Source organism: Eubalaena glacialis, chromosome 2 (assembly GCF_028564815.1).
Source record: "Eubalaena glacialis isolate mEubGla1 chromosome 2, mEubGla1.1.hap2.+ XY, whole genome shotgun sequence".
In the NCBI taxonomy this organism is placed as follows: Eukaryota; Metazoa; Chordata; class Mammalia; order Artiodactyla; family Balaenidae; genus Eubalaena; species Eubalaena glacialis.
The window spans coordinates 38907523-38978982 of NC_083717.1; the positions used below are offsets into that span (position 1 = coordinate 38907523).

The 71460-nt window shown below is 48.4% G+C and overlaps 1 protein-coding gene across 1 annotated transcript; it reads left to right on the forward strand.

The window, feature by feature from the left end:
* The first annotated feature begins 26224 nt into the window (after positions 1-26224).
* Positions 26225-51856, forward strand: RHCG (Rh family C glycoprotein). The gene is made up of 11 exons (XM_061179951.1): positions 26225-26473; positions 36277-36463; positions 39483-39633; positions 43567-43714; positions 44520-44686; positions 46150-46287; positions 46486-46622; positions 46951-47069; positions 47268-47341; positions 50427-50519; positions 51416-51856. The coding sequence occupies exons 1-10, from the start codon at positions 26287-26289 to the stop codon at positions 50493-50495; spliced, it is 1377 nt and encodes a 458-aa protein (XP_061035934.1). The 5' UTR covers positions 26225-26286; the 3' UTR covers positions 50496-50519; positions 51416-51856.
* Positions 51857-71460: the final 19604 nt, after the last annotated feature.

Here is a 71460-nt window from a genome sequence, read left to right on the forward strand (position 1 = left end):
TAGTTTTAAATCAGACAAGGGCTTACCTAAGACTTAAGTGCTCTGAACAGGCCTGGTTTCTTTCTCTACATTTCTCAGGATCACTTCCTGGGTGTTGGCTCCATGCTCAGACAGATCAAACAGCTCTCAGAACTGACAGCACTGAGGGTAACAGTGTGCTGTTACATTGATACAGATAGTTATAATGTTGGAAAATTTCTATGCTCACTGGTAAATAGCCACCATCACAAGCTATCTGAATAACCCCTAGTGTGATGGTTAATTTTATGTTCAACTTAACTGGACCAAGGGGTGCCCAGGTTAGACATTATTTATGGATGTTTCCAGATGAGATTAGCATTTAAATGGTGGACCCAATGTGGGTGGGCATCATCCAATCCGTTGAAGGCCTAAATAGAGCAAAAAGATGGCGGAAGGAGGAATGCACCCCTTTTGCTTCCTACTTGCCTGCTTGAGCTAGGACATCAGTTTTCTCCTGCTCTTGGACTGGAATTTATACCACAGTAAGTCCCCTACATATGAACGACTTCCATCCCGAGAGCGTGTTCGTAAGTCCGATTTGTTTGTAAACCCAACAAAGTTAGCCTAGGTACCTGACTTTTACAGATAATGTCAGAGACACATGAACTAACTTATGTGATTGGACATATGAACACATGTTCGCATCTTTGAAAGTTTGCAACTTGAAGGTTCGTATGTAGGGGACTTACTGTATTGGCTCTCTCATTCTCGGTACTTGGGACTCAGACTAGAATTACACCACTGGCTTTCCTGGGTCTCCAGCTTGCAGACGGTAGATCATGGGACTTCTCCACCTCCATAATCATGTAAGCCAATTCCTCATAATAAATCTCTTCCTATATTCATGTATTCTATTGGTTCTTTTCCTCTGGAGAACCCTGAGTAATACACCTAGCCACCCTGGACCTCCCTAAAATGCAACTAAAGTGTTAATGCCCAGCATAGCCAGGAGCCTTTAAATCCTTACTTCCTGCACTGGCTTGTTCTGATTTTGAAAATCATCCCTAACTATATTTTCTCCTTTATATTGACTGGGGTAGAGAAGGTGTTTTCCCCAGCATCCTCAGCAAACGTCCTGAGTCTCAGTCTGATTGCATTAGCTTAGGTCACGGATACATCCCTTAATCAATCACTGTGAACTAGAAAGCATTGATTGGCCTAGGCTAGATTACATGTTCTATCCTTGACCCCACTAGTCCTAAGATAAGCACCTTGTCTGGGAACAAAGTGGTGGAGCAGAAACTCATGGGCTTTAGAATCAGACAGATCCTGGTTAGTTCATTCATTCATGAATCAAAGCAGTGGGAATAAGGTACCAAACAAAACAGACCTAGTCCCAGCCCTAATGGAGGCACTAAATGAGTGTATCAGTTATCTAATGCTGTGTAACAAACCACCCCCAAACTCAGTGACTTAAAAACAACAACCCTTTTATTTGCTCACCACTGTATGTGTTAGCAATGTGGGCTGGGCTCAGCTGAATGATTCTTCTGGACTCACTCCCGTGGCTTCAGTCAGCTTGTGGGGCAGCTGGGGCTGGTTGATCTAGGGTGGCCTTACTCCAAGGTCTGGCAGTAGTGGTTGGCTGGGCCAGGGTACTCCAGCAGGCTAGCCTGGGCTTCTTCACTTGACAGCAGTTTTTGAAGAAGGCAAGCCCCATGCACATGTGCTTTTCAAGCCTGTGATTGCATCATCATGCTAATGTGCCATTGGCCTAAGCAAATCACATGGCCAGGCCCCAGAATCATTATGATGAGAGGCTTCCCAAGAACGTGAGTATGGAGAGACATGATCAGTTGGGGACAGACTGTAACAATCTCCCACAATCAGTAGCAAACACATAAACAAATGACAAATTTTGATTACTGCTCTGAAGGAAGAGAGCAAGATGCTGTGAGAGGATCATAGGAAAGACCTCATTTAGGTGGTAGTCAGGGCAGGCCTTTCTGAAGAGGGTCATTGCACTGATATCTAAAGAAGGAGTAGCCACATGAATGCAGGGAAAGAACTGGAAAGGAGGACATCTATGACCTTGCTACTCCAAGTGGTTCCTGGACCAGCAACATTGGCATCACCTGGGATTTGTTAGAGAAACAGCAACTCAGGCTCTGTTCCAGACCTGTTGAATCAGAATCTGCATTTTTTTTTTCTTATGATTACCCTTTTTATTTTTATTTTTTGAATTTTATTTTATTTTTTTAATATAACAGGTTCTTATTAGTTATCTATTTTATACATGTTAGTGTATATATGTCAATCCCAATCTCCCAATTCATCCCACCACCACTCCCCCAGAATCTGCATTTTAACAAGACATTTGTGTGCACAATAAACTTTGAGAAGCTTGTGACCATCAGAGAGAAGGCAGAGGTGTAAGAAAGAGGGAAGGAAACAGCACAGCTAGCCGGAGACACTCAGGTGCGCTCCTCAATCCTAAAGTTTCTACTGTGACCTGGCTACCAGGCCAGGAGAGACCCTTTCTCCACTGCCCTGGGCCCCACCGGAGGGCCCCATGTTCACAGCTCCGTGGTGAGAACGGCTTTGGTTCAGTGGGCATCACCCAGAGGGAAGCACCCGAAACCAGAGCTCTGCTGGCCTTGGCAGGCACTTGCCCTCTGATAGGAGGGGACAGTACAAATGGGGCCTCTGTTTATGCATACACAGTTCCAGGTGGGAGGGAGGCCAGTTACGGAGCAGCCAGTTCTGGGGCACCCTGATAATCCCTGGGAAGGTCAAACCCTCAAGGCTGCTTGGTCCTCTGGCCCCTCACTGGGTATGGAAGGTGATGATGAGTTTTCAGGTCCCTTTAGCCATAAGGCTACAAAGAAGCTTTCCTGGAGGGCAAGTGGGTGGTATTCAGCTGTCATGGTAGGGTGATCATTTATCCCATTTGCCCATGGCAGTCCTGTTTACACCTGCTGTCTTGGTGTAATGATTAATAATGCCCCCTCTCACTCTGGTTTGGATGATAATTAGGGTCACCTTAGTTATAGCCCAAGTTTGATCTCCAGAACCAAAGGAAGGTGATTCTGAAAGAGCACTGGTCCAGGAGTAAGAAATATGGACTCTTGTCCTGCCCTACTGCTGACAAGCTGGGGGACCTTGGGCAAGTCCTCTCTGGCTGCAGCTGCCTCATTTCTGAATTGAAGGGGTTAGATCAGACAGGCCTCTTCTAGCTGGGGAGTTAATGAATGCGAGACGTGGGTCCCTGGGGGTTCTGGCCCAACAATAGGTTTATGGGGACATTGTCCCTTGTCTAGCATCTTTGACTCCACGACCTCTGGGGACCCTGCATTCTGCTAGCTCTTCCTCCAGGTCCTGCTGTCTGTGCCCACAGCTCTCAGGAGCCCTAGGCTGGTGTCTCTGCCCTGGGCTCTGTGTCAACAGGGCCTCGCTGCCTGTCAGCCACCTTCTCCTCCCCTGCACTCCACCCTAGGGGGACCCTTCTTTAGCCTGCACTTCCTTATTGTGTGATGTTTGGGACAAACAACTAAATCACCTGCAATTGAGTCTCCACCTGTCATGGGGGATAAGATGTCAATATTGTAGGGTTAGGGATAATGTTCATAAAGTGCCCAGCTCATAGGAGGAACTCACCAAGGTATTACTAAGCCTCATATTCCCCCATCTTAATGTTAATGCATCATCTCTTTCCATCTTAAAATTAACCATCTGCTGAAGGGTCTTAACAGAGTTGTCTGAGAACCAAAGGCAGTGATGGACAGACAAGTGTGAAGGCACAGAAGGTCACTCCCTGTAACTTTCTGTGACTGGAAGGGTCTGTGAAACCTCTCATTCCTCAGCCCCACCTAATGGACTACATGTTCCACCTGTCACTGGCTGGTGCATGGGGTGAAGACTTACGGGCCCTTGAATCCCTGAAAAATGACCACATAGCTTCGGTAATCTTTATTCCCATGACATCATGTTGCTAAATTTAACTTTCTTCTTACTTGCTCCTTTAGTCTTGCTTTCGGGTGCTTTGCTCCAGCAAAAAAGAACACCAGCTCTGCAGTCTGACACTTAACTAACCCTTCTTATCCCCTCAGAACCCCCATTTCCTCTTTTTGACTGGGGGTAATTGTCCCCAGTTCATAGAATCATGAGGGTTATAGGAGGTGGTTTATGAAAAAGATCTGTCTTATGGCAGGACTCAATAAATGGAGGCCTTTTATCCTGTTATCTTTCTCTTTGCTGAGAATAAAGAACTTTCTCTGGGGCAAGATAAGCAAGCAAGCCAGAGTTTCTAGTCTTTATTGCTGCATAATAAATGATCTCCAAACTTAGCAGCTCAAAACAAATTTTTTTCTCATGATTTTTTGGGTCAGAAATGTGAGAAGGCTCATCTCGGCAGTTCCTGCGGGGGGTCTCCCAGGCAATTGTTGAATGGAGCTGTCATCATCTGAAGGCTCTGCTGGGCTGGATGTCCAAGATGACTCTCTTACTCAGCTGGCAGTTGATGCTGGCTGTTGGCCGGGAACTCCATCTGGGACTGTCAACCGGACTGCCTACATATGCCTGTCCTGCATCAGGGTAGTTGGACTTCTTACATGGGGACTGACTTCCTTGCCAGAGCAAGCATCTCAAGGGGACCAGGCCAAAACTGCCTGGCTTCTTATGACCTAGTTTTAGAAGTCACATAGCATCTCATCTGCCATACTCTGTTTGTGGAAGCCTGCCCAGATTCAAGAGGAGGGGCCATAGACCCCACCACTCCATGGAAGGATTGACAAGGTTATATTGTCGATCAGTGTGTGGGATGGGAGAAATTGACTGACGAGGGCATCTTGGGAAAATACAATCTGTCACATTCCCCCCAATTCATATGTAAATCAGGGCTGTTATCATTCATAAACTACAGAAGCTGGCTCTGGTTAGCTTAAGAATAAAAAAAATTTGGACACCTTTAGGGCTCATAGAATTGATGGAGGTTGGAAGGCCAAGATTGGCAAATAGGCCAGAAACAAGGAGGTCTGGAGGCCTGGGCAGCAGGTACGCACATAAAGAAGAAACGTAAGAACTATCCAATCTAAATAGTGTAGCCCACCACTGCTAGAATAAATACAACCGCTAGGCACTCAGCTTCCTTGCAGCCCTCTGAAGAGCAAAGCCCAGGAAAGGCGAGTTGATGGGTTGAGTCACATGCTTTCCTCTGCTTGGGTCAGTATAGACAGAGAGAGGACTCATTGGTACCTTTTGCTTTCATAGTGGGAAGTTGGGCTGTCCTCCACAGAGACTGTACACAGTGGGAGATTCTCCAAAGGAGTTGTAGGGTGCTATAGGACAGTGTGGAGCAGGTGCTGGAGATCCCCAAACCACAAGTGTCCACCAGAGAGCCCACCGACTCAGACACCCCTCTGTAGTGATCGGTGCCCCCAGTACAGAGAAGGAGGAACAGAGAGCTGAAGAAGATGCTCAGAGGGAGCAGAATACTGTCCTAAGGATTTAAAGGGCTGTCATTTAGAGGAGGATTTGATTTGTTCAACATGGTTGTAGGACATACCTTTGCTCAACATCAGAAAGAACTTTCTCTTAAAAATTTTTTTATTCTATTTTTTATGTTTTGAATAGGCAATACATTCATTGAAAGAGTATTAAAAGGAACGCAGTGAAAGTCTCCCTCCCACTACTTTTCCCTATCCACCTACTTCTCACTTTATTCCCCACCTCCACTCCAGATACTCATCTTAATAGTGCCTTGTATATGCTCCCATAGGTTTTAAATTTCCTTTTAGATTTTTAAAATTTATTTTTAGTTGTGATTAAAATATACACAACATAAAATTTACCATTTTAACCATTTTTTTAAATTTTTTAATTTTTTTAATTTTTTTATTTTTTTAATGCTATTCTTGTCTGCTTACATTCTTTTTATGTATGTATGTATGTATGTATGTATGGCTGTGTTGGGTCTTCGTTTCTGTGCGAGGGCTTTCTCTAGTTGTGGCAAGCGGGGGCCACTCTTCATCGCGGTGCGCGGGCCTCTCACTATCGCGGCCTCTCTTGTTGCGGAGCACAGGCTCCAGACGCGCAGACTCAGTAATTGTGGCTCACGGGCCGAGTTGCTCCGTGGCATGTGGGATCCTCCCAGACCAGGGCTCGAACCCGCGTCCCCTGCACTGGCAGGCAGACTCCCAACCACTGCGCCACCAGGGAAGCCCCATTTTAACCATTTTTAAGTGTACAACTCAGTGGTATTAAGCACATTCACATTGTTGTGCAACCATCACCACCATCCATCTCCAGAATGTATTTCATCTTCCCAAACTAAAAATCTGTACCCATTAAACAATAACCCCTCATTCCTCCCTTCTCCAAGCCCTTGGCAACCATGATTCTACTTTCCGTTTCTATGAATTTGCCTATTTTATGTACCTCATGCAAGTGAAATGATACAGTATTTGTTCTTTTGTGTCTGGCTTATTTCACTTAGCATAATATCTTCAAGATTCACCCATGTTTTATCATATGTCAGAATTTCCTTCCTTTGTAAGCTTAAATAATATTCCATTGATTCATATATTTTGATGGTCTGTTATTAGATGCATATATGTGTATAATTATTATATCTTCTTGCTATATTAAAGCTTTTACTGATAGATAATTCCTTCTTTGCCTTTTATAAACTTTTTTTATTTAAAGCCTATTTTGTCTGATATTAGTATAACCACCCCTGCTCTTTTTTGGTTACTATTTGCGTGGAATGTCTTTTTCCATCCTCTCACTTTCAACTTATTTGTGTTGTTGGATCTAAAGTGAGTCTCTAGTAGACAACATATAATTGGATCATGTTTTTTTTTTAATCCATCCTACCAATCTCTGTCCTTTGATGCAAAAGTTTAATCCATTTACATTTAAAGAAATTACTGCTAAGGAGGGACATACTTTTGTTATTTTGCTATTTGTCTTCTATATGCCTTTTGACTCTTTTGGCCCTCATTTCCTGCATTACTGTCTTCTCTTGTATTTCAGTTATTGATGTTAGAAAACTACATCTTTATACATTATGTGTCTAAAACCATAGACTTACAATTTTTTTAAATGTACTAGTTTCTTAAATCATATAGAAAACAAAAAGTGGAGTTACAAACCAAAATTATAATAATTCTAGCTTTTATAATTGTCCATGTATTTCTCTTTAGGAGAGATATTATTTCTTCATATGATTTCAAGTTAGTGTCTAATGACCTTTCATTTCCATCTGAAGCACTTTTCCTTTAGCATTTCCTGCAGGGCAGATCTAGTGGTAAGAAACTTTTTTTTCCTTTTAAGAATTTATTGTCAGAAACAACTTTAAACAGAAATTTTAAAAGAAGAAATTCCACCACTCTGACAAGGCTGTTTTTATTTTTCTATAGTTTCCAGTCTTCAGCATAGGAATATATAGTTCTATATTTTGTAAACAAACATTATGCAAGTTTCATTTCCCATTGTTTCATAAACATTTCCTTGCTGCCAGAGACCATTTTCATGGTCTTTGTAATATTTCACCTGGAGAACACATCTGGATTTATTTAATCAGTCACTCATTGTTGGACACTTAGTTGCCTCCCAGTTTTCCACTATTAGAAGTAACATTGCAGTGGACAGCCTTGTTTGGCTTTTTCTTCATTTGAATTGTTCCCTTAGAAGGATTATTTTCTCATAGGATGCTTTTCCTTTTAGGAAAATGAGATCCATTCAAATTATGTCAAGGAACTGGGGGAAAATAATAGTTATTCTACAGATTTTGTATGCGAGGGGATCCAAGAAAAGGTAAACAACCAGGCTGTGGGGAGGAAGGTTATTTAATAGAGCTAGTCCATGGGGTCTTCTCTCAGGGACTTCTCTCTCTTTCTCTCTCTCTCTCTCTCTTTTTTTTTTTTTTGCCACGCTGTGCAGCTTGCAGGAACTTCATCGTTCCCTGACCAGGGATCGAACCCAGGCCACGGCAGTGAAAGCATTGAGCCCTAACCACTGGACTGCCAGAGAATTCCCAGGGACTTCTCTTTTAATAAGTCCCAGCTACTACATCAACCAGTGCCCTTGACTCCAATTGAGTTAGGCAAGAAAGGAATTTATTTACATGTTTGTGGGTAGATCTCAGAATTAGATGGAAGGAAGGAAGGAAAGAAATAAGGAAGAAATCCTTCCTTAAATTCATGTGGGATTAGAGAATCAGGCTTAGAGACTTCACGGGATCAATGATCAAAATCACATTATGGGACTAATCCAGGGAAGACCATCACAGGCCCTAGACACCCCCTGGACCACCACCACTGGACATACCACAAGAACTGTGGCCATGACAACCCTAGAGACTGTATATGGTCACTGCTGCAGCTACCACCCATCACCAAAATGAGCTGTGCACTATCCCTGCTACTTTGCTTCCAATTCCGAGTCTGAAGCTGATGCTCCTGATGAGTGGTACTAGGTCAGCTCCCAAATTTCCAGGAAAACTGGGAATGTACCTGGAATTTTCCACTTCTATAATGCCTCATCAGAAAGGACTTTCCTCAAACATTGGAAGGAGATTTAAATGCTGGTCAGCCAAAAAGAATGACAAATACCTGCTACAGATCACAAGCCCATTGGGAATAAAGATCAAAACAGGGATGGCAAATTCAGATGCCTACAGTGAGTGACCAGGCAGGTAATGTACTGGGTGAAGAGCTCTGAGTGGGCACTTATGTAAATTTATTGCCACACAGAATAAGAGGTCAGCAGGGCCACTTCTTCCAATATTTCAAGAGAAGCTAGAAATCTAAAAAAAAAAAAAAAAATGTATGAGAAATCTCCTGTTTTTAAATGTTGGCACTGTGGAAGACAGAGTATATTAATTGTCTGGATTTGCTCCAAGGGCAGCTGGTTTGTGGCTTTTGTATAAACCAGGGCTTTACTAAGGCTGCTCAGTGTCTAGGGGCTGAATATGCACATTTTATAGATTTATCTGTTGCTATATTTTGCTTTAAGAAATAATTTTTTTTACCATCTTAACCATTTTAAGTGTATAGTTCAGTAGTGTTAAGTACATTCACATTGTTGTGCCATCTCCAGAACTTTTTCATCTTGCAAAACTGAAACTCTATACCCATTAAACAAGAACTCCTCATTTCCCTCTTCCCCATCCTCTGGCAATCACCATTCTACTTGCTGTCTCTATGAATTTGACTACTCTATGTACCTCGTGTAAGTGGAACCGTACAGTATTTGTCTTTTTGTGACTGGTTTATTTCAGTGAGCAAAATGTCCTCAAGGTTCATCCGTGTTGTGGCATGTGTCAGAATTTCCTTTCTTTTTAAGGCTGAATAGTATTCTATCATATGCATATGCGTTTTGTTTATCCATTCATCCATCAACAGACATTTGGGTTGCTTCCACCTTTTGGCTATTGTGAATAATGCTGCTATGTACACAGGTGTACAAATACCTTTTCAAGACCCTGCTGTCATTTCTATGGGGTATATACCCAGAAGTGGAATTACTGGTTAATACGGTAATTTTACTTTTAATTTTTTTTTTTTTAATTTTATTTATTTATTTATTTATTTATTTATTTATTTTTGGCTGCGTTGGGTCTTCGTTTCTGTGTGAGGGCTTTCTCTAGTTGCGGCAAGTGGGGGCCACTCTTCATTGCGGTGCGCGGGCCTCTCACTATCGCGGCCTCTCTTGTTGCGGAGCACAGGCTCCAGACGCGCAGGCTCAGTAATTGTGGCTCACGGGCCTAGTTGCTCTGTGGCATGTGGGATCCTCCCAGACCAGGGCTCGAACCCGTGTCCCCTGCATTGGCAGGCAGATTCTCAACCACTACGCCACCAAGGAAGCCCTCTACTTTTAATATTTTTGAGGAATTGTATTTTGGGTTTTGAGAGTTCTTTCTATATTCAGATACAAGTCCCTTTTCACATAGGTAACTTGCAAATATTTTCTTCAAGCCTGTCATTTATGTATTCATTCTCTTAAGAGCATCTTTCAAAAATCAGTCCTTCATTTTGATGAAGCACAATTTAGCAAAAAAGAAAAAAATTTTTACAGGTAATGCTTTTAACATCATATTTAAGAAATCTTTGCCTAACGCAAAGTCACAAAGATTTCCTCCTATTTTCTTTGAGAAAGTTTATAGTCTTAGGTTTTACATTTAAGTCTATAATCCACTTTGAGTTAAATACTGTAAGTAACTTGAGGTATGGATTGAGGTTTTTTATTTTTATATGGATATCCAATTGTTCTAGTACCAATGTTGAAAAGTTTATCCTTTCCTCATTGAAATGCATTTGCGGCTTTGTCAAAATTCAATTGACCATATATGTCTTGGTCTATTTCTGGACTCTATTTTGTTCCATTGATCTATATTATCTTTTCACCAGTACTATACTGTTTTGATTATTATAGCTTCAGAGTAAGTCATGAAATTAATGTGAATTCTCCAACTTTGTGGTTATTGTTTGAAATTGTTCTGATATTCTAGTCCCATTGCCTTTCCAAATAAACTTTAAAATCTGCTTATCAATTTCTACAAGAAATTCTTATGGAATTTTTATTAGAATTACATTGAATCTACAGATCAGTGTGGGGATAATTTTATTGAGTCTTCCAACCCATGAACATGATGTCCCTCTCCATTTTTCAGGTTTTCTTTGATTTCTTCCATCAGTGTTTTGTAATTTTTAGCGTACAGATCTTGCACATATTTTGTTAGATTTCTACCTAAGTATTTCATGTTTTCTGCTGCTACTGTAAATAATGTTTTAAAATGTTTTTTTTCAATTTTCAATTGTTTATTGATAATGTATAGAAATAATTTTAATTTTTGTATATTGACCTTGTATCCTGTGACCTTGCTAATAAGCTCACTCATTAGTTAACATTTATTAGTTATTATTAGCTAATAACACATTAATGTTTTAATATTATTTAAAATTGCAATCCAATCCTTGCCATCCTGATCCATTTAGCACACTCTTCCTCCCCTCACTTTTTTTGCTAGAGCATTTATTACCTTCTAGCTTTCTGTAATTTACCTATTTTGTTTAATGTCTGTCCTCCCCACTCCATGCCATTAGAAGGTAAGATTCACAGGAGCAGAGATTTTTGTCTGTTTATTCGCTGATTTATTTCTTAGCGCATAGTAAGCACTCAGTACCTAGCACTCAATATGCACCACTTGATTGAATAGATTACTAAACAGCAGTATCTAATGAGTAATTGGGCCACCTTGAGAGGTACAGTGCTTCTTGCCACCTAAGGTAGAGATCAGAGAGAAGATTCAATCTTCAGTGGGCCAGGTCAGTTGAACAAGGTGACGTTTAAGCTCTCTTCTAGCCTACTGGAAACAAATCTGAAACTTGCCTGATCTCAATAACAATACCAACACCCTGTGCCTGAAGGTGTATGTACTGTGCAGTGGCATCCGGGGAGGGGCAGGTTATCTGGAGCAGCTGCAAGGAGGAGGCAGGGGACTCCAACATCCTGGTCTGTTTAGGAGAAACATTTTCTCATTCCCAGGGAGGGGGTAGCAGGGAGTCAGCACCCAGGAACTCCTTGATCCCAGCTGCTGCTCAGGGCCACAGAAGGAGGGGAGAAGGCCGACTCTTAGAGGCCCAGCCTGTCTTCACTGAAGGCCTTGCCACTAAGCCTGACAGGGAGTGAGATGTGGGTGGGTCTTGCTCACTGCTCCATCCCCAGAACCTAGCACAGTGCTTGCAACAGGGAGGGATCCCTGGTGTTTGTTGACAAGCTAACACTTACCAGGGGTGCCCTGAAAGGGTACAATTACAAAAAGAGATTGGTAGCTGGAATGATTACAGGCAACAGCTTGTTAAAAACAACTATATTTGGAGAGGTCTACTGATGCAAAAAAAAAAAAAAAAAAATCCTGTTTCAGGATGAAACGTCTCCCTTTCCACAGCTCACTATCAATTATCTCAATCTCAGCTATTGCCCAATTCTTTGTTTTCCCCACAAGGTCGGATTTGAATGATACTGCTGCTAATTATCAAAGAAGTTACTTCTAAAACTTGTAGTTCAAAATCAGCTGTCTTTTATAGTATACTTGTGTGTTTGTTTTTTTTTTTTCAAATGACAAGAGCTAAGTTTTCCCAAAACTTGCTTTTAACAGTGAAAAAAAAAAAAAGGGGGGGAAAACTCTAAATGTTCAAAGAGGTTAAATAAATTATGTAGGGCTTCCCTGGTGGCGCAGTGGTTGAGAATCTGCCTGCTAATGCAGGGAACACGGGTTCGAGCCCTGGTCTGGGAAGATCCCACATGCCGCAGAGCAACTAGGCCCGTGAGCCACAATTACTGAGCCTGCGCGTCTGGAGCCTGTGCTCCGCAACAAGAGAGGCCGCGATAGTGAGAGGCCCGCGCACCGCGATGAAGCGTGGCCCCCGCTTCCCACAACTAGAGAAAGCCCTTGCACAGAAACGAAGACCCAACACAGCCAAAAATAAATAAATAAATAAATTTTAAAATAAATAAATAAATAAATAAATTATGTACCTTCATTTACTAAAATATTTGCAGCCACTATGATGATGTGAAATTTTATTTACTAATATAGAAAAGTGTTCATAGGCATTATTAGATGGAAAAAAGGAAGTTTCAAAACACTATGTACAGTGTGATTCCATTTATATTTGTTTTAAAAAATCTTTTATATATTTTAATATACAAATATATAAATATAAATATATATATAAATTCTAGAATGATATGCAGCAAAATGTTGACAATAGTTATCTCTGGAATTTTAGGTCATTTTTGTATTCTTTCCTTTGTATTGGTAATCATGAGCTTTCTTTCCTTTATATTCAGGGAGAACAATAATACTATTGTCATTTTGTGGAAAACATTAAAATTAAATGAAAGCACATTTCCCTCTAAGAACACAGCTCTGAAATTACGTGAATCAAATAGAAATGAGCAAGAGCTAGACCTAATAAGAATTTGCGAGTCCTGTCTGTTTCCAAGCTCTCCCTTGGCCCCCAGAGCTGTCCACGCTCACTTGTCAGCCTGTGCCCATCCCAACCCCCCATAGTCCCAAGCTGATGCTCAGCAACCACCAGCCTGGCCTGACCCCTCTCCCTGGGCTGGGCCTGCACGGGGCAGGAAATATGTAGCAGCCCAAGTCCCAGCTGCTGCAAAGCCTGGGGTAGTGTTGCTGTTGATAAACCACTGACCATCAAGCAGGGGTGAGCCTTGGGCATCTGTGTAAGCTCTGGGTACAAGAGTCCCTCCCTCCTGCCCTCCTCCCTTCCTTCTTCCCTCCCTCTCTCTTCCTTCCTCTCTCCCTCTTCAGTTCCTTTATCCTTCCCTTCCTCTCATCCTCCTTCCTTTTCTCTTTCCTTCCATTCCTTCCTCCTTCCTTCTCTCATTTCTCTACATCTCCAAGCACCTGCCAAGCACAAGGGACACAATGATGAATCACCCTCTGTCCCCCCTCAAGAGACCTACAGTCTGTAGAATGAAGTAGCCAAGTCCCAGAGTTCATTGCTGTGAACTCAGAGTCCTAGGGGACGGCTTCCTGGAGGAGGTGGTACCTGTGGTGGATCCTGATAAATGAGGAAGAGTTGGTCAGGAAAGAAAATGGGCAAGAGCTCAACCCTCATGGGCAAGAAAGTTGTAGCTTCAGGTTCCTGACTGGCCCTCCTGCTCCACAGAACCAGCCTTGCCCAGAAACCCTCTTTGGCCGGGGCAGGCTCCCTGGCCATCTCGTGCCACTGCCTCCCTGGCAACCCAGCCCACCTGGCCCTACAATGACAGCAGCCCTGACTACAGGGCTTGGCTTAGTTTCACTCCATAAATGCAACTGAATCAGCGCTTGTCTTTGTGGCCAGGACTTCCTGGCAGGAGCTGGCCCAACTGCTCCTGCCGGGTCATGCCCAGGTTCTGAAGTTCTCACCATAAGTTTGGCAGTTCTTTTCTTATTTTAAGCCCAGATCCTTTCTGCTGCATTTAATCCAGTGTTCTTTTTATTATAAGCAAAGATTTAAAAACTGGTCTCTCAGCTCTAGATCCAGACCTTCTAGAAAGATGTGATTAGGTTTGTCTCTCCATCATTGTTAAGCACTTGGAGCCACTTTAAGCAAAAGTGTGGGAGAGGGCTTCCCTGGTGGCGCAGTGGTTGAGAATCTGCTTGCCAATGCAGGGGACACGGGTTCGAGCCCTGGTCTGGGAAGATCCCACATGCTGCGGAGCAACTGGGCCCGTGAGCCACAATTACTGAGCCTGCGCGTCTGGAGCCTGTGCTCCGCAACAAGAGAGGCCGCAATGGTGAGAGGCCCGCGCACCGTGATGAGGAGTGGCCCCCGCTTGCCACAACTGGAGAAAGCCCTCGCACAGAAACGAAGACCCAACACAGCCATAAATAACTAAATAAATAAATAAATATTAAAAAAAAAAAAAAAGTGTGGGAGAGCAGGAATGTGTTTGGGGATCTTTCTCACTACTTTCACCTCTGCCAAGGACCCCTCCTGGGTGTCCTGATCCACTTGCCATGTTTGGACCATAATTTGATAAAAGACCCATTCAGGGGTGATTAGTCCATGTGGATAAAGCCACTACCCTCTCCAAATTTTCCTAGTTTTAAAAGGTGTTCCAAGCGAACATAGACCTTGAAGAGATCAGTGTCAGTATGAGTCACCGTGGAAGCTCAGACATGGAAGCTGGAGACCAGGATGAGAGGTTTGGAACAAGGGCAAAGAGAGAGACCCACTAAAACTGTTTAAAGAAAGGAGAACAAGTAAACATGCATGGTTGTATGATTTAAATTTTTTTTGCCAATAAATTATATTCAAATAAAGAGAGAGAGAGAGACGGATTGGAGGGAAACTGCTGGAGTCAATGAGAAAGGAGCATCCACCATGGAGGCTAATTCAGAAAAGATGGAATAAGGTTGGAAGGGGCTTTCATCAGACGGGGCAGGATGGAGCAGAATCTACAGCTGCTGCCTGCGGAGACCTTCCACCAGGGCCAGCAGGGAAAGAGGGACCCTGGGCTGAAGGAGCGGGGCCCACGGAGTGTGGTCTAAGGTAGGGGGATACGAAGGATGTTGGGGTCAGTGTAGCTAGAGATGTCTCTATTTCTCGCCTTCCTTTATTCTATTATCACTGATGGTCCATCTCAAAGTCCTTAGAGCACATCCTGAATGCTCTCCAGTTTCAGAGCCCAACCTACCTTCCCTTAAAGGGAATTGGAGGAAAAAATGTACCCAGATTGTCAAACCACTCTAATCCCAGGCACAGCCTCACTCCACCAGGTCCCTGATCCCCAAGGCCAGAAATCCACTGGGGGAGATAGACAAGTAAATGTAACCTTGCAAGACTTACATGATGGTGTAATAAGACCAATCCTAAGTTCATTCATTCATTCAGTGCTTACTGTGTGCTGCCATGTGTCAGGCTCTGTTCTAATCTCTGAGGATAGAGTTGAGCAAAACAGACAAAAATCCCTGAACTTTTGGAGCTAACATTTTATTCTTTTGTATTGAAGAATAATTTACATATAGTGAAATGCATTAATCACAGGTGTAAAGCTTGATAAATTTTTATAAATATATACGTCTGGGTATCCGCCATCCCCAGTCAATAACTGCCACCCCCTCCCCAAGGTAACCACTATTCCTGACTTCTTTCACCATCAGTTAATTTTGTCTGTCCTTGAACTTTATAGAAATGGAGTCTTTTGTGCCTGGCTTCTTTCGTTTATGTTTGTGAGAGACATCTGTATGGTTGCATGTATACGTAGTTAGTTCTTTTTTAATTTCTATGTAGTATTCCATTGTGCGAATAATCCACAAATTATTTATCCATTCTCTAAGTGATGGACATTTGAGTTATTTACAGTTCGAGGTTTTTATGAGCAAAGCTGCTATGAACATTCTGTATAATACATATCTTTTGGTGGACATATTCATTTTTCTTTAGTATATCCCGTGGCATACCTAGAATATTGGACCCTTGGAATGGATTTTTTTTTTTTCTTAACCATATTTGCTTATTTATTTATTTATTTATTTTTATTTTATGGCTATGTTGGGTCTTCGTTTCTGTGCGAGGGCTTTCTCCAGTTGCGGCAAGTGGGGGCCACTCTTCATCGCGGTGCGTGAGCCTCTCACTTCGTGGCCTCTCTTTTTGCGGAGCACAGGCTCCAGACGTGCAGGCTCAGTAGTTGTGGCTCACGGACCTAGTTGCTCCGCGGCATGTGGGATCCTCCCAGACCAGGGCTCGAACCCGTGTCCCCTGCATTGGCAGGCAGATTCTCAACCACTGCGCCACCAGGGAAGCCCCTGGAATGGATATTTTTAATGCTTCCAGTTCTCTATACAACAAAATTATTTTTAGCAATAATAATGAAATTGATAATAATATTAATGATGACAAGAAAAACAACACAGAAAATGACATTTTAATTTTATTGCACTTCATGTATATGTCATCACACCAGTAAAAAAATTAAGAATAAAATAAATATTACCATAACCCCCCAAAAAGGATTAATATTTTTAAAGTATGTTAACTTTTTTTTAAAGGAGACAAAAAACATATGCCAGTTTATACTGTTTTACTGTATTAAATTTTAAACACAGAAATGCCAATAGGGAATTCACTGGCAGTCCAGTGGTTAAGACTTGGCACTTTCATTCACAGGGCCTGGGTTCGATCCCTGGTTGGGGAACTAAGATCCCACAAGCTGCTCGGCCCGGCCAAAAGAAAAAAAAAAATGCCAATAATCACATAAAATGATAGAATTAAATTAACTTAGGTTCTGCTTCTTTGTCTTTAAAATCATTGTGTGTTATTTATTTCAAATATATGGTTAGGTGCAGGAATATGTAATACCACGGGGACTGGAGAGAGGAACTGTGACTTGAAAAAGCTTGAATGATTCTGAATCTTTAGGAAATTACTCTCAAAATAAATACAGGTACAATGGAACATTATACAGCCATAAAAAGGAATGAAGTTCTCATAAATGTGACAACATGGATGAACCTTGAAAACATTATGCTAAGTGAAATAAGCCAGACATAAAAGGACAAATACTATATGATTCCACTTACATAAGGTACCTAGAATAGGCAAATTCATAGAGACAGAAAGTATGTTAGAGGTTACCAAGAGATAGGGGAAGGTTGTAACAGAGAATTAATGTTTAATAGAGTTTCAGTTTGGGAAGATGAAAAAGTTCTGCAGATGGGTGGTGGTGATGGTTGCACAAAATCGTGTATGTAATTAACGTCACTGGATTGTACATTTAAACATGGTTAAAATGGCAAATTTTAGGGACTTCCCTGGTGGCACAGTGGTTAAGACTCCGCACTCCCAATGCAGGGGGCCCTGGTTCGATCCCTGGTCAGGGAACTAGATCCCACATGCATGCTGCAACTAAGAGTTCACATGCCACAACTTAGGAGCCCATGTGCTGCAACTAAGGAGCCGGCAAGCCACAACTAAGGAGCCCACCTGCCGCAACTAAGACCCAGTGCAACCAAATAAATAAATAAATAAAAATTTTTTAAATGGTAAATTTTAGATTATTTATATTTTACCACAATAAAAACCTTGCTAAATAAAAGGATACACAGAATTCATGTGTGTTGAGGGCCAAGTGTATATCTGGACATTCTCAAAATTAACTTCCATGTACAATGTGATGCTTATTAAAGGATAAGTACTATAGGGACTTCCCTGTTGGCGCAGTTGTTAAGAATCCACCTGCCACTGCAGGGGACACGGGTTCAATCCCTGATCCAGGAAGATCCCACATGCCACAGAGCAACTAAGCCCATGCACCACAACTACTGAGCCTGTGCTCTAGAGCCCGTGAGCCACAGCTACTGAAGCCCACACGCCTAGAGCCCGTACTCCACAACAAGAGAAGCCACCGCAATGAGAAGCCCACGCACCCCAACGAAGAGCAGCCCCCGCTCACTGCAACTAGAGAAAGCCTGGGCGCAGCAACGAAGACCCAACACAGCCAAAAAGAAGAAAGGATAAGTACCATAAATGTGCTAATTTGAAGCATATGTGTGTGTGTGTGTGTATATATATATATATATATATATATATACACATATATATTTAACTCAGTGGTAATTGCAGCAATTGTTTAGAACTTAGACCAAGAAAAGATGTTCTATGGGGAAGGATATTCTATAACTGACACTGTTTAGAATTTCTGGTCCTGGTGCATGGTGACAATAAAGCAGATTGACTTTTAGTCGTTTTTATCACTGTCCTAAATTTTCTACAACATCATATCCCCTTATTGCCTGCACGCTGATTGAACTGCAGCTACTATCTCACCTTGGATATATGGCTAGGAGTAGAATTTCTGGGACATAGGGTAGGGGTATATATGGTTTTTACCAATTTATTCTCCCACTAGCAATGTATGAGAGCTCCAGCTGCTCCATATGCTTGACAACTCTGTGCTGCTGGTCTTTTTAATTTTAACCATTCTGATGAGAGTATCACAGAATCTAATTGAGGTTTTATTTTGCATTTCCCTAATGACTAATGGTGTTGAGTGTCTTTTCATATGTTTACTGGCCCTTTCAATAGCCTCTTTTTCAAGTCTTTTGCCCAAATTTTTGTTGGTTTGGCTGTCCTTTTCTTATTGATTTGAAGAGATCTTTATATATTCAGGACATGAGTCCTTTGTCAGAGATATGTATTGTGAAAATCTTCTCTTGCCCTCTCACTCTCTTAATGACATCTTTTCATAAACAGAGGTTTTTATTTTAATGAAGTTCAATTTACCAATTAGAAAAAATTCTAGTAAGTGCCTTTTATGTCCTACTTAAAAGATCTTTGCCTGATCGTGAAGATGTTTTCTTCCAGGGGCTTTATTAGTTTAGTTTCACATTTAGGTTATGATCCACGTTGAGTTAATGTGTATGGTGTGAGGAAGGGGTCACAGCTAATTTTTTTCCCTTATGAGTATGCAGAGAAAAAAGCATTGGTTCCTCCCCAGAATTGCATAGGTGTCTTTATTGTAAATCAAGTTACCGTATGTATGGATCTATCATGAACAACTTCAGAGGTATTAACTTCCAGATCCTCAACTTCTCTCTGTCCTCTTTTTCTAAAATGAATCTATTTGCTTCTGCAGTCAAACATCAAGCCAGTTGTCCTTTCCCACTTCACTTACCTTTCCAAGTAAGGCTTACCTTTCACTCAATCTCAGTTGGACCATGGTCCATCATTTAGACAAGTGCAGACCACTATGGACCCAAACAAAGGAGCAATTAGAGAGTGCACACTTCTGAGGGAGAGATCCCCCTCAACAAAGCACAGAGAGCATTGGCTATAAATATTGAAGGGGCAGCATCTTATTCCATCTAAGGGACAAATTCTAGGTGACAAGGCTCTGTGCACTATTTAGCTTAGAACTAGAATATGAAAGTGAGATGGTTGTCACGAGGCTATGTATTAACACATTTATTTGAATTGAAAAATGAATCCAGATTTTCTTTTGACAGATAGTAAGTCTGATTGGGCTGACTGGCTTGACGATGAATTCTGGCTTTGCCAATTAGCTTATATGGCAGACATTTCCCATAAATTAAATAAACCAAATCTGCAACCCTGAGGTTCTGGAGAAAATATATACAACATGCAGGAAATTATATTTTTACAGCTATTAAAATTGTGATAAAAAATTTAGATGTCAACTTAAAAATATGAAAGTATGTAGTTTTCCAAAATTCTTTTAGGGGATACACAGCATGAAAATTTAAAGAACACTGATCTAGGGCAGTGGTTCTCAACTCTGGTTGCAATTGGAATCACTTGGGGAGTTTAAAAGAAGATGATGACTGGGCTTCACTCCAGGCCCATGAAATCAAAGGAGCTGGGAGTGAGTGCTTTTTAAAAGCTCCCCAGATTCAGCCAGGCTAAGAACCACTTGCTCCTTCCTCCACCCTGCCTTGTCTCTGTAAACACACAATCTAAACCTCTCTCCCTTCCTCACCCCCAGCACCCAAGGCTGTCTCCCTAACCCACACCCATATCTAGCTCCAAGCCTAGACATTACCTCTTGGACATTCACAGGCCCTTCAAACACAACATGTCTCATACCAGCCTTGGCAACAGTTTTGATCATGCATCAGTAGAAAATGTGGGAGGGGTGTGCCTCAAAATACATATATTAAAAAATAAACCAGGAGGGTTCCCTAGTGTCTTAGTGGTTAAGATTCCTGGCTTTCACTGCTGTGGCCCAGGTTCAATCCCTGGTTTGGGGAACTGAGATCCCACAAGCCTTGCAGCACAGCCAAAAAAAAAACAAAACAAAACAAAAACCATATATGTATCACTATGTTAATATGTCTATAAAATAGAAGATAAAAAAGCATGAGACTAGAAATTAATATAAATACAAGTTCTAACATTTTCTCTCCACATCCTATGGATGACCTCTGCTTTTGCACATGCTGGTCCTTCTTCCGGGAATTCCCTTCCCCCTTTGTCCTTCACTACGATCTTCCACTTATCCTTCAAGACCCAGTCCTCTGAGACTCCTCCACAGATAGACCTTTCCTACCTCCGCGGTGCCCCCAGGGGACTCTGTACAGGCCTCTACCTTTACAACTTCTGTGCTATGTTAATCATTGATGTTTGGATGTCTCTTTAGTCCCTACGGGCCCAGGAATACGTTGACGGCAGCACCTAGCATAGGACCTGGCTCATGGTTGGTTTGCAATAAATGTTGAATGATGGAGGGAGTGAAGAGGAAATAGCTAAAATATCTAACGGGCGGTATAGCAGTGGCGGGTGGCGGATGGGAGGTGGGGAGGAGGTTCCTGGAGGTTCTTCATTAGGAGAGTGTTAACCCTTTTTTTTTTTTTAATTTTTAATTTTATTCAACATTGGTACAGAAGTGCTAACATTTCCATAAAATAATTTCTGTGATACGGAAAGGAATATACTTTGCAAGAAATGTAGTTCATCTTAAGTTTCCAAATACTTTTAAAGGCTAATGCAGCAGCTGGCAAAATAACACACAGTACACAGTGGCTGGCTTGGGGGAAGCCAGGGCATCCAGGTCAGTTGGGGTGGAGGGGCACTCTAGTTTGGCCATACCACTGCTTACTGACTGTACTTTATTTGTTAACGGTGAATTCCTAGAGACCTGACTGTCCAAGGTCTCAGGGACTTTTTAAGTCTGAAGGACAGCATTTCCATCTGGGCTGCAGAGAGGACTCTGCCCTGTGTGGGTGTGGAGGGGACGATCCCTGTGCAAGAGCCCTCCCTTTGTCACTCACTGTCTGGAATTCAGGCCTGGCCAGGAACCTTGAGACCACAGCAGTGATCCATTGGGATTCCTCAAGGCAATTGTGTTTGTCTCCGCATTACAAGTGGGGACACTGAGGCACTGGAAAGGGTGACCTTCCTAGGCCCTGCAAGTGATGATCAGGGCCTGGCCTGTCTCTGGTCACTCTCAGCTGGCCCAGGGGGCTGCCGCTCACTGGACTCTCCAAGGAGAGCAGTCAAGGCAGAAATGGAGGCGAGGACAGTGTGGGAGGAGAAGCCGGGTGCAGCCGCAGACATAGCGCAGAGTTCATGCCAGGGTTTGTCCGCCTGCCCACCTCAGGAGGGAGCAGGCACAGCCCTCCAGCCAAGAGAAGAGCTAGGCCAAGAGCTGCCCTTCAGCTTAGGGCAGGACGCAGATGCTTTACCCCAGTGGCTCTCAGCTGCAGGGATCTTGCCCCCAGACAAAGGTCTGCCAATGTCTGGAGACATTTTTAGTTGTTTCAACGAGGGGTGGAGGGTCCTACTGGCTACTGGCATCCAGTGGGTAGAGGCCAGGGATGCTGCTACACATCCTGCAATGCTCAGGACAGATGCACAACAGAGATTTATCTGGCCCCAAATGTCACTAGTGCTAAAGCCGAGAAACCCTGCCCACACTTTCCTCCCTCCACGTCTTCACTCAAGCAGTTCCTTCATGCCTGGCAAGCAACAAACTAAATCAGTTTGGGGGGACTTCCCTGGCGGTCCAGTGGTTAAGACTCCATACTTCTACTGCAGGGGGCATGGGTTCGATCCCTGGTCGGGGAACTAAGATCCCACATGCTGCACGGTGCAGCAAAAAACAAAAACAAAAACAAAACTAAGTCAGTTTGTCAAACCTCTTCATGACTGAGATCACGTCACCTCCTTTTCCAGATCTGCCATCCTCTAGCTGTGTGACTTTAGACAAGTGATGTGACCTCTCTGAGCCAGAGTTTCCACCTTGTTAAAAAAAAAAAAATCCCTCCTGCATGGTCAGCCATTGTGAAGAGGAGACACAGTGTTGTCCAGAGAAGGCCCAACTCTGTGCTTGGCTCCTAGGAACGCCCAGTTCACAGAGGCTGCTGCTGTTGCTAATCTCTGCTTCTGTCTTCCCTGAGACCCCTGCATTTTGGTTTGTGTGTTTTTGGACTCCTGTACCCAGAACATACTCTGCAGTGGCATGAGCTGACCCCTCCAGGAACTGTGCACACTGAAAGAGCAGGGGCTTGATGTCTTGGCGCCTAGTACAGGGCCTGGCATGGGGTAGGTCCTGAGTAAGTGCTGAGTCCCTGGTACATGCTGGCCCCTGTGCTGTACGGAACACAGGGAGCCCAGTGGGTCATGCGAAGTTTGAACCATAATTGGGCAGAGTGTGTGGGTAGGACTCTCCTTGAGCTTATAACTCTGTGGTTTCTGCCCCAGGCCTTGGGGAAGCTGATTTTTCCTAGCAGATATCGGAGGCTCCCAGTGACAGCTCCACAAGGGATTTTCTCCAAACTTTTTGTTTACGAATTTTCAAACCTACAGAAGAGTTGCAAGAATGGTGCAGTGAACATGCAGGTACCCCTCACCTGGATTCACCACTTTTGCTTCATCACACACACACTCACATTTTTTTCAGAACCATTTGAGAGTTGACATCATGACATTTCACCTCAAAATGCTTCACCGGGCATACTCTCAGAACAAGGACACTGTCCTATACAACCACACTACAATGATCATACTCAAAACACTTGACGCTGATAAATCCCTTATCTAACCGTGGTTCTTGTTTAGATTTCCCCAGTTGTCCCAGTAGTGGTTTTTTACAGGGTTCTTTTTGTTTGTTTGTTTTGATCCAGGAGCCAATCAAGGATCAATCAAAGCACCATATGCAGCTGTCATGTCTTTTTAACCTAGTTCTCTTTTTTTTTGTTGGTCATCTGGGACACCTACATTTTTTTTAAGGAATGCAGGCCAGTTGTTTTGCAGAATGTCCCTCAATTTGGGATTGTCTGCTGCTTCCACATGATTAAATTCAGCGTGTATGTTTTTGGTAGGAATAGCACAGATAGAATGTTGTGACCCTCTCAGAGCAGCCCACCAGGGAGCACAAGATGTCCCATGTCCCACTATCTGTGACCTCATTTTTGATCCCACAAGTTGTCATAGGGGAGAGAATTTTGCAGAAGCCTGCATCCTCTCCCCTTGCCCCGTAGGCCAGCCACATTGGAGACCGCCCCATGAGCGTGGGGAGGTGGCATTCTCTGTGGCTCTGAGGAGATGAAGGGAATGGGGTGTGGCCAGAACTGCTTCCCAGGGCAGTTCAGAATCACCTTTGCCCCCAAACCACAACCCCCCTCCTGCCTGCCCACGTGGCTGCCATGCCCTGCCTCTCTTTGGCTGGGAGGACACCATCCTGTCCCGGCAATCCCCACTCATCCTCCCTACTTGTCAAGGCACTCACGTTTTAGGAGGAAGTGGCTGGCTCCTGTGGTAAACCCCTGCCTGGCCCAACAGACCTGAGCAGCCGGTTTCTTGAACCCTGGTCTCAGAGGAGAAGCCTAGAATCCCAGCCTGCTGGTGACAAGAGGAAATACTGGGCCAGGACAGGAAGGTGGCCTGGAATCAACTGGTGGGACGTGGGTGAGTCAAGGGAAGCCAGAGGGCAGAGGGGAAAGGTCTACCTCTTAACTGCTCTACAAATCCCAGATCAGTTCACCTCTTCCATGAAGCCCACCTTGATCACCTTGGTGCACACCAAGCTCTTCTCAACTGCATAGGAAAGTGCTTAATTCTGCTTTAACCACTGGGGCAAATTACTTGTGCCTCCTCTTGTATAGTACTGAACTGGGGGGGGGCGGGGGGGTGCATCTTTGTGCAGCTGTTTGGGGCTAATCCTGCATTGTGTATGCAGTAGGTGCTCAGTACATGTTTTGATTAGCTAAATAAAATGAAAGTTCATCTATTCATGCATTCATTCACTCGAAAAATCATTAACGAGCAACTACCTTGAGCTAGAATCTCTTCTAGGGGCCCTTGACCTTGGGGACTGAATGTAGGGGGACAGACCACAGACAGATAAATAAGCAGATGATGTGAGGCCAGCGCTACAAAGAAAGAGTGAGTGAATGACTGACTGACTGAATGAATGAATGAATTGTATATCGAGGAGAGGAGAAAGTGGATGAATGGCCCGGGGAGGGAGCTCCTATCCTCCTGCCATCACCCTGGGAAGACAGGCGCTCTGCAGAGTCTGGCCCTTGCCTGAGATGGGGCAGCCTGCTGGCCTGGCCTTATGTTAGCTGGAGAGAAGGTATTCTGGGAGGAGGTATTTTCCCTAGGCTTTTGGAGCAGTGGCCATTTCCCCCCAGGGGCACCAGAAATGAAACTGCTAGCCACTCAAGGGAAGAACAGAGCTCAGTTCACCACTAAGACCAAGGGCAGCCAGTGAAGAGGACAGCTGCCCTGGGACATTCAGTAAAGTGCAATAACATCAAAATGCTACCGAGGAGGTCATGTTCCCCAAGTTCAGGGGCGAGCTGGGACTAAAGGCAGCAGAAGAATCTTCTTCCTTCCTTCATTCCTTCCTTCCTCCCTCCCTCCCTCCCCCTCCCTCACTCCCTCCCTTCCTTTCTTTCTTTCTTTTTAACTGATGAATTCATAAAAGTGCTAACAAAAGATCAAGATGAAAAAAAAATTAATTACGTGGGACTGAGTGAACTGATGAGGATGATTATAATTTTTGTGACTTTCTGTTTGAATAAAAAAAAAAAATCCCACATGGACTCAGAGGCAAAAAATATACAAAACAATTTTCACTGCAAAGTAAAGGAGCTGTTACAGTGGAGGATTACTGGACTGAATGTCAATATTATGACACAGTATGAGTGTGTTTCGTGTTTGGTAATTGCAACCATTGTTGCTTTTGTTGTGGTCATCCATTTACAATGCTTGGTGTCAGTTTATCTCTTGTAAAAATAAAGTGTGTGTGTGTGAAAAAAAATAAAGGGAAAGCAATATTAAAAAAAAAAAGAAAAATTAGAAAATCAAATTTATTTTGACAAAATACGGACTAAGCAAAGATTTAACTTAAATTCCAAGGTTAAATTCTATCTTGACTCATATCAAGATCACTTATAGTAACCAATAGATAATTCCTGATCATAGCTAAATGAACTTGTGAAAAGCTCTTAAACTGTTCCTACAATCTTTTATATATATTTTTTTCTTAATGCCCTTTTCTTTGGGAACAATGTTAATTTACAGAAAATTTGCAAAGATAGTACAGAGAGTTCCCCTGTACCCCTCACCCAGTCCCTCCTAACTTGCATAACCAGGGTACGCTTGTCGCAACTAAGAAACCAACGTGGGTACAACACTAGTAACTAAACTTCAGACTTTATTTGGGTTTCTCCAGTTTTCCCATTAACATCCTCTTTCTGTTCCAGGATACAATCCTGGGTACCACATCACATTGATTTGTCATGTCTCTTCAGGCTTCCCTGGTCTGTGACAGTTTCTTGAACTTTCCTGGTTTTTCATGTACCCTGTGTGAATTTTGTAATCAGGAAAAGACAGGCACGACGATGAAGAAGATGAAGATGAAGATGAAGATGATGATGATGATGATGATTTATGTCCGGGAATGCCTTCGTTTTTATCTCGGTGGGAGGCAAATGATCGGCTTTTTCTTTCTCTGTTCACCGGAACAGAAGAGGAAAGGCAGTGCTGCCCGGTATCTATGGGATCCACAGAGGCTGGGCGCCTTAATCCCTGCCCTCTGCCCTCTCGGTCCCTGCTCCCGCCACCGTCACCGCCACCCCAGCGCGGGGGCCCTTGGGCGGAGGGCGAGCAGCGGGCCGCGGGTCCCCTCGCCGGTTGGGCGAGCGCGCGGGCGACACCCGGATCAGCTGTTCCGCAACCGGACGCGGCCGCCCCGCCCCTGCCCAAGTCTTAAAAGCCTCTCCCGCCTCCGAGCGTCCGAACTGCCTGCTGCCCGTCCCGGCCAGGCGCCCCCTGCAGCATGGCCTGGAACACCAATCTCCGCTGGCGGCTGCCGCTCATCTGCCTGCTCCTGCAGGTGGCCCTGGTGGTCCTCTTCGGCGTGTTCGTGCGCTACGACCTGGATGCCGACCCCCACTGGATCGAGAAGAAGATGTCCGGGAACATTTCCAGCGACTTGGACAACGAATTCTACTATCGCTACCCGAGTAAGTCCCACCACCTTGCAGGCCCACCTGCGGCATATCCGAGCTGTCCCCACCGGGCTGAGGGCCCTGCCTGGCCTCACCTCCGCAGCCTGCTGCTCAGGAACATCGGGCAGGCGGGAGCCGGAAGAGGAAGTGCTGCCCACAACCCCCTGCCCCGCCCCTCTTAGGCTTCCCACCAGGGGGACTTCCCAGTGTCTGAAGATCAAGCTTGGGAAGTGGCCCGATGTGCACAAATTCCTTTCACCCCCTGAAAGCTCACCGGGGAGAGCTCACTTCTTCCAGGTGCCGCCAGAGACCTCCAACCTCCCTGTCAGAGAGCCCTTCTTGATGTCTTCCAAAGACCTGAGTCTCATCTTGGTCACCAACCAGTGGGTGACCCTGGTTCCCTTGTCCAGCTGTGCCCATGCTCTCCACGTTAAGGGGGTAGTTCCAATGTCGAGGGCTGCAGGGGTGGCTCATTGGCCTACCAGCCCTGCTGCTGGGAGAGGTGTGGGGGACCACGGCACCTACCATCTTTTGGCTTGGAGAGGGAGAAAGAGCACCCCTGAATTCTCTCGCATCTGTGGTGCTGTGGTTAAGAGCATGGCCTTGGAATCACCAAACCTCACCTCTATCATGGCTCTGCCATTAACCAGGTGGGTGGCCTTAGGCAAATGTCATCAATGCAGAAACTCAATTTCCTCATCTGTCCAGTGAGGATAATAATAGATCCTACCTCCCAGGAGTGGGTTGAGACCTTGCACATAAAGTTCTGGCGTGGTTCTGGACATGGAATCCTCGCTTCATAATGGAACAATTACTAGAAGAGCACTAAACACAAAGGCCCTAGGATTCAGGAGTTAGACGAACTGGCCCAAGGTCACTCGGGTCTGCCCAACCTCCAGACTCCCAGCCCAGGACTCTTTTCATGCCCTTGTGCTTTCTAGTTTTCCACACCATCTACCAGCAGCCAAAGACAATCTTTCTAACTGTTGGTGCTCACATAGTCATGGACTGTTGGTTTTGGAACAGTCACCTAGACAAACTGGTCTTCCCTCCATGGCTGTACACCCTCAGTAATGGGATTCTACCCATTGTACTCAGATCCAGTTAAATAAGTACACACATTCAGGATGGCAGCCTGCATGAAAAGAAGTAGAGGTGGAGGAGGCTGTAGGCCCCGTGGGAGCCAGCCACATTAAGTGCCTCCCAAAAAGCCAGCAAAATCACAGGCTTTGTTAACAGAAATATGGTGCCTAAAAGAAGGGAGGTGAGAGAAGAGGGTGCCCAGCGTTGGTGACACCACAGCCTCTACTGGGCTCCACTCAGGGCCATGTTTTAAGAGATCTTGACAGCTGTAGCCTTGGAATTTAGACTCCAAATCCACCTTTCACATTGCCCACTTTTATGCTTCTTGGTGGGGGACTGACCCAGCAAATGGTGAGGCAGGCAAGCTTGAGACCCTCCTTTGCCTGTTTCACTGCTTCCCTCCAGCTCTTGCTTCTCTGTTGGCCACAGAGCCAGCCCCTTGGTAAAGCATCAGGGGCAAGGCGTCCCATGGACGTTTATAGGTCCTCCATGTGTCTGCGCAGTGGAAGGTCTCAAGACCCTCTAATAGGAGCTACAGAACCACGCCAGTAGGGGGTACAATCTTCACATCTCCCCAACTCCTATCCCCACTCTCTCCACACCCACCCACTTCCTTGCATGCTCTACCTTTATTCACTCAGTGATCGCTTATCTATAGGGTGGCCGTATAATTTATCAACCAAATGACACTTTGGAGAGTGAAGAGGTAGGAAATTTGTGCTAGTAGTAATTTGCCAGGACACAGGCATAAACCATGACTGTCTCAGCAAACCAGGGCTTATGGCCACTCTGGTCAGAGAGGTACACCCCGACACCCCAGGCCTCAGTGAGGGGGTCAAGTGCTCTGTGCAGAAGAGATCTGTGACAGCTTCCTGGAGAGCAGTGGGATGGTGAGGAGGGGAAAGCAGGGCAGTTAAGGGGTCCATGGAAAGGGCATGCGGGGATGTGGGCTGAGTGGCTCAAGTTTGTGAAAAGGCTGGGAGGGAGGTCGCTAAGCGGGATGAGATGGCCCCAGCCATCAATGAGGGCCTTGAGTTTCTCCTGTCACGGCCTCTGTGAGGGCCGGGGCGCTCTTTGTCATCTGAGCAGGAAGTGACAGAGAGGAGAGGAGTGTAGGGAGAGAATCTCGGCCTCAGGATTCCTTGGCAAGGGCAGGAAGTAGTGGCAGCAGCTCAAACGGAACATGCAATCTCTCCATAAGTCATCACCGCCACTGGATGAGGAAGGCAATGTTATGACTCCCATTTTACAGGTGAGGAGACTAAGGCCAGAGAGGGGAAGTATCTTGCAAAAGTCACTCAACTAGGAAACTAGTGAGCCAGAGTAGGAGCTCCGGGGACCTGAGCCCACCCTCCTGGACTGCTCTCCTCCCCCTAGTCTCACCTTTCCCCTCTCTTCCTGCCCCACTTGCTCACAGTGGCCGGTGGCCATGGTTAGGAGTTGGAGCCCAGGTGGGGCCCCATGCCTGGATTCCTGGGCCTCAAGGCAATTCCCAGGGGCGGGGAGTGAGGGCAGCCCTTGTGGTACTTTCAGGATTCTTGGCTCCAGGCTGTCAACACCTGTGTGGGCCTCATTCCTGCCCAAGGGATTAGTGGAGTCCACTGGGCATCTCGGTTTCTAGAGGAGTACCGCTCCAGCTGGCTCAGGCTGGGGCCCGGGAGTGCCTGAGGACAACTCCCCAAGCGTGGGCCCCCTGGCGGCAGGCACAGAACCAGCTGAGGACCTGCCCTGGCAGTGGCCTCAAAGGCCCTGCTGTAGGCACCGGCTGCTGAAAACGAACTTTCTCCTGGGCTGGTGCTCTGGGGCCTGAGGGTCTCCAGGCAGTGTCTGGGGGAGATTGGCCTGAGGAGGAGCCATCAGAGCCTCGGCTCTTGAAGCCTCCTGGGAGAACTAAGGGAGAAGGGAGATCACCCAAGGTAGAGGATGCCACAGTTTCAAACCTGAAGGACTGTTTCATGAAACCGAGGCAACAAGGCTTGACCTGTGCTCCTGGTAACCTGAACCTCAGATTCAACTCCATTTAATAAAAGACCAATGTTCCCACAAGCAGAGGGCAGTGTAACCTGGTGGTTGACTTTGGAATTAAACAGATCTGGGTCCATCACTAAATGGAGTAAGCCACCTCCTTAACCATGCTGAGCCTCAATATGCTCATCTGTGAAGTGGGAATGTTATTTAATGCACAGGCTCTCCTGGAAGATTGAAGATGACGGGTGGCTGGGAGGGCACGTCTCATGGCATGAAACCAGAGGACAGTAAGTGCTGGTATCGAGCTTACTCAGAAGGGAGTGAGTGCTCTGTTGCTGAAGGTGTTTAAGTGCAGGCTCAGCATCCCTTTAGAGATGTGGCCGAGGAGTGTCTCTTCGAATATTAGTTTGAACAATTATAGCATTTAAATTCCTTTGTGCTCTCCCCACTTACAAGTGCTTTTTGCATGCTCTGTCAGGCAGGGAGTGTATTTGTTTCTGTTTTATGGTGCCGGTGATGGAGGTTAGAGACTTGCCCAGCTGGTCAGTGGCACAGGCAGGGGCGAGGCCAAGCCCTCCCACTGCACAGCCAACCAGCTTCCCCCAGTCTCTGCCGCATTGCTACTCCCCGACCACCTCCCCAGGAGATTTTGCAGTGATGGGGTGGTTCTGTGATCGGCTCTGAGGCGTGGGAGAGGTGGGCACAGAGCCTTGGGGAATTGAGGGACTGGCCAGTAGGCTTCAAAGGCAACAGGTTAGGCTGGGCTGGCCTATAGAGCATGGGAAGGGCTGGTACCCAGGCTGCTGCAGGGCACCACTCCTGTGCTGAGGCAGCAGAGGAGGGAGAGCTGCCATAGCCCGTCAGCATGGGAAGCTTTGTCCTCAGGCTTCAGAGATTTCTGAGACTTGGCCAGCTTCAGACCAGCTTCATTAGGGACCCATCCTGGGAGGGAAGAGTGAGCAAGGAAGCGGGTGCAGAACAGCTGTGTACTGGTGCCCCCTTGTGGCAGCTCTCAGAGCTGGACGCCAGGTGCCAGGCTCGCCCTATCAGGGACCTCCCAGCGGAGAGCAGGTTCTGGGCTGGGCTGCTTGAGTCACTCCAGGCTGGGGAAGGAGGGGGAAGAGGGGAGGTGTCTTATCAACTTACACTGTCCTCCAGCAAGTCGCCAACCCAATGCAAAGCACCTGGTCAGTCTTGAAAGAGAAAAAGAGAAGTATTACAGTAGCTAATATGATTGCACAACGGCTAAAGGGCCAGGCCTATGCCCAGGGCTTCGGTTGGATGACCAATTAAATGTGCACCACACACCTCTGAGCTCTGTTACTATCCCCCATTTTACAGAAAAAGAAGCTGCAGATCAGAGAGGTATGTCCCTGCTGAAGTTCATGCACTCGGACCTTCACACTATTATTTTTCTTTTTTAGATTTTTTTTTTTGATGTGGATCATTTTTAAAGTCTTTATTGAATTTGTTACAGTATTGCTTCCATTTTATGTTTTGGTTTTTTGGCCACAAGGCATGTGGGATCTTAGCTCCCCAACCAGGGATCGAACCCGCACCCCCTGCCTTGGAAGGCGAAGTCTTAACCACTGGACCGCCAGGGAAGTCCCCAGACCATTATTATTAAAAGCATTTTCAGTAGCACCAAACTTTATGAAATATAAGTTAATAAAGTGGTACTTCTAATGAGGACTTTGGGAGATAAAGAGAGATGAGCAAGAGAACGAATAGGGAAGGTGCCCAAGGAGAGAGAAGCTGGCATCTGTGTGCCTGAGGTGGGGGGAGGAGAAAGAGACACCTGCAGAGAGGGTCAGAGAGAGAGGTCAGGACAGCCAGGGAGTCACAGAGAAGGACAGAGAACTGGCCAGGTGGGGGCAGTTAGGGAGAAGCCCTGGGAAGCTGAGGCCTCTCTTCTCCGGCTCCACAGGGAGAAAGAACTAAGGCAGCCCTGAAACTGCACACCACCCCCCAGGAAGGCCGCCTCCAGTGCTCTTCAGCCCTGCCCCTGCCCGCATGCTTCCTCTGCCACCAAACAGCTGACACCCCGCTCCTTGAATGGCCCCCACCTTCTGTGATGCTACCTTTTTCCAGGGGTTCCCCCCACCTCCTTGCCAGCAGCTTCCCTGTCTGGTCTGCTAGCTTCAAGGCAAACTAGCAGATCCTCGGCTTCTGGCTCCCACTCACCATTCCCACATTCCAGCTGCCAGCTCTGTCTGCAGGTCTGCCTGATCTCAGACCCCAGCTCCAAGCCCCGCGGCCAGGATCCATTCCTCCCACACTACCCTGCCCGACACTCACCGCCACCCGCCACCCCCGGGGTCATCTCAAACTCCCACAACCAGCACTAGTCCCAGCACCTCCCTCCCACCCCGGCAACCTCCTCCTCCTTCCCTGTGTTTACCCACAGCTCTGCCCTCCTGCCACGTCCCCTCCCTGCTTTTGTAATTGTGGTCTGAACGTGTCTTCTCCCTCTCTTTCCAGTCTGTCACCCATCAGTTCTTCCCAAGAGTAACCATAACACCGTGTATGGTGCTTCACATACATTAGCTCAGCTTCCTCCACAACAGTTAGAAACCTGATAAACCATGAAACATGATAATACATGAAATCAGCTGCACACATTGTGAACCTAAGCTGAGCTGCTGTTTGTTTGTGTAGGTCTGCGCAAGAAGCGCAAAGCTCAGAGCACCATACTGGGGCGACACCCACAGCTCTCTTGCATCAAATGCTATGCCCTCAACCCTTACCCAGCAATGTGCCAGGGCCTCGTCTCTCAGCCTTGTCCAGGTGGCTGCTAGCCAAGGGGTCTATGGCTGTGGCCTGGGCCTCAGGGAAGCCTGAAGGGGAGACAGATGAGGGCAAATGGGGTCTGGCAAGCATAAGCATTGCCAGGCTGCTGTGGGCACCAGGGCCTATCCGCCCAGCGGGTAGGAGACTTTGGACGGTAGAAGGCCTGCAGCCTCCCCTGATGGTGAAATCCCACCTGGACCCTAGGCTGGCATATCTGGATGCTGCTGAGATCATGACAGTAACCATTCATTCATTCATTCATTCATTCCTGGATATTTATGGGGCATCTACCTGGGCACTCTCATAGACAATGGAGAATACCAGAGTGAACAAAACAGGCTTGGCCTTGCCTTCTTGGAGCTTTATAGTCTGGTGGGCTGGACAAACAAACCTAACTACAAATTGTAATAAGAACTAGAAAAGAAAGAAGAGGGTGCTGTGAGGGAAAGAACCAAATTTAAACTCAGGGGTCAGGAAGGCCTCTGTGATGAGGTGACATTTTGCCAAGATCTGCAGGAAGAGAAGTTGCTGGCCATTCTGTGGGAGCAGCATCCCAGGTGGAGGGACCACCACGGGCAAAGACTGGAGTGGGACCGAGCACAAGGGAGGCCAGTGACGCCGGGGCACAGGAGGGAGGGGAGGACTGAGGAAAGGAAGAAGGAGGAGGCAGGCGGGTGGGCCAGGTCTGGTGGGCCCTGCAGTTCACTTTTATTCAAAAAATGTTTTAATTTGGAAATCATTCCAAATTTACAAAAAGTTGCTAAGACAAAAATAGTACAAAGAACACTGTATACTCCTTAACTCCGATTAAGCTATCTGCTCTTCTCTCTCTCTCCCTCTCTCTTTTCCCACATAAACACAAGCACATACACACACTTACTTTTTCCCTGAACTATTTGAGAGTCAGTTATACACATCATGGTCTTGTAGCCTTAATTACTCCACAATGTTTCCTAAGAATAGAGGTATTCTCTTCCATAACCACAGTAATCAATTTCATAAATTTACATTGCACAGTACTTTAATATACTGTCCCTATATAATTTTGTCAGTTGGCGCAGTAACAACCTTTGTAGCACTCCCCTGCACCCGCACCCACCCCCCACCCAAGCCAAGTCCAGGATCCAGTCTAGTGTTAGGTGTTGAATTTATTTGACCTGTCTCTTTAGCTTCTTTTTTTTTTTTTAACATCTTTATTGGAGTATAATTGCTTTACAATGTTGTGTTAGTTTCTGCTGTATAACAAAGTGAATCAGCTATATGTATACATATATCCCCATATCCCCTCCCTCTTGCGTCTCCCTCCCACCCTCCCTATCCCACCGCTCTAGGTTGTCTCAAAACACCGAGCTGATCTCCCTGTGCTATGCAGCTGCTTCCCACTAGCTAGCTATTTTACATTTGGTAGTGTATATATGGCAATGCTACTCTCTCACTTCGTCCCAGCTTACCCTTCCCTCTCCCTCTTTAGCCTCTTTAATCTGGACCATTCCTGTGCAGGTAAAGCACCTAGCACAGGGTCTGTCCCATAATAGATGCTCAAAATGGGCAGCCTTTCTTTATCTTTTACGATATTGAATTTTTTCAAGAACACAGCCTCACCCCTTTCTAATAGCATGTTCCTCATTTTTTGTCTGATGTTTCCTCATGGTTAGATTGGGATTATGCATTCCCAGCCAGAGCACCACATAGGTGATGTGTCCTTTTCAGAGTATCTTCCTGAAGGTGCACATTGTCCATCTGTCCCTCACTGGTGATGTTCATTTTGATCACCCAGTCAAGATGTTGCCCAATTTCTCTGCTGTATAATTACTGGGTGCTTTTTCCCCTCCCTTGCAACTCATAAGCAGTCTATAGGGAGACTCTTTTAAGACAAGGCAAATGTCCAGCTCTTCATAAAAATTTGTCCCTGGATTTCAGCATCCACTGATGGGATCTTTGCTGTGAAAATTATGATTTTCCAACTTCAGCGCTCATTCCACATTTAACTGTCAGGCTGTCAGCATTCTGTTGTAAGCAAGAGCCCTCCCTGCTATCTCATTTATTTATTTACCTATTCTGAGTTCCTATTTTTTTATGGTTTTAATTTGTTATGGTAACCTAATTATTTTGGTGCTCAAATTGTCCCAGAATTGGCCAGTGAGAGCCCTTCCCTCTGGCCCCTGTGTCCTGTGACACCTGTGGTAGTTCCTTTTAGTGCCTTATACTTTTGTAGCTGTCTTTGCTTCTCAAAGCTCTTTGCCTTCTGTTATTTTCTGGGAATCTAGAACCATGCAATGTTAGCCCTAGGAGGACACTTGAGATCATTCTAATCCATCCCTTTAGTTTTATCATTGAGAAAACTGAGGCTCTGAGAGGGGAAGTGGCTTGTCTTTTCTTTCTTTCTCCCTTCCTTTCTTTCTCCCTTCCTTTATTCCTTCCTTCCTTCCATCCTTCCTTTCTTTCTTTTTTGCCGCACCATGCGGGATCTTAGTTCCCTGACCAGGGATCGAACCCATGCCCCCTGCAGTGGAAGCGCAGAGTCTTAACCACTGGACCGCCAGGGAAGTCCTGGAAGTAGCTTGTCGAGGCCACACTGTGAATTGGTAGAAGGGTTGGGTCAGAACTGAGAGACTATACCTAAGTAACAATAAATGATAATCAAGTAGCAATAAATAATGACATGCCCATTTTGAGCATCTATTATGGTATAGACACTGTGCTAGGTGCTTTACATACACATCTGCATTTAATCTCTGCAACATCTGTGAGAAAGCATTGCAGAAGGTGCTGAGAACCAAGTTATGTTAAGTGACTTTCCAGAGACATCTAATTCAGGTCTCAGTGATGCTGGAAGGTGTGCTTGCTGGGAGTGGGGGTGGGATGTGGCGATGTTTCCGGGGGTGATCAACCGATGTGCATGGCCAGTCAAGGGACTCCTAGGCTAGATGAGACTAACTTCACATTCTAAAAGAATGGAGTTGAGGGGGCAAGGCCTTAGACCCTGGGTGTAATCCACAGCCTGGCCCCAGTTTTGAATGCCTAGCTGCCCACGCCCACCCTTGGTGAGAGTGGTGAGGGGGAGCTGTCATCTCCCGAGGGGGCGCTCAGGCATTTCTTGGCCTTAAAACCCAGTGGTCTAAGTGGTCTAAAGTGGGGGGCCCACCTCCATTCCCCCAGCCCAGTCCACTCCAGAAGGTCTTTTTTTTTAAAATTGAAGTATAGTCGATTTACAATGTTATGTTAGTTTCTGGTGTACAGCAAAGTGATTCAGTTATACATACATATAAATATATTTTTTCTTTTTTTTAATAAATTTTTAAAAATAAATTTATTTATTTTAAAAAATTTATTTCTTTATTTATGGCTGCGTTGGGTCTTCGTTGCTGCGCTCAGGCTTTCTCTAGTTGTGTAGGGCTACTCTTCGTTGCGGTGCTTGGGCTTCTCATTGTGGTGGTGCAGAGCACGGGCTCTAGGCACACGGGCTTCAGTAGTTGCACCACATGGGCTCAATAGTTGTGGCGCGCAGGCTCAGTACTTGTGGCTCACAGGCTTAGTTGCCACAAGCATGTGGGATCTTCCTGGATCAGGGACTGAACCCATGTCCCCTGCATTGGCAGGCAGATTCTTAACCACCGCACCACCAGAGAAGTCCATTCTTTTTCATATTCTTTCCTTTATGGTTTATTACAGGCTATTGAATATAGTTCCCTTTGCTATACAGTAAGACCTTATCTGTTTTATACATAGTAGTTTGTATCTTATGACTTGATGCGGGTAGTAGTGGCTCCTCTACTTGCAGTAGAGCCATTCATTACCGCGCCTAGCCTCAGGATCCAGATGCGGGCATGGCGGGACCCGGCTTGGGGGGCGGCCCGGCCCGGCCCGGCCAGTGGCAGGGAAGACACAGGCTCTGTGTCGGGCGGAGCTGGCCAGACCCAGGGCTATGGCGGGTCTTCGCCAGGCCGCCAAGACCCTCGGCTGCGCTTTCCCCGCAGGCTTCCAGGACGTGCACGTGATGATCTTCGTGGGCTTCGGCTTCCTCATGACCTTCCTGCAGCGCTACGGCTACAGCGCCGTGGGCTTCAACTTCCTGCTGGCGGCCTTCGGCATCCAGTGGGCGCTGCTCATGCAGGGCTGGTTCCACTCCTTTGACGGACGCTACATTCTCTTGGGCGTGGAGAAGTAAGCGCGGCGCGGGCGGGAGGGTGGGGGTGGGGCGGGCACAGTGGGCGGGGGGTGGGGATGGGGCGGGCACAGTGGGCGGGGCCCCGGGTGAGGGGAGGGTCCAGGGGCGGAGCCCGGGGCTTGGGGCTGTGAGCTGGGTCCTCACCGTCGAACCAGGGTACCCGGGCCCTGCGACATACACCACACTCGCTCACTCACTTCCTGATCAGCGAGTCCCCAGGGTGGGAGTTCTAATGGTGACCAAGTGCTCTTGGAGGGTTTCCCTCCTCCTATGACGCAGGCTTCAGGGACACAAGGCCAGGCTTCTTCTCTCCAGGGGCCAGAGCCAGACCCTCCCCTTTGACAGATCAAACATCAGAATTGCCCTGAGAGACCTCAGCCCATGGAACCCATGGAGGGGGCGGTGTTGCGGGTGGCAGAGGAGGGGAAGGAGTGTGGGCCTGCCTGAACCAGTCTCCTAAGGTTCACTGTGGACGGAATGGAGTGCTTCTCCCTGCCTTGCCCTCTCCCTGACTTGCCCGTATCTCCACCCACGGAACAGGCATAGGAAAGAGCTGTGAGGCAGGTGTGGAGACCTAGGACTGAAGCCCCTCCCTGCCTCAGCCTCCAGGGGGCACCTCATCCCCATCTCTTCTCACCTCTATCCTCATCACTTTTCTCTGTGATAATCTCTTGGTCTGGTGAATACCACCACCCCCTCCCATCAGGTAACTCAGCCCCTCCCTCTGTCTGAGGAGACCTCCTAGGAGCCTCAGTGTGTCCCTCCCCCGCAACACCACCACCAGGTTATACAATAAATTTGCCAACTTGCTAAAAAACCAAGTTGCCAAGCAGTCAACTCACTGAATGGCTCATTTATCAAACTCTCTAGGCCATGGCAACTTATGGAACCTATAGCAATTTGTGTTGCATGGGACAAAATCAGAAAACCAAGTCCACAGAAAGGGTTTAGAGGCAAATTGGTATAAACTACGTTTAAAGTGCAAATCCCTGCTATCACATATAGGGCACCAACCAGGTATCATAAGCCAGGTGCCTGAAATTTTAAACATATGCCAAATATTTGCAAAATATTAATTCACTTAAGCCAGTTAGTGACTCCATGACTTAAGAGAAACAGGAAAAATAGTCGACTAGATAGAAAATGTTTCGGAACCAAGAAGTCTTTTTGTATATAAAATCCGTGACATGCATATCAATCTACTGTTTAAGATACACAAGAAATTCTCATTCCCAAAGCCATAGACCCAAAGTATAAAAATATCTGTAATATATTTAATTGGCCACCACAGCAAAATAGCTATGGCTAAATGCAAAACAAAAGTATACAGCTTTTTAAAATGTTCAAAGGGAATTATTGTAAACTTTTGTGAGTTAAGTTTTTTGAACCAGTTATTTAACAAGTTAGCCACTTGACAACTTGAGTTTTGGCAAATTTGTTTTCAGGGAAATGATTTTCACCAACTGAGCCAGAGCTGATCTCTGGTGCCCAGGGCTGAGATGAGCATGTCGCCCCCAGACCTGACCTGTGGACCCTTCTCCTGGCTTCTGTCCTGTCCCTGCTGCAGAGTCCTCCAGATCCTACCTGTCACTCCAGGGTAGTTCCCCTCTGCAGGCCCTGCCCAAGAGGTGAAATCCAGATCGCCATCTCCCGGGAGCTGATGGCCCAGGTGTGGGCTTTTGTACTCTCCCTCTCATTCCTTCCTAGTGGTCACCTCTGTCAGATGGTCTTCTGGCTGCAGTTATGGGAATTGGGGCAAATAACTCGGCCTCTCTAAGCCTCCATTTCCCCTCATTGGTTCGGGTGTGGTACAGGAGGGCCTGAGCAGTACTGAGCAGGCATTTAAGTGCCTGGCACTTAGCAACTGTCATCCTTCATGCAGCCAGGCCCTGGGGACTCAGCAGTGAACAAGGCTCATAGTGAAGCATACATTCCAGTGAACATCCTTTGTCTGGGGAGGGACCCTGAGGGAACAGTGCCCTGCCCCCACTCCACGCACTGACCCTACAATCAGCTGGCTTCTTATTTCTCACCTCCTGATTCACACACACACACCCCTACACCCCTGAACGTGGGGGAGGTGCACTCCCCTGGATGTGACTGCCTTAAGGAAGTAGTAGCCCCTGCTGTCCTTACACGAACCCCAATTAACAACGCTCATGACTCGGAGAGCCACGCTGAGAGTCTGCCTTGGAATCCAGGACAGCGTTGCTGCTGGCAGGGCCCACGGAGGACTGGGTTAGGCAAAGCGGACACACGGATGGAAACAGGGTCTCCTCTGACCACATGATGTCCGCCTCTGCTGGCTGGCTGGGCTTTCAGGGTCCAGACTTAAGGAGCGCCTATGTGTCCCTCTGCCTCCATTCTCTCTGTTGGCCTTTCTACCCCCTCCCTCCACCCAGCCTCCGGCTCCCTACTGCCTGCAGGAAGGCCCCTCTCTCTTCCCTGGACACATATCCTCTCCCAAGTAAGGTGAGGAGGAGGTCACGATAACTCAAACCCAAGCAAGGCCCTGGTAGCCAGCAGGAGAGGTGTGTGCAGAGTGAGAGATAAGGATTTGGAGGCAGAGACCACATCTGGTTAGAGGAATCGGGGAAGGCTTCCTGAAGAGGAGGCAGGTGAGAAGAGGTTCTGGAAGGGCAGGTAGAAGATGGAGGGCAGGACAAGGCCCCAAATATGGGCCACATTCAACAACAGCAGCCAGACCACTTGGGTGCCTTAAGCGCAAGCTGCCTGCAAGGAGGGGTGGGGGCCTGAGATGGGGCCGCAAAGGAAGGGTGTGGCATCTAGTATGTGCCACTGCTGTGCTGGATACTTCACATGCTATTTCTTTCAATTCTTAGAGTAGCTCTAAGATGCTATGTGCCCATTACCACAGATGATGAAACTGAGGCTCAGAAAGTTTAGACCACAAGCCCAAACCCACAAGTGACCAAAGTCTAGGTTCAACCCCAGGGCTTGGAGTGCCACTTCTTGCTGTGGCCTCAGCCCCTCCCCTGACTTGTCTCCCCACAGCCTCATCAATGCGGACTTCTGCGTGGGCTCTGTCTGTGTCGCCTTTGGGGCAGTTCTGGGCAAAGTCAGCCCTGTCCAGCTCCTCATCATGACTCTCTTCCAAGTGACCCTCTTCTCAGTGAATGAGTTCATTCTCCTCAGCCTGCTAGAGGTGAGCAGGGCTCAGAACAGGGATGGGGGTGGAAGGGACACTTGGGGGGGCAGGAGGGGGACAGAGAAAGAGAGGGCTAGGGAGACATGCCAGCTGGATTCAATTCAAGCTTGGCAAGTCATTTAACCTTCTGAATCTCAGTTTCCTCATCTGTAAAGCGGGAGTAATGACATTTATTGGGCAGGAATGATAGTCTACCTGGTACATCAGTCCACCAGCTAGGCAGAGCAGTGGTTCCTCACATGTTGATTTTCTCTCTTCTTTCTCTTTCCTGTATATCAGATGGAAAGAATGGGATGTTCCTGCACATCCTCTTCCACACACATATTCCCAGATTGCTCTGCCAAGAAAAAGACGCAGTATATTGAAGGGGCACATCAAAGTTCCCAGGGGAGTGGCCAAGGTGGATATGTATAGCTTCACAGGTTGCACAACTCCAGAGGTGCCATTCACATGGACCTCTATGGCAGGAATGATGCCCCCTGGGGTTGGCCAATTCACTGGCCAAGGTAAGGGGCACCTTAGGCTGCTGACTCTTGCTCAGACACCTCTTTGGTATATTTGCAGGTATAGGGATTATTCAGGGACCCCATCCATTTCTTAGCCCCCAGCTTCTCTATATTTGGACTCTGCCTGAAAACCCCCAGGATTTTTTTTTTTTTTAATACAAAAGTTTATTCTCAGAAGCAGGGAGATCAGGGCTTGTATAGTGGTTCCTCAGTATCATCTGGGATCCAGGACTGTAATCTTTTTTGTTCCACTATTGTGAGCACATGACTTCCATTCTTTTTCTTTTTTTTTCGGCCGTGCTGTGCACACAGGATTTTAGTTCCCCAACCAGGGATCGAACCCGCGCCAACTGCAGTGGAAGCACAGAGTCTTAACCACTGGACAGCCAGGGAAGTCCCACCCCCAGGGTTTTTGTTTTCAGGCCACCCTACATTCAATCATTCATTGTGTCATTTTTTTTCAGCCACCAGACTAGTCCAAGCCACCATACCCCTTCCTCCTGACTCATCTCCCTGTCTTCATCCTTTTTGTTTTTGGCTGCGCCAGGCGGCATGTGGGACCTTAGTTCCCCTACCAGGGATTGAACCCGCGCCCCCTGCAGTGGAGGCGCAGAGTTTTAACCACTGGACGGCCAGGGAAGTAAGTCCCTCCCTGTCTTCATCCTTGCCCCACCCACCACCTCAGGCTAATCTCCACCAGCAGCCATGGTGACCTGTTAATAATGCATGTAAGACCATTTCCCGGATTAAAACCCTGGTTTTTTAAAATTTCACTTCAAATAAAATCCAAACTTGTTATAAGGCCCTACACGTTCTGGTCCCAGCCTTTTCTCCAAGCTTATCATCTACTCTCTCCCCATCTTTCTGTGCTCTGGCCATACCCTGCTGTCTGCTCTTCAAACACACCAAGCTTGGTCCCACCTCAGGGCCTTTGTACTTGCTGTTCCCTTTACCTGGAATGCTCATCCCCCCCAGTCCTTTTTTTGTGGTCTAAACTGGAATCTCACCTATTCAGAGAGGCCCTCCCAGATTCTCCTACCCAGTGTTGCCCTCTACCTTACCTCTTCTCAGTCACTCTCTCTCATTGCCTTAATTTATTTTCTTCATAGCGTGTATCCTTACCTGATAAGCATGGGAAACCTTATCTTATCCGGACCGTCTCTATTCCTGGCACCTGGCCCAATGCCTGATAAGTTCTCAAGAAATATTTGTCAAGGGAATGAATTTTGGAGTCTAACTGCATGTCAGGCAATGCTCCAGGCACTGGGATACAGAGGTGAGCAGGACTCTTGTTTCGATCCCAAGGAGCTCACAGTCTAGTGAGGGGGCCAGGAAGCAAATAGACAGTGACCATACAGTGAGACAAGGATTGAGCTCCAGGGCTAAGTGGCCTGGAGGGAGGGGAGGAAGACCTGAACCAGCACATGGCAGGTCAGGGAGGCTTCCTGGAGGAAGAGATATCAAAGCTAGAAGTCAAGTAGGAGATAACCAGGCAAAGGAATGAGCAAGGGCATTTGAGGCAAAGGAAACGGGGTAGGGAGAGGAACATGGATCTTCAGACATTCAGAGGCTGTGTTAAAGAGTCTCAACTTTATGTTTTTGTTTGTTTGTTTTTGCCTGCACCATGCAGCATGTGGGATCTTAGTTCCCCGACCAGGGATCGAACCCGAGTCCCCTGCATTGGGAGCGCAGAGTCTTAATCACTGGACCACCAGGGAAGTGCCAAAGAGTCTCCACTTTATCATGAGGGCAGTCGGGAGCTATGGAAGGTTTCAGGCAGGAGAGTGGCGTGGTCAGACACATGTAATGGAAATGGCACTTTGGCTGTGGTGAACAGAACAGTTGGAGGCAAAGGGTCCAGTTAAGAGGCTGTTTTAGTCACCCTGGTGAGAGATAATGGGACTGGGACTGGGTTAGTACAAAGAGAAGAAAGTGGATGATACAAGAGTTATAAAGAAGGTGAACAAATAGGCCTTGGAGACTGGTTGGGGTGGGTAGAGAGAAAGAAGTGAGGCTAGGTGAGGGGGTACACAGTGGGGTCAACAGATGAGATCTGAAATTGGCTGAGAAGTAGTATCTTGGGTGTAAATTGGCTGAGAAGTAGTATCCTTTGGCCCTCAAAACCCCTCCCTGATCTGCTGCAGAAATTCTTTCAATGCATGACAGTTTTTTGGCCTCTCTTTGAGCCAAGTTTAAACACAATAATGACTGCTGACAGTTAAGGAGCACTTGCCCTTGCCTGGGCCCTGCTCTGAATGCTTCACATGAGTTATCTCATTTAATTCTCATCTCTGAGATAGACACAATTATTACCCGCATGTTACAGATGAGAAGATTGAGACTCAGAGAGGGTAAGGGGCTCCCCCAAGGTCACATAGCTAGTAGAGGCACCCACCAGGCTGGGAGTCAGGAAACTCAGCTCTGTCAGCTATTCAACAGCTAGCTCTGTGACCTTGGACACAAGGTTGGGTTTCCCATCTAAAGCGAAGAAGCAAGTCTGTGATTCTGATTGGGATTTCCTGAGTGGGGAGGAAGAGGAAGATGAAGAGAGGGGAGGTTGGGGGCAGGGAGGAAGACTAAATCAGTCAATCATCCACCCCTGTGGAGTGCCACATGCTTGCCAAGTGCTTTACACAAGTTGTCTAGTTTCACCCTCAAGACAGCCCTGCTAAGTCCCTACGACCTGCCCCACTTTGTAAAGGAGGAACGTGAGACTTAAGGTCCAGAGGTGCAGTGGGCTGAGTCGGGTAGGGCAGGAGGCCCAGGAATGGACACATGGGGAGGGCACCAAATCTGCCTGCTCTGACTCTGGGGGACAGGGGAGAGGAGAGGGGATGGGGCGGACGGTGGGAGGTTGGCTGGGAGGTTGGAGGGCAAGGGGCATGATAGGATGCAGGGGAGATGGGTAATGGCAGTCCGGATGGGGTGGTTTTGGTCCAGGAGTGGTGTGTAGGAGGAAATGTGGAGAGGGGAAACCGCAGAGGGCAGCGGAGAGGTCCCAGGAATTAAGATAAGCTGGAAACTAGTGGGTGACAGACTAGATAGGGCGCTGCCCTGGGTCCTAGCTTGGCTTTACCTCTTCCAGCTGTGTGACTGAGCAAGTCCCTCTCCAGGCCTGGGTTCCCCATCTGGCCATAAACCTCATCTGTTGGGTGAGGATGCCCTGGCATTTTGCTGACAGGCTTACAGCCTGGGTTCATGGATCCCCCCTCTTTATTTTTTTATTGAAGTGTAGTTGTACAGGGGATCCCCACTTTCTCCCCTTCCCAGTTGATGGGTCTGTAAGGGGCCCTGGGCTCCCTCCTGTAGCCTGTGGAGTCAAAAGACAGCTGAACTTCTGTCTGTGGGTAGGGGGAGGTGGGAGAGTGCTCTGAGGAGGGAGAGAGAGGAGGTGTCAGAGTCTTACAGGCCCCTTGTACCCCAGGTGAAGGATGCAGGGGGCTCCATGACCATCCACACATTCGGCGCCTACTTTGGGCTCACAGTGACCTGGATCCTCTACCGACCCAACCTATATCAGAGCAAGGACAGGCAAAGTTCTGTGTACCACTCGGACCTCTTTGCCATGATCGGTGAGAGCTTCCATAATGATTGAGGGCCACCATGATGACCGAGGGCTGCCATGTTGGGTGAGGACCACTGTGACGGGTGGGGAGCACCATGATGGGTGCAGGTCACCATGAGGAGTCCAGGCTGCCATGTTCACACCTGATCCCCATGTGGTCTGTGAGGTGGCTGCCAGTTCCCTTTGGAGGAAGAGCAGAGAGAGGTTGCCTACAGATACTTCCAGGATCCCAGATACTTGTCCCTTTCCCCCATGGGGCTGGAAGAAGTTGGTCAGTCATCCTGTGTGTTCCCTAGGATGTCCCAGGGCAGACACAGTGGTAACCAGGAACGGTTCACTCCGTCCCTGGGCTAGGCAAGGTGTACATTTCTATTTCCTGTGTCCATTCATTCCAGAGAATACATATCAGCCACCCTCTCTGGTCTCTTAAAACCCAGCCCTGCCTTTAAGGAGCTCCTCACAGTATACTGGAGAGATGGCCATGCCACCAGATAATCTCCCTACAGTAGAGAAAAAGATTCTCCCTCAAGGTGCTGTGGAAGCCGGGTGGGAGGCATTTCGCCCAGTTATGGGGTCAAGGTAGACTTCCTGGAGCAGAATGGAAGGCTCAGTGGGAGTTAGGTAGTAAGTAAGGCAGGGAGAGCCTTCTAAGAAGATCCCAGCATGCATAAAGCTGCCGGGGTGGGAAATAGCTGGGGCGTGTGAGTCATTTGACATCTCGGTAGCTAAAGGACAGGATGTCTGCCTGAGCTCCGTTGGGCCCATCTGACACCTCTTCTCCCGGGCCCACCGGCCCTGTCTGGTCTGGCCAGGCACCCTCTTCCTGTGGATGTACTGGCCCAGCTTCAACTCAGCTGTGTCCAATCACGGAGATGCCCAGCACCGAGCTGCCATCAACACCTACTGCTCCTTGGCAGCCTGTGTGCTCACTGCGGTGGCGCTGTCCAGCATCCTGCATAAGAAGGGCAAGCTGGATATGGTGAGCGGGGGCCGGGGGTGGGGGGGAGCAGTGGGGAGCCTTGGGGGAAGCTGCGGCCATGACTGCCTGTGCCCAGTGGGCACTGATCACCATGCCCTGCCGACAACGCTGTGAAGCAGGCAGCATAAGGATTATCACACCCATCTTGCAGATGAAGAAACGGAGGCTCCGGGAGAAGTGATTTGTCCAGATGACATAGCTGGCTTTAGGCAGAGCCCAGAACCACAATCTTGGAGGTTCTATTATGCCGGCTGCTCTGCATGAGCTGGCTCCTCTCGTTCTCCCCCCCGCAGCCTGGGTGCTGACAGCTCTTCTGGACTGAGCACCTCCCCTCTGCCAACTTCTGATCCTCCAGACACTGGCCCTCAGCCTTCCTAGCACTGCTTTCACCTGCCCTATCCCACCCACTCAAAGGGGGAATCCCTTCGATGCACTTGGGAGGTTTGTGGGAATGTGGTGTTGCCCAGTGTCCTTCATATCACGCCACTGGGACATGTGTTTCTGTCATTAGCGGGAGGGGCCAAACCCCATGGGTGTTGGTAGATTTTTCTGTAAAAAGACGACCACCTCTCTATTTGCTATTCTGACACTAGCTTCTAGACATGGGCACGTGTGTGTTGAGACACTGCCAGGAGTGCCCGTTATTCCGGGACACAGCCTCGAGCCCCTGGATGCACTGGCCGATCACTGCACAGAGAGGTAGGGACTCAGGCAGCAGGGGGAAGAGAATCAGACACGCTGACGTGGGCACATGCAGGGAGGGACATGGAATAGGGTCAAGATCAGGGGCTCTGGCTCCACGAAGACCTGGATCAAGACACCTTTCTGCCCCTTGCTAGCTGTGTGGTCTTCAGCAAGTCCATTAACCTCCCTGTGCCTCAGTTTCCTCATCTGCAAGCGTCAAAAGATAACTGTACTTACCTCCTGGGCTTGTCGTGGAGAGGAAACAACATCCCCGCAAGCCAGTGACACAATCCATGGCGCAGGTAGGCGCTCAGAGAGTCAGCCGGTGCTGGTGTAGGCTCGCAGAGTCTGACATGGGTGCATGTGAATGAATAGGCCCCAGAGGTGCCTGACGTTGGCACACGGGCACGTAGAGAACATCAGACATGCAAACCTGGGCACACAGGGATGTGTGGCAGCCAGATACAAAGGGAACATGCAGATGTGCTGATGGAACTCATTGGCATGGACACAAGAACACTGATTTGTGCACACGGAAAAAGCCCAGAGCGCTGGTGTGGGTGGCACATGTGCAGAGAACACAGGGATGGCTGTCCGAAGCCTGGGCCCAGGCTGGAGCCCTCCGCAGTCTCCTGGCTTGCTGAGATGCACTCTGAGCCATCCCTGGCTCCGAGGTGGCACCCATGCATAGGAGGTCAACTTGGGCTCTGGGTCAGCTCCTCCAGGACGCTACTCTGGGAGAGGACTGAGTTCCTGCCCGCTCTGCCTGCCCTGCTCAGGTGCACATCCAGAACGCCACGCTCGCGGGAGGGGTGGCCGTGGGCACCGCCGCCGAGATGATGCTCATGCCTTACGGCTCCCTCATCGTCGGCTTCATCTGCGGCATCATCTCCACCCTGGGTTTTGTGTACCTGACGGTGAGGGCCCCAGGCCAGGGGCTGGGGGCTGGAGAATGCTGGGGTCTCTGTGTTCCTGACAGTGGGGGACGGTCCCTAGGGAGGGGGTGGGGGGCTGGGGAATCTGGGATCTCTCTGTATTTGGAGCCTCCAGAATCCTGGCCTCCCCACATCGTGCCACAGCCCCCTGCCTGAGCAGCACCTATCTCCCCTTTCCAGCCATTCCTGGAGTCCCGGCTGCGGATCCAGGACACGTGTGGCATTCATAACCTGCATGGCATTCCCGGCATCATAGGCGGCATTGTGGGTGCTGTGACGGCAGCCTCCGCCAACACTGAGCTGTATGGGCAGGAAGGGTAAGAATGGAGGAGGTAGAGGGAGGTTGAGCTCCCTCCTTCCTTCTCCATTCCTCCTTCCTACTGTTCCTCTCGGGTCCAAGACTGTGTCTCTATCCCCTTTCTTGCCCAGTCTGGACCACTATTTCATGGGCCTTCTCTCCTCAACCTCTGTCCTTCCATAAGAATCTTAGAGACCATCTGATCTTTCCAGTGCCCCCATTTTGCAGATGGGAAGGCTGAGGCCCAGGGGTTATTGAGCCTTGGTGTCCACTCGTGTGTGGGGTGGCAGCAGGAGGTGACTTGGCCTCTCCGTGGGGCCCTGACCTGCCCCCTGTTTCCACCCCAGGCTTGCCTTTGCCTTTGGAAGTTCCACACTGAGCTGGAACGCAAGCACACAGGGCAAGTTCCAGGCTGCTGGTCTTTTTGTGTCACTGGCCATGGCCCTGGTGGGCGGCATCATCGTAGGTGAGTGGGGCTGGCTGCGCCAGAGAAGGTGGGGCCTGTGGTTGGGGGACCTAAGAGTGTGTGCCAGAGGTCAGCTGGGGCTTCCAGAAACCCTTTGTCTCTGCACTTATAGCGGTGAGACTGAGGGGATTTTTCCAGTCAAGGGAAAGGGCTGGGTAGGCAGAGAAGAAGTTATCCCTGACCTCCAACTTCCTTTAGGGATCATTTTGAAGTTGCCATTCTGGGGACAAGCCGCTGATGAGAACTGCTTTGAGGATGCAATCTACTGGGAGGTGAGTTTTACTGACTTGTCCCCCCCACACAAGGGTGGCTGCATTCCCCTCTCCCTGGACCACATCAGCTGGGCTGGGGCCTGGGAAGCAGGAAGCTGAGGGTTGGGGGACAGAGCCTGTGTCATCCTGCTCCTTTATCCAGGAGGCTGTGTCTCCTGCGGGTTGAAGGCTTCATTCTCGAGCATTCTAGAGTAATTCCCAAAGCGTAGTCCCCTGTGCTCCCCAGAGCAGCAGCACCACCTGGGAACTCGTGAGAAATATAAATTCTCAAGTCCCACCCAGAGCTCCTGATTTCACAACTCAGGAGGTGGGGCCCAGCACTCTGTTTACAAGCCCGCCACGTGATTCTGATGAAAAACTCATCTGTGAACCACTGCCCAAGACCAGTGGGTTTGGGTCCTTACATGCACCTTGGAATCACCTGGAGAGCTTTAAAAGCTTTCCAAGCTCAGGTCTCAGCCTCCAGAGACTTGGAGTTAATTGGTCTTGTGAAGGGCCTGGGCATTAGAATTTTTCAGTATTTAAAACCTCCAGGGTGAATCTAATATACAGCCTGGGTTCAGAATCACAGTGCAGTGCTTAGCTTCTGTATCCATAAGAACCACCTGGAGACCTTGTAAAAACTCAGTTTCCCAGACCCTAGCCCAGCAATTCCATTTCAGTAGGGCCTGGGACTCTGCATGGGAACAAGCTCCCAGGTGGTCTTGTACTAACACTTCTCCCAGCATCCAGAGAAGTGTCAGTACAAAAATCCAACTTGAGAAACATTGTTCTAGAAGCTAAAAGTAGTAGAATGTCACAGAACTCAGTTTCTTTAAAAACATGCCATAGTTTGGGCTTTCTGTGACTTCAGGATGGCCTTCCTCCCCACGAATCATTATTAGAGGTATTTACCTGCATTAGGTGATGGAGGATAACACGGAGGGCCCTTCTTGCCTCCTGCACTTCCCCCTCCTGACAAGGGCAAGGACCTAACCTGTGTCTGTGGCCCCTGAGACAAGGGTCTGCCCATCATTGTCCTTCATTTGGCTTTGTATTATTTTATTACTGAAGTATGGTTGAATTACAATATTATATTAGTTTCAGGTGTACAGCATAGTGATTCAATATTCTAATAGATTATACTCTATTTAAAGTTATTATAAAATAATAGCTATATTTCCCTGTGCTGTATACTATATCCTTGTAGCTTATTTTATACATGGTGGTTTGTACCTCTTAATCCCCTACCCCATCTGGCCCCTCCTCCCTTCCCTCTCCCCACTGATAACCACTAGTTTGTTCTCTATATCTGTGAGTCTGTTTCTGTTCTGTTATATTCATTCGTTCATTTTATTTTTTAGATTACACATATAAGTGGTAACGTACAGTATTTGTCTTTCTCTGATTTATTTCACTAAGCATAACACCCTCCAGGTCCATCTATGTTGTTACAAATAGCAGAATTTCATTCTTTTTTATGGCTGAGTAATATTCCATTCTCTATATATACCACGTCTTCTTTATCTGCTTATCTGTTGTTGAACACTTAGGTTGCTTCCATATCTTGGCTATTGTAAATAATGCTGCTATGCACATTAGGGTGCATGTATCTTTTCAAATTAGTGTTTCCATTTTCTTCAGATATATATCCAGGAGTGGAATTGCTGGATCATATAGCAATTCTATTTTTAGTTTTTTGAGGAACTTCCATACTGTTCTCCATAGTGGCTGCACCAATTTTCATTCCCACCAACAGTGTCCAAGGGTTCCCTTTTCTCACATCCTCACCAACATTTGTTATTTGTAGACTTTTTGATGATAGCCATTCTGACAGGTGTGAGGTGATAGCTCATTGTGGTTTTGATTTGCATCTCTTATGATTAGTTGGCTCTGTATTTTTAAAATCATACCAGAAGTTTTCAGGGTAATCCAATTTTATGTACATAACTAATGAGCCTTTTAAATTCACTCTCTTTAAATTATTTTTTAAATTATGAGTAGAAGCTCATTAAAGAAAATCTGGAAATAGAAAAAAATAGAAAGAAATCCCATCACCCTCATTCAAGCACTATTAATAGTCTCGATATATTTCCTTCCAGCCCTTTTTTTAAAATCGGCATTGATTTTTCATACATAGCTGAGATGATATTATACTCGATTTGTTATCCTGCTCTTTTTCTTTATCTCTCTATCATAAGAAGTGTTTTGTGTTATTATATTCTGAATAAACTTTATTTTTTTAGCAGTGTAATTATTTTCATTCTATATTTGAAGTCAGAACTTAAACTATTTCAGACACCACACAGATTCAATGCTGATGAAATAAACTAAAAAACATTATCAATTCCCAAATGTAGAAGTTCTCTCTTTTTTTTTTGCCATGGCACAGCTTGTGGGATCCTAGTTTCCCAACCAGGGATTGAACTGGGGTGGCCGCAGCAGTGGAAGCGCCAAGTCCTAACCACTGGACCACCAGGGAATTCCCTCTTGGTTCTGTTTTGATCTTTATAATTTATTCTAAGTTCACACCTTCTCCGTGCTATATACTCTTCAGCAGTGCTGAGTTTCAAGTAATATAATTCCGTGTCGATGGAAGTAAGCCACCATCAAGCCATTCCCATGGCCCCTGGCCTCTGGGTAGTTTACCTGGGAGATAAGGTGGCTTCCCAGAGGACAGAAGTGAGACAGATATTCCCCAGGACCACAAATGAGGGAGTCTTTAGGATCAAATCTGAGCCTTGAGGCCAAGGTTGGGCTGATCTGCCCCACCCCTACTGCACCTACCAATCCACTTCTGGCTTCCCTTGCATCTCCCCCTACCTCACTTTTGGACCTGCCTGCGGTTCAGGGAGCTTGCCATGCTGCCTCTCACCTGGCACACTACTACTACCTAGCACCCTGGACAGTGGCTAAGTGAACCAGGAGCAGGATACCTGTGTGAAAGACTGCCCTGCTTTGCGGCATGCAAACTGCACGGTGATCACAAGGTGGCGCCCGCCACACACCATTTGCTGCTCCTGACTTGCCCAGGCTGTTCTAGTTCCACCAGGTACACCTGCCCGGCCTGGGGCAGGGCCCTCGGAGCTGCCTCCTCTCTCTGCAGATGCCCAAGGACCAGAAGAGTATTGTCTTCCGTTCTGAGGACCCCGCCCTCAAGGCCTCAGAACCTTAATCTCCCAGGGCAAGTGAGAAGCAGGTGAGCATGGGCTTGGCTTGTCAGTGGGGACCCAACTCTGGGAATCAGATGCCACCAGCAAAGGGGCAAAAAGAAAGCATCAAGAAATGAGGATGTGAGCTCCCACACCCTCCTACCCACCCACCCACAGCGGCATGCTGGGGTTGGTGGGGAGGCACTCAGAGCCAGACTATGCGCCTACTGGACAGACACGGTAATTTGTGGAAAGCACCCTGGAATGGAAGGCATAGATGGAAGGTGACCGTATATATATATATATATATATATATATATATAGGTGCATACTTGGCTTTGCTGCTTACTGGCTGAGTGACTTTGAGGACCTCTTCACCCCAGAGACTGAGCCTCACTTTCCTCATTTATAGAAGTGGAGATGACAGGTCTGGCTCTATTCAGTAGATCAACTCAGGCGAGACCCTTCCTTCCTTATCTCTCTCTGCTTCCTTTTTTTCCATCAACTAACATTTCCTTGCTCCCTCTGTGGAATGCACCAAGCCCTTTCTCATGCCTTTTGCATCTGACCCTTCAGAGATCTCTACAGACAGGTGCAGTTACTTCCCTCTTTTTAATAGATGAGGAAATTAAGGCTCAGAGAGGTTCAGGATCTTCAAAGCCACACAGCGCAAGTGGAGGAACTGGGGTCTCTCCAGGTCGCTATCATTGCTCTTATCGTAGTTATCTGACCTCTTCGAAGACTAGAGTTTGGAAAGAGCTGTGTCTGGGACACAGGCTGAGTGATGTGGCAGGAGAGGATGCTGGGGTTTAAGGAAAGAGAAAAGAGAGGCTGTCACCAGTTGCTTCTAATGCTGCCCATCTCGTTCAGAAAAGGAAAAGGTGCCCGAGGGGCTACTGCAGAACATGACCGTGGCCCGCTGCTGTTGGCTCTCTCCCTGCAGGCTCCACAGACTGTTCCAGCGTTCCCCAAGGAGCCAGTGCTGATCAAGCTGGGAACAAAAGAGCAAGGCAAGCGGCACTCCACCTGCTGGCCTGGTCCAGGGTGCCTCCATCTCTCCCTCCGCCTTCATCCCAGGGGACCTGCCTGAGAATGGAGGAGGAGCTATAGACAAAGTGGGCATCCAAGCCAGGTTCTGGCTGCAGGAAGCCTGCCACGAGGGGTCTTGGTGGCCACATCCTGAGAAAAGCAGGCAGGAGTGGGGCTGGGGGCTGGAGGTGGACCCGAGCCCTCCTAGGAGACAACGTAGCTGCCAACCACCGACTGGTGGGCTCTTCCACTCCCTTCCTGCCCCTCTCCCATTCCCCCTGAATCCTCCAGACCTCTCTGTGCCATGCAGATGGTAGCCTCCGTGAATAAAACGTTCTTGGTGTTCTTTGTAGAATGGGTATTAATGCTCCAACAGGGCCAGTTTGAGGGAGAAAAAGACCCAAGAAAACTCCTGCCTCAGTCCTGACTTCACACCCCAAGCTGCCACTCACACTGCAAGGAAAATCATCCCAGGCTGAAGAGGAAGAATTCAGGGTGCTGGAGTCTGCCCAGCCTGGAGCCTGCCCCCCCTCCCCCAGCAGGGCTCAGCTTTTGGACTGGGATCTTTCCCCAGGGCCCCTCCTTACTTCACATCAGCCACCCCAGAAACACCCATTTTGTGAAACTACCATGCCCACTGTGCCCTCCATGTGACTCGGCTCCCTTTCAAGGGCACTCAGGCAGGTGAGAGAGTAGGGAGATAGGGCTTTTGTGGCCAATCCCCCTCCCCCAACCCTTCCCGCCTTCCTCCCTGCCATGCCAGTCCTGCTTTCCCTCCATATTAGGAGAATGTTGCAGTAATTCAGATCTTCCATCACTTATTAAGGCCTGCCACCACACAGGGTTCCTGCCCTCAGGGGGCTCACAGTGTAGCTGAGGGATTAAACTGACATCCAGAATCCACCCTGAACTCTGGCAGGCATTCAATGCCCAGGTGGCTTACCAGAGTGGGCCACCTGTGCAGGGTTTTGGAGGCTGAATAGGAGTTTACCAGAAGAATGGCAAAGGGACAGCATGGGCAGAGATCCAGGGATGGGAATCAGCATGGCAACGTTTGGTATGGCTAAAAAGGAGGTGAGGCAAAAGTGTGCCAGCTGGAGAATAAGAAGCAGAATCCAGATCCTTTGTGGAGCAAAGACTCCAGGAAGAAGGGGTGAGGGGAGAGGGAGGAGAAGGTCTCTCCTGCCTCCAAATCCGCCCTCCCTGTCCCCCTCGCAATTCACACGTACATACACACTCAGGCCTTCATTCCCCTTGCCAGAGGAGCGGGGAGGAGGCAGAGGGGAGGAGGAGCTGAAATGCAACCTATTCATGTTCCCGCGATGTAACACCCCTCATTTTCCATGCTGGGTAAAGACAAAAAACCCTTTACAACCTGTTTCTGGAACTTGTCAGCAGCTGCCAAGAGGAGCGTGTTAATTAAACGTCGGCAAAGATGGAAGCCGGAGGCCCCGGCTCTAATTGGACAGTTTGCTTCACCGGATTGAAAAACATTGTGACAAAGAAGGAGGTGCGCGGCGGCTCGGCAGGGGTGCGGCGTGGCGGGGAGGGGAGCGGCGGCTTTGATTTCAGCTGATCCTCACCCCAACCTCCCTCCCCCTGCAGAGCTGGCCCAGCCCAGCCCAGCCGGGCACGCCCACGGAGGGCCTGGGAGGGGCGGCGGCGCGGGAGAGGTACGGGTGGAGGAGATCCCGAAGCCTGACGGCCCTGAGGTCCCGCTGGCAGTCCCGCCCAGTGGTAGGCCCAGACAAGGACCAGGTTTTGGGGGCTCTGGGGGGGCCCCGTTCCCCTGATGACACGACCTAGGTTCTGGGGGCTGTGCAGGGAGGGCACCGAAGGCAAGGGTCCGGCAGTTGCCTCAGGGTAATGTCGAGGTTGCCCTGGGAGCCCAAGCCCAGGCCTCGGCAGGGAAAGACCTGGGTCTGGACCCCTGTTGCCCAAACTAGCTCTGGGTCACGTGATTGGGGATGAGGTCTTTAAAATGTTGGCAACTGGGAGGCTTATACTGGGAGGCTTATCCTGGAAGGCACAGCTGTGACGACGGTTTTCACAGGGCCCTGCAGAGCCCAGATTCCAGCAGGGCTGCAGGCGCACACCCAGAGACGGTCCCCACATCTGTTTGGTGGCTGTACCCCAAGTCCCCTCCTGTTTTGACTCAAATGATGACAGCAGCCATGTATTGAGTGCTGACTATGTGCTGGGCACTGTGCTGACCTTACAGGCCCTGTTATTTTACCTCCCAGCAACTCCCAGCATCTCACAGGTGGGGATACTGAGGTCCAGAGAGGATAAGTAACCCGTCCATGGTCACAGTGTTATGTGCTAAACTGACACTGGAGCCCAGGTCCCTCTGATTTCTATGTCCCAACCTGGACCCCATGTTTCCCACTCTCTGGTTCCTGGCCCAGCCAGATGAGGGTCTTCAGGACGGTGTGAGAAAAGAGTGGGGTTCCTAAGTGGAGAACCCCTTCTCAGGACCTCCAGGTTGAATGGCCTGAAAGATGGGGTGCAGCAGCCTGGGGCTCATCCCTGAGGGCCCTACGCATGTCACCCACCCATACGTACATGCCCGTCTTGCATCTCTTGGGGTAGGGGTGGTTAGTTAACAAGGCCAGAGCCTCCTCTTCTGTCCCCTTCTGCCTTGGGCCAGTTTGTCCCCCGCCCCACCCTCATCCTGCGCTGCGGTCCAGGAGGGCTCCGATTGCGGTGGGAGGCCAGGCTGGGGCCTGTGAGGGCCAGGAGCAAGTATGGGAAAAGGGGCCATTGTGGCTCAGCTCCGGGGATTAAGAGCTAGAAAGTGGATGTGGAGAGCTGAGGCCGTTGACGGTAGCCCTGTGAGCTGAGTTCCCAGGGGGGGCGGCCCAAGCACCCTGTGCCTGAGCTGTGTCCAGGCTGCCTGCTGGGCCTAATCCCCTGGGAGCTGCAGCCCGAGAAGCCCCGGAAATACAGCTGCTGTGGAGAGAGGGCTGCCCTTGGTGGGGTTGGGTAGCCTGGTCCTGGATGCTCGGAGTGGCCGCTCTGAGGAGGGATGGTTGGTGGGGAGGCATGCCCATGGGGTGTGAGTGTACTCATGTGCCCCTGGCCTGGGCAGTGTATCTGAGTGGGACACTCTAAAGATAGGTGACCCAAGATATAAAGAACAAGCTAGTGGTTACCAGTTGGGGTGGGGGGAGGGCAATTTGGGGTGGGTGAGAGGGAAGTACAAACTGTTGGGTGTAAGATAGACTCAAGGATGTATTGTACGACGTGGGGAGTATAGCCAATGTTTTGTAATAACTGTAAATGGAAAGTAACTTTTAAAATTGTATTAAGAAATTAAAAAAAAAAGATAGGTGACCCAGTGTGTTAGGGGCAGTGTCAGTCCCCTTGTGTGTCAGGTTTAGGGCCTGTCTTGAGGGGAATGGGGCCTGAAGGCAGCGACTAGGCCAGCTCAGAGGTACTCAGAGGTCCCTGACTAAAGAGGTGAGACGTGGTGAGGAAAGAGGCAGCGCCTCCACCAGCAGGCCTGAGTGGGTGCTAAGTGTGTGTGTGTGTGTGTGTGTGTGCACTCGTGTGTGCACCATCGAGCAGGATGCTTGAGAACGGCCCTTCAGAGGCGGCTGGAGGGGCTCTGCAAGTTGTAATCAGATTAAGGGGGCCAATCACTTAGGGCTCTTGAAAAGGCCACAAGGTTTCTAATCAGCCCTGAGCACCAGGCCCACAAAGCCCAGGAGGAGCTCGGCAGGAGCCGCCCGCGGGCTGCTGTGGGAGCCGGGCGGCTTTCTTCCCTCTCTGTCTCTCCTAATTATGTCAATTTGCTAGCCAAATTGTTTGCTCGAGTGGACAGGGCGCCTTGTGGCCCATTCATGTGGTAATGTGGGAACTGGCAGGCCTCCTGGCTGGGAAAATAGGAGGTACCCGGACCCTTTTCGAGGGAGCAGACAGGCTGGGAGTGTGGGGCACCCAGGCCTTGGGAACTCTCCCCTAACTAGTGTGGGGCTTTTCCCCATGAGTTCCAGAAACTTCCAGCTTGGGTTGTGCTCTGGGATGTCCTTTTTGGCCAGTCAAGATGAAGGATGGGGAAGGAGGCAAGGACCCCATAGAGGACAGAAGAATTGGCCTCCAGTTTCCTTCAGGGTGAAGGTGGGCAGCTTTCTGTCTTTATGCCTGATCCTTTGAGGGCCAGGCTGAGACTTGAGTGGTTTGGGAGCTGGATAGGATCTGGGAGGTGCCAGAGAGATGGAATCCTGAAAGGGTGAGTCGCAGCAAGCGGACTTGGGGATGTGCGGAGACTCAGAAAAAGTTCTTATCAGTTTACTGAGCCTTTATGCAGGCGCCAGCCACTGTGTCACTACTTTGTACACGGCAGCTCACTGAGCCTGAGAGCAATCCAGGGAGGTAGGCCCTGGGCTTCCCATGTCACAAAGAAACTGAGGCTCAGATAAGCTAAATGACTTGCCCAAGATCACACAGCCAGTAGGTGAAGAGCAGAAATTTTTTTTAAAATTAATTTATTTTTTAATTTATTTCTGGCTGCGTTTGGTCTTCGTTGGTGCACGCGGGCTTTCTCTAGTGGCAGCGAGCAGGGGCTACTCTTCGTCATGATTCATGGGTTTCTCATTGCAATGGCTTCTCTTGTTGTGGAGCACGGGCTCTAGGCATGCGGGCTTCAGTAGTTGTGGCACATGGGCTCAGTAGTTGTGGCGCATGGGCTTAGTTGCTCCGCGGTATGTGGGATCTTCCCGGATCAGGGCTTGAACCCGTGTCCCCTGCATTGGCAGGCAGATTCTTAACCACTGCGCCACCAGGGGAGCCCCAAGAGCAGAAATTTGAACCCAGGTCTATCTGATCCCTCTGTCCCTCCTGCCCCGGCCCCACCACAGGCGTTCATTCCTTCCTTCAAGCAGCAAACAGGAACTGACAGTCAGCCGGGTTCTGTTTGAGGCATGGATGATGCAGAGAACTAAGATGACCCAGGAAGTGAAACCGTGCACCTCAGATTGGGACTTGAACCCACGCGGCTGGGACTCGAACCCGGCCAAAACCCACAGTCTTCCAACTGAGATCACACACCTGGTTTCAGGACTTAATGAAGCTTAGATTCTTGATGTCTCATCGCAGAAGAAATTCAGTGAGAGACAAAGTGAGAGGTAAGAAGAGGATTTATTTAGAGAGAAACACACTCCACAGACAGAGTGTGGGCCATCTCAGAAGGTGAGAAAGGCACGAGGGTTTGGGGTTGTCAGTTTTTATAGGGGTGGGTAATTTCATAGGCTAGTGAGTGGGAGGAGGATTCCAGCTATTTCAGGAAGGGGGTGGATTTCCAAGAATTGGGCCACCGCCCACTTTTTGATCCTTATGGTCAGTCTTGGAAACGTCATGGCGCCTGTGGGTGTGTCATTTAGCTTGCTGATGTGTTTCAGTGAGTGTATAATGAGGCTCACGGTCTACTGGAAGTCGACTTGTCCACCATCTTGGACCCACTTCGTTCTAATCAGTTTATGTCATGTCCTTGGGCTATGTCATTCCTTCAAATGTTGTGCCCTGCCTCCTTCCCTCCTGTTTCAGAAGGGCATGGTCATGAGGCCCTTAGCACGGGCACACTGGTGTGAGCTGCGGTCACTCTCTGCAGTCAGCACAGAGCTACGGCCACAAAGATGATCAGACATTGGATGCATTGCTTGGGAGCCATGGTGGACATTAAGAATAGTGACTGTCAACAGTCCAGATACAGGTAATTTCCCTGTCCGGGGCCTGCACTGGCTGCATTCCCCTGCCCTCTGGGCTACCCTCCCTTCCTCAGGCCCCCCTTCAGCATGTGAGGACCCCTCCCATCTCCCTTGAGTGTGGCAACCTAACACCTCTGCACCTCAGATGATGGGGCCATGCCCACTCTGGCCACTCCCTGCTGGACCCACCTGGCTTGTTGGTGTCCCTCTGAAAGTGAGGAGCCCCCTCCCCCACAGATGCTCACAGGGCTGCTGCCCACCCCTACCCCCCACCCCCTACCCGCCAGGTGCCTCCTCACTGTTCCATTCAGGGCTGTTAGGATCTGCCCTACCCGGAGCTGTCAGGAGGCTGGGGTGCAGGGTGGCACTGGGGGTTGGGGCAGGGAGAGAGATCCATGGGAGGGTCTGCAGGTACAGCTCGGCACCCCTCACTCCCCAACTGAGAGGAAAGGCCAGAGTCCATGTTTATCCCTGAATGAGATGATGGCCAGAAATCTTAGATCAAATCCAATTCACTGGGCAGTTGCCATTTGACCTCTACTAGGCCAGGTGCTGGAAGACAGGGGTGCAGGGAAGCCCCGGGCACTCCGACTACAGGTTCCACAGCCCTGTTCAGGAGGCAAGTCTAAAAGCAATGATACAACTGTAACTGGTCAGGCCAGGAGAGGACTAAAGACCAATAACAACAACACAAAGCACCTACTCTGTGCCAGGCACAGTCCTAGGTACTTTACATATATTAATTCATTTAATCTTTTTTTTCTAAAGATTTATTTTATTTTTATTTTTGGCTGCGTTAGGTCTTAGTTGCAGCATGCGGGATCTTTCGTTGTGGCGCGCAGGCTCCAGAGCGTGTGGGCTCTATAGTTTGCAGCATGCAGGCTCTCTCGTTGAGGCGCGCGAGCTCAGTAGTTGTGGCTCATGGGCTTACTTGCCCTGGGGCATTTGGGATCTTAGTTCCCTGACCAGGGATCAGACCTGCGTCCCCTGCATTGGAAGGCGGATTCTTTACCACTGGACCACCAGAGAAGTCCCAATTCATTTAATCTTCATAACAATTCTATGAAGGGAGTACGGTTATTATCCTCATTTTACCTCATGAAGAAACTGAAGCACAGAGAGGTTGAGTAACTTGCCTAAAGTCACACACCTAAGTATGTAGTAAAGCTGGCATTCAAACGATGGCCCCAGAGGTCCAGCTTTTAATCACACACCTTTAGTCACAGCTAGGCTGTTACCACTCTTAGGTCACTGGAAGAGACAAAGGAAGGGAGGGTTTGAGGATCCTGGGTGGGGGAGGGTTATGTGGATAGGGCTGCCTCAAGCAGATCAGTGATATCTGTCAAGGGCCATAGCCAGCTCCAAGTGACCCTGTGAGGGAGGGAGGAGAGGAGACCATGGAACAATGACCCATCCTCACTCCCCTCCCTCCTGACAAAACATGCATGGAACCCGTGGCTTTGCAGAGACAAACAGGAGAATATTTAACCCAGCTTTCCAGAGGCCATGATGTCTAATCTGTGTCCTGAAAGACAAATAAGAATTATTCAAGCAAAGGGTTGGGGGTGGAGAAACCAGCTTCTGGGAGGTGACAGAACATCTGGCTCAGGAGTGGTCAGGCATGCAGCCAGAGGGGAAGGCAGGGGTCTACCCAAGGGCAAGTTTGGATATTATACTAAGGGTACTGAGAACAAGTCACTGAAGAGTTTTAAGCACCAGGAGTGACAGGATCAGGAACAGCATTCTCTACTCCCCTTTGCTGTTCGGGATGCCAGCCTCAGGGAATTCACTGAGTTCTAGGAATTAGTCATACAGTTCTGCCTCAGGGCCTTTGCATAGGCCGTGCCCTTTGCCTAGAGTGTTCTACACACCCTGCCCCATTGCATTGACTCCCTGTGCACTGCATTTTCTACTCATCCTTAAATTTCAGGAAATATTTCTCAGAGGAACTTTTCCTGAGCCCTAGACCAGGACAGGACCCCTTGTTATATGCCTTTACTGTACCCTGAACTTTTCTTCATAGCATTTACGGAGTCTGTGATGATGTATTTCGTTGTGTGATTAGTTAACTATCAGTTCCCCCAGTAAATATAAGTCCTATGAGGACAGGAATCCATCTTCCTAGGGCTGAGCCTGACACATTGCAGGGGATTGATCAGTACTTGTTGAGTGAATGAATGAGTGAATGAATGAATTTTGGCTACACTGGGAGAATGAGGTGGAGAATAGCAAGCAAAGAACAACTATATATGTAATAAACTATTCAGTAAACATATACATGTATGTATATATACTATATGGAGACAAACTCTTGAGGTGGCCCCCATGACACCCACTTCTTGGTATTCACGCCCATGCAGAATCCCATCTCCTTGAGATTGGGCAGGACCTGTGACTTACGTCTAAACAACAGGATACAGCAAAGGTGATGGGATGTATGTGATTACATGTATATGATAATGTGATTACATCACATAAGACTGTAGTACCCGGGAACTTCCCCGGTGGTCCAGTGGTTAAGACTCTGAGCTTCTACTGCAGGGGGCACTGGTCCGATCCTTGGTCAGGGAACTAAGATCCCACGTGCCGCATGGCGTGGCCAAAAAAAAAAAAAAAAAAGATTGTAGCACCCATCTTACTAGATTCTCTCACTCCCTTGTTGGTTTTGATAAAGCAGGTGGCCATGTTGTAGCCCACCTGAAAATTGCCTCTAGAAACTGAGGACAGGTGACAGCCAGCAAGAAAATGAACCCTCAATCCTGTACGTGCAAGGAACTGAATTTGGCCAAGTGCTGCATGAACTTGGAAGTGGACCATTCCCCAGCTGAGCCACCAGATGAGGCCTCAGTACTGGCCTGCACCTTGATTGCAGGCTTGCAGAGGACCCAGCTAAGCCATGCCAGGATTCCTGACCCACAAAAACTGTGAGATAATATGTGTTGTCTCACACTGCTGCATTTGTGGTAATATTGTTATACAACAATAGATTAGGGACTTCCATGGTGGCGCAGTGGATAAGAATCCGCCTGCCAATGCAGGGGACACGGGTTCGAGCCCTGGTCCGGGAAGATCCCACATGCCGCGGAGCAGCTAAGCCCGTGCGCCACAACTACTGAGCCTGCGCTCTAGAGCCCACACGCCACAACTACTGAAGCCCGCGCGCCTAGAGCCCGTGCTCTGCAACAAGAGAAGCCACCACAATGAGAAGCCCATGCACCACAACGAAGAGTAGCCCCCGCTCTCCACAACTAGAGAAAGCCCACATGCAGCAACAAAGACCCAACACAGCCAAAAATAAATAAATAAATTTGTTAAAAAAAAAAGACCCAAAGCAGCCAAAAATAAAATTAAATCTTAAAAAAAACCCACAATAGATTAAAAATATATATATACACAATATATACACATATATGACATAAATGATATATGTAAACGCCCACACAACACACATGTTAGGCCAAGCATGGTATGCCATCCCCCGACCCCAATTTTTGGCCAGATAAGGGCACATGGCGCAGGCTAAGCCAGTCAGACTCCTTCCCTGAAATTTTATATATGGAGGCAGGGAAAAGAGGAGCCTTCTCTTTCCTCTAGGCTTGCTCAGATGGTAGGATGTAAGCCTTATGGTTGACAAAAGCCATGCTCTCCTCCCACTGCATAGAGGAAGTGCTCCGCAGCAGGACAGAATGCAGCTAGCTCACAAAGAACAGACCTGAGCCACATTGAAAAAGAGACCAATTGACATCATTTGAGTAACAGGACTCTGCCACACCTGAAGCCAGCCCATTCCTAGATTTCCCAGTTGCATGAACCATTAAATTCCTTCTTTTGCTTCTCTTGGCTCCCCTTATCCACTCTGAGCTCCTGGAGGTCAGGGAATCTGCCAGCTTCCTCACAATATTTCCTATTATGGCCCAGCCCAGAAGCTTTTCCAGAATAAGTGCAGTAAAAGGTGGCTGGATGGAAGAGGGCTATGTGTCAAGTGCCCAAGAAAGCACTCACTTATGTGATCTTATTCAATCTCTGCATAAACCCTGCATAATCATTACTGTATCAGTTACGCAGTTTGGGCTGTGAGTAAAAGAAGACCCCAACAAAAAATGGCTTAAGCCATATGAGGACTTATTAATTCACATAACAAGAGTTCCAGGGATACATCAGGCTGCGGGCATGCTTTCCTGTGATTCTCATGGCTCCTCCCTCCTTGCTATTGGCTCCAACATCAGGCCAGTGTAAAGGTGGCTGCAGCATCACATGCAGACCCAGCAATGTCCAGGGCAAGAAGAGCAACCATCTACCTTTTCCTTACCTGTCTTTTTTCCCTTCAGTCATCTTTTTTAGTGAAATTATACACACACATAATTTGATTAAGTTTAGTTTTTGTGTTTTGGGAGGGAAAATTGATGTTATTCTTTATATTTTGCAGCTCCTTGTCCTTTGATCAGTTTCAGTGTATTCTCTAGTAGAGAGAGTCTCTAATTCAGGGGTTCTCAAAGTGTGGTCTGGACCAGTGCATCACCATCACCTGGGAAACTGTTTGAAACGCAAAATTCTTGAGCCTTCCCTCCCCCAGCCTACAGAAACTCTGAGAGCAGGGCCTGACAGTCTTCAGGTGATCCTGATGCATGCTCAAGTTTGAGACATACTCTCTAATTTATTTAACTATTCCCCTGGGGGTGGACATTCAGGTTGTTTCCGATTTCTTGTTATTAAAACTCATGCTATGATACATCCCTTTATATGTGTTTTTGTGTCCTGTGAGAACACTTCTTCTGTCTCAAAATTTTCTTGGTTAATTTTTCACATTCGCTCTTCCAGATGAACTTTAGAATGTTTCTAAATTCCAATCTCAGTGGTATTGCATTGTATTTATACTTTAATTTAGGAAGGATTGACATCTTGACAGTATTGAGTTTTCCCATCAAATATTGAAATTCTACAGGATTTTAAGTATAATTCACATAATTATATGTAATTTAGGCATGCTTTGTTATGATCCCAAATATAACAACTGCAGGAGATATTATTATAATGGTCTCCTTTCCCTGAATTTTATGAAACTAAGAATATAATCGTAAAGGGTCAAGCGTATGATCATCCTATTCTCCTTGGGATAGTCTCATTTCTTATGTTGGCCTCTCAGTTGTGATTCAGTTAAGCCTATGTTTCTTTTGGGGGGCAAAGAAACCTTTCTTAGAAATCAGCCCCCAACAGACTTCTCCCCATGTTTCACTGGCTACAGCAATTTTAAAACATGTCCCCCCCCCAATTCTTCCATATTCTTCTCATCAAGAGGTGAGGTCTGTGCCCTCCTGTTGAATCTGAGCTTGGTGACTGCTTGCCCAATAGAACAGGACAAAATGACACTGTGCCAGCTTCCAGGCCCAGACCTTAAGAAATGACAGCTTCTCTTTCCTGCCTCTTGGGACCCTTGTTCTGGGAACCCAGCGTCCATGTCTGAAGAAGTCCAAGCAAGGAGGAATGGAGGCCCTTGGCCCACAGGCTAGGCTGAGTGACCGGCCCACAGGCTAGGCTGATTGACCAGCCCACAGCCAGCCCCAACTTCCAGCCGTGTGATTGATCCTCTAGCTCCACTCAAACTGCCCAGTTGTTACCACGTGAAACCTAGATGAGCCATCCCACTGAGTCCTGCCCCAATCACAGATGTATTGAGCAAAAGAAATGATTGTTGGGACTTCCCCGGTGGCACAGAGGTTAAGAATCCGCTTGCCAATGCAGAGGACACGGGTTTGAGCCCTGGTCCGGGAAGATCCCACATGCTGCGGAGCAACTAAGCCCGTGCACCACAACTACTGAGCCTGCACTCTAGGGCCTGCGAGCCACAACTACTGAGCCCACTCGCCTAGATCCCGTGCTCTGCAGCAAGAGAAGCCACTGCAATGAGAAGCCCACGCACTGCAACAAAGAGTAGCCCCTGCTCGCCGCAACTAGAGAAAGCCCACGCAGCAACAAAGACCCAACATAGCCAAAAATAAATAAAAAAGGAAATGATTGTTGTTGTTTGAAGTGTCAAGGTGGTTTGTTAGGCAGTTGTGCCAATGGTGCAATATGTTTCAACGCCTAAACCAATCACTGACAAGGGGACAAGGACTTAAATCTTCTGGAACCCTCCCCTGGAGGCTGGGACTGGGGCTGGAGCTCGGTTCCCCTTCCCTGAGCCAGGGACAAAATTAGAGTCGTGCAAGGACAAAGAAATGCCTGCTGGTGGGTGACCAACAGCATCTGCTGTGGATGTTAGGTCCAGTGAGATGAGGTAACTGGCCTGAGGTCCCACAGCTAGTATGTGTCAGGGCCAGGCTTTGAACCCAGGCTGTCTCCCAGACATCAGGAGCAAGACTGAAACTATTAGTGCCCATAACCTCTCCTACTCCCCCTCTGAGAATTTCCTCCAGTGTCCTCTGCTCTACAAAGCCTTCCTGGATGCCATTTCCCCATGGACACACCTCCCATATAACACACATCACAGTATATTCTCATCTTGTGCCTATACGGCTACCCCCAATAGGATACACTATCCCACAAGGTGGGACCTTTGTTTCTGTCTCCCCCAGGGCATAATGGGGGGCTTGGCAGAGAGGAGGGAATAGGCACAGTGGAGTCTTATCTTTTGTGGGGTTAGAGTCATTACTTAAAGTCAACATCCAGTATAGTCAAAATTACCCCTAGTGGGGGACTTCACTGGTGGTCCCGTGGTTAAGAATCCACCTTCCGGGACTTCCCTGGTGGTGCAGTGGTTTAGAATCTGCCTGCTAATACAGGGGACACGGGTTTGAGCCCTGGTCTGGGAAGATCCCATCCCACATTCTGCGGAGCAACTAAGCCCGTGTGCCTCAACTACTGAAGTCTGTGCGCCTCAACTACTGAAGTCTGTGCGCCTAGAGCCCGTGCTCTACAAGAGAGGCCACTGCAATGAGAAGCCCGTGCACAGCAACGAAGAGTAGCCCCCGCTCGCCACAACTAGAGAAAGCCCACATGAAGCAACGAAGACCCAACGCAGCCAAAAAAATAAATTAATTAAAAAAAAAAAAAGAGTTCACCTTCCAATGCAGGGGACACGGGTCCTATCCCCGGTCAAGGAACTAAGATCCTACATGCTTCGGGGCAACTAAGCCCATGCTCTGCAACTAAGCCCGTGTGCCACAACTAGAGAGCCCGTGCACCACAACCACTGAGCCCACACGCCACAGCTAGAGAGAAGCCCACATGCTGCAACTAAGACCTGAAGCAGCCATAAATAAATAAAATATTTGAAAAAAAATATTACCCCTAGTGGACCTTTAAAATTTGCCCAGCAAGTCAGTATACGTGGTTTTGTATATACAACTCTGAACAGTAATATACATGTATAAATGGGTGTACTAATATGTAGGAAACAAGAAAGAGTACATTTTCAAATGTATTCAGTATTTTTAATTAAAAATATTTTGAGTGTCTATACACATAATTAAATGCACATGAGATAAACATCACTGTAAATGCTTGATAGAAGAAATCAGTCATTAAAGACACAAAGGGATGGGTCTGGCCCATCGGCTCATCTTTCCCCTCAAACCTCTCCCCTGTTGGCCCAGCACTGTTTGTCTTTCTCTTGTGCCTGAAATTTCCCCACTTGAGTCACTGAGCACCAAGGCACAGAGGTCAAGTGTCCCAAAGACCACGGTTATGAGCAGCACACCAGTACCCGATACGTGTTCTAACCTTTCTGGTTGACTATTACCAAGGATTGTAATGAAAGGTCACCTAGCTGACCCCTCGGACACACCAGGAGCCACACCTGGAAGATGGGTTGTGCGTGTGCATGTACGTGTGTGCTCACGCATGCACGTGTGTACTTGTGCATGCGTGTGCACTTACATACATGGGTACTTGTGAAAAGCTGCTTCACTAAAGACCTGGCCCTTCTGTATGTTCCTAAGAGATGCCACCAAGGGGTCCTGCAGGCAGAGCTGGCACGAATGCCAACCCCAGTAGCCCCAGTCCCATGGGCCAAGGGGAGGGAAGGCTAAGGGAACCACTTGTGAATCTGGCTTAGAGGGCTCCGGATTTGAATCCTGTCCCCCAGAATGTGCTTGGGGATGTTGCAGGAGAGGAGAATTGTTACTCTTCACTTGATCTCTTCCTATGTTGTCACGGCAAGCGTTTTTTCTTTATCATCTTAAAAGCTTAATAACATTTTTAAAAGGATTTTTTTAAGAATTTGAAATTTTTGGTCTCATCCTTTGACAGGTGGGTGGGGCTCCCCATCTGCAGCACCTCCCTGGAGTCCAGTGAGAGCTGCCCTTCTGCCTTTCAGAGCCCTCGGAACATGTCGGCCCTGGACTGGAGCCTGTCACTGACCAGCGTAGAGGTAGTGCCGGCTTCCCCTGAGCTTCAAATGCAGGTGCGCACGGCCCCAGGGTTCAGAGCAAAGAGGGAATCGTCTCGGAGGGCTCTGATTCTTGCCCCTCAGAGCCTCTGGGAACTGCGGAGACAGTCCTGACAAGGGAAGCCTAGGGAAGGGGACCTGGGGGCACCTGGGGGGTGTGTGTCCCCCACCTTCTCTCTTCTCCTGCCCTTCTCTCCTCCTCTCTTCTGCGGTCTCTTTCCATGTCTGTCTGTAGGTCTCTCTCTGACTCTCTCCACCTGTGTCAGGCTTGTCCCCTGTGTCTCTCCCCATCTCTCTCCTTCTGTCTCCACCACCATCCCCTGTCTCTCTTGTGTCTCTCTCTGACTTCCTTGCTGTTTCTCTCTGTGTATCCGCCTGATTCTCCCTCTCTTTCTTTCTCTTCTTCTCCTCTCTATCTCTTTCCCTCTCTGCTGCCTCACCTCCCTGCTCTTCTCTCTCTGTGGCTGTCTCTCTCTCTCTGTCTCTCTCCCTCTCGATCTCCTCCCCCTCCCCATTGCCCCCTCTGGAGGATGATCTGTGTTGTGGGATCATGACAAGCCTAAAGGGAAGATCAGGGCACCCTGCAGAGACCAGCACAGACTGCCATTAACCTGTCACTTCTGCCTCCAGTGGGGAAAACAGCAGGGCTCAGGAAAGGCAAGGAATTGCAGTCATTGGAGATGGGACATCTCAGCTGGGGCTGACAACTGAAAGCAGAAGCCACCCAGTCAGAGGGCTGCAGACGTACACCAGGGCACCGAGGACAAGTAGAGTGGGTTTCTGGACACCAGCCCGCATTACAGACTGCTTTTGACTTCTGGGCCGGGGGGACCTGTGCATAGGGAGAATCTGCACTGGTGGCCACATTCAAGCCTCCCTTGCCTGCAGTCTTGGGAACTGAGGATGGGGGATCTCAGTGAGGTCAGAAGCAAAGGTCTCAAACTCAGCAGCCTGAGGGCCATGTATCCCATCACCACCCTGACCCCCAGTGTCTCTAAAATATGAATCCACATTTTTAAATTGGCAAATTTCACATTTTTTTAACATCTTTATTGGAGTATAATTGCTTTACAATGGTATGTTAGTTTCTGCTGTATAACAAAGTGAATCAGGTATACATATACATACATCCCCATATCTCCTCCCTCTTGTGTCTCCCTCCCACCCTCCCTATCCTACCCCTCTAGGTGGTCACAAAGCACCAAACTGATCTCCCTGTGCTATGCGGCTGCTTCCCACTAGCTATCTATTTTACATTTGGTAGCACTTTTTTTTTTTTAATCTAAGTTTCTTTTCTTTTTTTTTTTTTTTGGCTGCGTTGGGTCTTTGCTGCTGTGCGTGGGCTTTCTCTAGCTGCGGCGAGCGGGGGCTACTCTTCATTGCGGTGTGCGGGCTTCTCATTGCAGTGGCTTCTCTTGTTGGGGAGCATAGGCTCTAGGCACGCGGGCTTCAGTAATTGCAGCATGTGGGCTCAGTAGTTGCGGCGAGTGGACCCTAGTGCGTGCGGGCTTCAGTAGTTGTGACTCGCAGGCTCTAGAGTGCAGGCTCAGTAGTTGTGGCGCACGGGCTTAGTTGCTCCGCAGCATGTGGGATCTTCCTGGACCAGGGCTCGAACCCTTGTCCCCTGCATTGGCAGGTGGATTCTTAACCACTGTGCCACCAGGGAAGTCCCAAAATCTAAGTTTCCTCTTGAGGACCTGGCAACACTGGGCTATGGCTGAGCAGCAGTGTCCCTGGCAGACCATTGCACACTCCTCTGTCCTGCTGGCCCCTTCTCCTTTAACCTGGATACCTCCTCAGTTACCTGCCTGCCTCTGTAAGCTCAGGAATGTGTTGTCTGTGACAGCAGAGAGTTCTCTGGGTAAGAGTAGGGGCCCAAGTGCTACCACCAACTTATCGTGTGACATTGGGCAAAGCATGCCAGCTCTGGGCCTCAGCTTTTCCATCTGTAAAATGGGAGATTGGATGAGCCCAGCAGTAAGACTCACCTTTTGGAGCATCTGATGAAAGCTATGGACCCTCTGCCTGGAGAAAAGGACCTGTGCATAGATTTGCCTACCATTTGAGAGGTTCACATGCCCCTCCCCCTGGGGGGCAGGGATGCCAGGCTAAGAACCCCTGCTGAGCACCAACCTCCCTTCCCCCTTTGCCTCAGCTGCCTGAGTCTGGGTCCAAGCAGACCCACTCTCTCAGACCTGACTGGCCAGGGCCACCCCTCCTCTGGGTGAGTGGGGACTCTCTGGATCCCCAGTGGCTGTCCTAGCCAGGCTGGCAGCCGCCCATCGATATGCAGGAGGGGTCCGGGCTGGCGCTGGATTAGCATAACGCACTCCGGGAGGTAAAGGCCCACCAGGCGGCCTCTGTGTGCAGCGCTTGCCTTTGTCCTGGCCCCAGGACCAGGTTAGGATGGCCCAGGCGGCTCATACACTTTTGACTGCCAGATGAAAGGGGGCGACATAAAAAGGCTGCCTGGGCTGAGCATGGGGGCGCTTTGTGTCTCTCCAGACAGAGTTACAGACGTCTGTGAAATGTCAATTACAGCTGAATAAAGACGTCTGCTCTGTCCAGACATGCCTCCTTTCAGCTGGGGAGGTGTTTCCAGGCCAGGCCTGGGATGCTTTGGCAACCTAATTTGGCGATTGTGACTCTATAAGCGGCCCTGGCATTCATCACGCCCAGGGAGGATGGGAACAGGCTGGGCTGGCCTGACCCAGCTCTGGGAAGTGTCCTGGAATGCGGGGTGGGGTAGGGGTGGGAAGAGAAAGGAACAACTCACCTCCCTTCCTTTCTCCCCAGGCCAGGCCAGGGAGAGGGGCATTCTGGGAACTACACAGTCCCTCTGTATCAGCCAGGCCCCCTTCCCGGGCCTTTGTCAATGCCAACGTGGCCCAGTGTCTCTGGCAGCTACTGGGTGGGATTAGTGTTCACTGATCCTTTCTCCAGATGGGCTAGTGTGAAGCACTGTTGAGGGGACAGCATTAGGAGAGCCTAAGGTTCAAGTGCCAGGGTGACCAGAGATGATGAACACTGATGTCACTGAGCCACCGGGCCAATCCGGGGATCACCACCCTCTTACTGTGTGAGATGAATAAGCCTGCATTTGTTTAAGCCCCTGTCCTGTCCATCAGGCCGTCAGTTACTTGCAGCAGAAACAATCCTACCTGACACAGTAGGACAGCCCAGGGCTCATATTCCTGGTCTTGCACTTTCAGAGTGACAGAAGGGGTTGTGCCACTCAGAACTTCCTTGAGGGGAGGTGACATAGCCATGGTGGGGTGTGAAGACCTGGGAAAGAGCAATGATTCTGGGTATAGTGAGCCGGGCTGTCCCTTTCCAGATGGTGGTGGCCCGTGAAGTGCCCTCGCCCAAGGAGACCTCATCTCTGGGGGTCTTGGGCAGCAAAGGCATTTCCTGAGCACCCCCATGCTTCCTGGGACACCTGTCCTGACACTTGCCCAGCAGGACTAGACAACTGACCCTTTGGCCACCATGTGTCATGTCCTGAGTGAAAGCCGGTGAGCTGCCTCTTATAGGAGTACAGAGCAGAAGCGGCCATAATAATGATTCTACTGCTTACTGAGCACCTCTTGTGCACCTCTTGTTTTTCTCATGCACAAACACCTCAAAAAGCCCCTTAAAGCTGAGAGGTGGCCCCCTCGGCGCTGTGGGGACGAGCACAGCTGCTGGGCCACCCTGACGGGTGTGATCCTGGCTCTGCCACTTAACCAGCTGTGGGACCTTAGCAAGCCAGTCGACTTCTCTGTGCCTCAGTTTGCAGACCTGCCAATGTTGATGACACATCCTAGAAAAGCACTTGGCACACCAGGAGCAAGCAGCAGGGCTGGGGTTTGTATCAGTGTGGTCTGACCCCTGAGCTCAAAGGCTCACTACTTCTCACAGTCCCAAGGGATATGGAGCCTCATTCCCCACCTGGGTCTAGGCCGTGGGAGGTGATGGCCCGGGATGGATGAGCCCAGTTCTCTCGGTTCTTCCAGCCCTCCCTCTGAGTTCCCACTTGCCACTCCTCAGTGCCTTGGTCCTGACTGTGGCTGAGGGGGCTTCCCTGACCTGCATATTGGCCCAAGCAAGGCCTATGTGCCCAGGTGTGCCTGTGTGCATGTAAGCACGTGTTGTTTGGCTGTGTGTATGTGGTTGTACGTGTGCCTGTGCCATGGTCACGTACGGCTGGAGCAGAGGCCTTGAACCACTCTGATGTTCCTAAGTGCAAGACAAAGGTGGGCCCATACCTGGATTATGGGGTGAGTCCCAACATGAGACCAGCTGAGTAAGAGGCCAAGGAAGCTGGGGGTATCCCTGAGGAAGGAAAGGGAGCTGCAGGTCTGCACCACCTCCACCCCTGGATGCCCCTGCAGACAGGCCACAGGTGGTGTCACCTGACCTACACCTCCCACAAGAGCGGGCACCTAAGAGAACCCACAGGGGTGGTGACATTTGTATAAGCCTGTACCACACCACCAAGAGCATTTCAGATCATTCGTATTTAATTTTTTGGAAAAGCTGATATTTTCACCTAGTACAAAACTAAAAAGGTTTGCTGTGAGAAGTCTGCTTCATGTCCTGTCTCCCATCTGCCCTGTTCTCACGACTCCCTAAAAAGGTAATAACTGTTATTCATTTTTTTGTATCCTTCCAGAGTTTCTTTATACATAAACAAGCCCATACAAACTTGTATTCTGATTTTTCCCTCATTTTACACAGCTTCATAGGATGACATTAATCAGTCCTCTCTTGAGGCTCATTTGCCTTGTTTCAACCTTTTGCTTTTACAAATGTCACTGCAGCAAATAACCTTGCTCATAAGTCAGTTCTCACAAGTGTGAGCGTATCTATAGGACAAATTCCCAGAAGGGAGACCGCTGGGCCAAAGCTTATATGCCATTGTCATTTTGCTATATCTTGTCCTTCATGGGATGGGTGCCACCCCCTACCCACAGTATGTGGCTGATAGGATCTTAGTGAGGATGGATCGCTGAGTAGTTAGACGCACCCATCGTGGCTTGGCCAGCAGGGCACTGGCCTGTCAGCCTTCTCAGCTGGTGCTCTCATGCAGGGATAGTGCATGACCACACATGGCAGCCCTGCTCACGCTTGTATCTGCTGTTTTTCTCCCCTGCCTCTTCCTCTGAAACCATTACAAAGAGGGGGACGCCCCCGCCAACCACCAACACCGCATATACATACACAAGTCGGTTCTGGAAAAGGCAGCAGCAGAGCCCTACAGGAAGAAGTACATCTGCCCATGTTTACTCATTGAACAAATCCATGAGCATCTACCGTGGGCCTGGCATCCTCCTAAGTGCTGTATGTGTGCTATGTGATCTTGGCCACTTCCCTTAACCTCTGGGCCCCAGCAATCTCTTGAGTAAGATGACAGGTATGGACATGGGTGTTCCAAGTCTCCTAGCGCTAATGAGGTACCATCCCCAAATCATGTGGTCAGTCCATGTATGTATCAAAGGGAGGAAAGTGTTGGAAAACACTTCTTGGGCTGATAAATGTTGGTGCTTTGTAGAAATGCAAAGCATTTTCTGGGCCACCTTCACATCTCTCAGGTGGCTATTGTGAACATTGAATGAGATCTTGTTACTAAAGAGCTGGACACATTAGAAGTGCTCAACAGGGACTTCCCTGGTGGTCCTGTGGCTAAGACTCCGTGCTCCCAATGCAGGGGGCCTAGGTTCGATCCCCGGTCAGGGAGCCAGACCCCACGTGCCACAATTAAGAGTTCGCATGCCGCAACTAAAGATTCTGCATGCCACAACTAAAAAAAGAAAAAAAAAAGATCTCGCACGTGGCAATGAAGATCCTGCGTGCCACAACTAAGACCCAGCACAGCCAAATAAA

Bases quoted from the DNA above. Each gene is read 5' to 3' on its own strand.
- RHCG (XM_061179951.1), top strand. From the start codon at position 26,287: ATGGCCTGGAACACCAATCTCCGCTGGCGGCTGCCGCTCATCTGCCTG. The intron at 39,634-43,566 runs GTGAGCAGGGCT...CTTGTACCCCAG, and splicing joins TTCTCCTCAGCCTGCTAGAG to GTGAAGGATGCAGGGGGCTC. The intron at 46,623-46,950 runs GTAAGAATGGAG...TTTCCACCCCAG, and splicing joins GAGCTGTATGGGCAGGAAGG to GCTTGCCTTTGCCTTTGGAA.